The sequence below is a fragment of the Nuphar pumila genome, chromosome 16 (genome assembly GCF_984573655.1).
Source record: "Nuphar pumila chromosome 16, dmNupPumi1.hap1.1, whole genome shotgun sequence".
In the NCBI taxonomy this organism is placed as follows: domain Eukaryota; kingdom Viridiplantae; phylum Streptophyta; class Magnoliopsida; order Nymphaeales; family Nymphaeaceae; genus Nuphar; species Nuphar pumila.
In genome coordinates this window covers 751970-824058 of record NC_143264.1, presented here as the reverse complement: position 1 = coordinate 824058, position 72089 = coordinate 751970, and the positions used below count along the sequence as shown (strand labels likewise).

Genomic DNA, 72089 nt, shown 5'->3' with positions numbered 1-72089 from the left:
TGAATGTTTATCTCATTACTAAGTTTATAAAATATAGAGAATGACCAGAGTGCTTGTAAATTTTCCTACAAATGAAATATGTGTTACATCTGAGATTCACTATTATGCATACACTCAGAGTAGGCCAAAACTCATGGGTGAGCACATACATTGGTTATGGCAAAACTCCATGTAGTGCACATATTGAGATAGCACAATAATTTTGATGATCTGCTTATGAATAGAATGTTTTGTGTTGATGAACATGGCAAATATATCAATGACGTATTCATCTTGCACATGTTTTTTGTGTATGGTTGACATATGAATGTTGTGGTCAATGTTCAATGCGTGAACCACATGTTGTTAAATGCATATTAGGTTATAATTGCACAATTAAGAAAAACTATAGGGGCGTGATAGTACAAGATTGAAACTGAGCATGCCAAATCCTTGTGGTGCCATATGGCACTTATGATGCTAATTGATTTGCATATAATTGCATCATGATTGCATATAAATATTATGATATGTCTTGTGCCGGTTGATTTATGGTTGTTCTAAAAAATTTTGCATAATAAAGGATGTTTTTCATGCCATGATCATGTGAAAGCTCAAAACCGAGCTTACGATCTTGCGGGACCATTGTAGTGTCATGCGAGCACTTATGAAAAGTTGTACTTGAGACATGCCTTATGAGTGCATGATCAGTGGGGTACGAAACGTATACCCGAGCTCATAAATGAAACTTTAAAATGTCGTAAGTATAAGTACTTGGCTCAAAGTTGAGCCAAAATTTTGAAAAATTATGGTTGGTGCCTATGGGGCATTCGATGGGTAATGTTCATACACTAAGATTACCCCGAGTGTGGGTTGAGATTTTGGAAAACCCCTGCGATGCAATGACTTGCACACAAAACAAACAAGAATGAAAAATATGCACACATAACCTAAATGTGGGATTCTGGGTATACCTGAAAGACAATATATGTTACCGATTTTCGGGATACTGGATATACCTGACAATGGTATATGTTACTGGTTTTCCAGGGTTCTGGGTACACCTGAAAGATGATGTGTGTTACCGGACCCATGGTCTACCTTGGAGAGGGTAGGTGGTACAAGTTTCATGGGACAATTATGTTTTTGTGAGAGCTAGGCATCTCACCCGGTCTTCAGTCCTCAGAGTTAGGGGGCCAAGACTACCAATGCGTCCTAGGTGGTAGATCCAAGTCTTCTGCAGAAGTGTATAGGGTGCATCCTAATTCTAGTTCTAGCCACTGAGAAGTACCCTCTCGGTCACAGACCGTCTCCTTTAAATATCCGTACGGCTAGTCATATGGGTTATTAAATAATAGACCCTCGTATGGTCTCGGTCTGATACAATGTCGAATGCATGTGCGTACCCACATGGGAAGTGAAAGATAAACATAAAAGTTTTACTTTGTTCTCGTAATAGTTTAAATAAATATTGTAATCCTTGTATTGGATCTTAGAAATGGTAGAAACAAGTAATGACTATAAGAATGAGCATGTATCTGGTACTTTTTTCTTGTTTCATAGTAAAGTAGAAAGCATGCCTATCTCAATAGAAATTTTCTTTTTAGCAAGTTATGTTACATGAAATTTTCTGAGTTTAATAACTGCAAATATTGCACATATTTGTACACAGGACACTGAGCACAACATATGGATATAATGTTTCTTACGCAGACAGGGGAGTCTGACCCTTTTTGCATTAATATTTTTCAGGTAGCGAGTAAGTGGAGCAATCACGGGTATCACTACGGGAGTAGCCATGGGATTTCATTCTTCAGTGATCGTGTTTAAAACTCTAATTAGTCTAATTATTGTTGCATTTATAAGTTGTAATAAATGAACAAATTACTTTCTTTAATGAATGAAAAGTTTTTTAGTACTCTCTGTTTTACCCTGTAATTCGCCCGACTATTAGACTGGTCACTTCCGCTATTTAAAAGAAAAAATCCAAAAAAAATTCGTCCAAATTGTTGGGGCGTTACAGGACAAGACAAATGTTCCTGTTCCCAGCAACCCCAAGAAGATCAGGTGCAACGTGATTGCACACATTTGATGTACTGCTGCACTTGATCACCCTCCATCCCTGGGATACAGTCTGTCAGCTTTGGTGCCTCAACAGCAGACGGTGGGTTATCAGGTATAGCAGTGCACCAAAAGTGTGCAATCACATTGCACATAGGGGTATTAATGGGTCGCATTTGATTTGGACCCAGGTTAAACTAGACCTGGCCCTAATTTTTGGGTATGGTATCGGGTCCAAACTCAAGTCTAATCAGATCTACCATAAGAGAAACCATATTCGGTCCCCATAAAAAGTAGATGAACCAGACTCAGGCAATACCCGGTAAAACAATAAATTTTATCATTTTTACATTGAAAAATTGTGGGTCTTAATCGGAACTCGGGTTGGGCTCGATTCTGGTATAAAATTTCACAAACTATATCCGGGTTCATGTATTAATCAGACCTTTGGGTCCGGACCCAGGTCTTAATCGGGTCTTCTTATTTATCACCATTCCCGAACGCTATAGGGTTTGGTATGGGTTGTGTCTGGGTAAACCCAACCCGTTGACACCCCTAATTGCACACAATCCTTCCTCGCAGTTCAAGCGCCCTTCCAAGTGCACTTGATTGCAACCAGAACTCAAATCCTAGGATCTTGACCTGATATCCTAGAATCTCATATCAGTAGATTTCTGGTCCGACCCCTTCCCCCTTCTCCATTTGAACTAGAAATCAAGGGTCCGTTTGCATGTGAGGAGAAATGAGAGTTTTTCACAAAAACGTTTAGGCAGCCGTGCTATTTCCACAGGCCCCACAGTGCAACACAAATGTGGGAGTTGCTTTGGAAAGCAGCCACCCACTGATTCAGTTCCTGCGGGGTGGTCCGATTCATTTTCAGCGAAAGAAGGTGCGCCCTCTTCCGTGACAAACAAACACCCCCTAAATGACAATGGAACAAAATAACACGCCCCTTATTTTTGCCAAATGTCAAAATAACACCAATCTCTTCTTGCCCATGTAAGTTGTTGAACAGCTAGGGAGTTGGATTCAAAATGCTGTGAGTGAGGCAAAATCTTAAAATAAATTATATTGTTATTAAGAGATTATAAAGGAAAATTTTGAGTAGAAAGCAAAAGGGTAAGATTCCATTTAAATTGTTAATGGGAGGGGAAGAGAGGGGTGTAGGACAATTTTGTCCCGTGCTCGATGCAAGAGGCCCACGTTGAAATCATCTAGCATTTGATGCAAAACGTGCCCACACTGGACAAGACACAATGTTCCCGTCCCCCCAGCAAATCAGGTTTAACGTGATTGCACACATTTGATGTGCTGCTGCACCTGATCACCCTCCATCTGCTGTTGGGGCACCACATGTCAGATGGAGGGTGATCAGGTGCAGTAGCACACCAAAAGTGTGCAATCACATTGCACATGATCCTTCCTCCAAGTTCAAGCATCCCTACGGGTGCATTTGATTGCAATCGGAACTGAAATATTAGTATCTTGACCATTTTTTTTCTTTGATATTTACAAGGAAAAAACCACCCTTGGGATCAGACTGGTTTACTATCCTGACAGTGTAAAATTCGGTGGGCTTGCTTCTTGCCATGTTGACCTGATCTCTTAGTATCTCGTATAACTAGATTTCTGGTGTGACCCCATCCCCCTTCTCCAGTCAAACATAGAAATCCGGGGATTTCTTTGGATATAGGGAGGGATATTAAATCCACGTGGGGATCAGGTGCAAAACATATTGCACATATGCAATGTGCCGCTGCACCTGATCATTATCCATCTGCTTTGAGCCCCACTCCTACAGGCTGTACAATAGAAAACGGAGGGTGATCGGGTGCAGCAGCACATTGTATTTGTGCAATGTGATTGCACCTGATCCTGCATCATTAAATGCTTTAACGGAAAAAGATACCCTATTTTTTTGCGAAAAGTCAAAAACACTCCTAACGAATCTCTTCTTGCCCATGGAGGTTGTTGAAACAGCATTGGACATAAAAAGCTGTGAGTACGAGACAAAATCTGAGAGAGAGAGAGAGAGAGAGAGAGAGAGAGAGAGAGAGAGAGAGAGAGAGAGAGAGAGAGAGAGATGGGGTGCGTCTCATTGAGGGTCGTCTCGCGGTCGGCGAGCTTCCATGAAGACCTCAGCGGTAGTCCCCAGCCGCGGTTCTGGAGACCTCCCCGTCGACCTCTTCTTGGCAAAGAACTCCGACCAATTCCTCGCCCTCATCTGCACCGCCAACGCCATCACTGAGAAAAACTCCCCTCCTGCCAACCGCCGCCGCTTTTGCCGGAATCCCGTGATCACGGCGTCGCCATAGCCAAAAGCCAGCTGGAGGTCATCAATGCATGGGAGCTCATGGCTGACCTCGACGACGCAGAATGGGACCCCTCCTCGGCTGTCTTCGTCGGAGGCATGAGCTCGGCCTCGGAGTATTCTAGAAGCTTGCAGACAGTTGAAGAGCACGGTGTCACTGTGTCAGACTGCTCGCCAGAGGACGACCAGGCAGCAAGTCAAGGAGGGGAGCTGTCAAATCCTGAAGATTTCCATCCGCAGTCAAAGAAACTAGAACCTTCCAATCAGCATGCCCGATTGATGGGGCTGCAGAGGAGCTGCAGATTGTTGTTGCTCCCTCTGTCTAGGGGTGGCAATTTCTGACAAGACCTGCCAACCCGCCTCTTAGGCGGGTTCGGGTTGGGCTTAAGCCAACCCGTTTAATAAACGGGTCGACCCGCGTAACCCGTTTATTAAACAGGCTGGGTTCGGGTTAGGGGTATGCCAACCCGCCAACCCGGCTGACCCGTTTAATAAACGGGTTAGGCGGGCGGGTCAACCCGTTTACCCGAACCCGACCACCCGCAACCCGTATATGTTTCATTATCTAACCCTAATTTCCTAAAGTGTAATCCATTCTTCCTACCCAGCCGCAGCCGAGAGCCGAAGAGTCGGAGACCTCTCCTGAGTCTCATCTGAGTTCTCTCCACCTCTCGTTGCCATCACGATTCACCGCACAGACGCACACCACCACCCTCTTCTCTCCTCCCTCTTGGTTTGGCAATGGCACCCAAGCAAAGCAAGTTCAATCCAACGTTTCATCTCTCCCGCTGAAGGCACCTCATTTTTTTTTATCTTGAAGGAGGAGTTGGAATAAGTATGGGGTTTGTTCTTCGCTTTTTTTAAAGGTCTTCCCATTCCCATCGTTTGGCAGCACTGTCACACTGGTATATTACTGCTCTCTCTCTAGTGTTGGTTGAAACCTTATGACGGTAATGCTTGGGTCTTTTTATTTTTCTTCATAATAGGCCACCATAAATCCGGGATCACCAAGGGTCTTCATAAGACTTATCAATTTTTGTTGCATATAGGAGCCATTTTTTTAGTGATTTTAATCGTGTGCTTTGCATACTATGATTCATGTGCACGCTGTGTTGCCAATAAATATACATTATGGGCTAAATAGATTCCAAAACATTATAAAAAGTTGCTAATGGTTTCATTTTTCTCATCTTCTTTTATGCAATGTTTTGTCATCTTGTATATGTCCATCTTTATTTCCTAAAAATTCTTGCCTGGCCACTTGAATTGATTCAACTGTGTTTTCATCGATAATTCAAAAAAACATATCCTAGTATGGCATATGGTCATGTTGATAAATGAGAATATACACATTTGCTGATATTTTGGTATCACTTCATGCTTTTTAGGTGTAGTTACCATCAAAAATTGGTGTTCAAGCTATAAGTTGGCACAAACATAAGCACATATTAGCATTTACATCTGGTCCTAATCAAATATTTGTGCACGATTTTGAAGAATCAGGTCAGTGGCATATGAAAAGTATCTTCTATGTGCTTTTCTTTTTTTCTACAATATGTTTTTCTCATTTCAGGGGTGAAATATGCATTTGGTCTACTTCTTATCCAGGGAATACAGCTTCTCTAAGATCTGGGTTAGCCTCTTAAGATATATGTATCATACCTCTGACTCAACTATTAATTTTTTCCTATGTTCTTTTACTCTATTCAAGCAACATTAAATATTACTTTCAATTAGTAATGGACAACGTTGTGGATACATCTGCTGAAGGTCCAAAAGAAATTAATTTTGAGGATGTTCGTGTTACGCCATCTACAGTATTAGGTGGAGAGAGTTCTAGTACTAGACGGAAAAGAAAACTAACCTCTAATGTTTGGGAAGCATTTAAGCAACCTTCAATTGGAGAAGATGGAATAAAGAGAGCTGTATGTAAATTATGTAACAAACCTTACCAAGCAGATAGCAAGAATGGGACCGGAAATTTAAAGCGTCATATGCTTGCATGTCCAAAATTGAAAACTAAAGACATAGGTCAAATATTCCTTGCAAAATCAGAGGGAACTATGCCTTTACAAGTTTCTAAGTTTGATCAACAAAAGTATCGAGAATTGGTAACAACGATGATTCTTAAGCATGAATTGCCTTTCCAATTTGTTGATTATGATGGATTTCGTTCATTGATTACCTATGTATGTGATGAGGCCAAACATATTAGCAGAAACACAGCTAAGGCAGATGTTTTAAAGATGTATAAAAAAGAGAAAGACAAACTCAAAGATTTGTTGCAGTCTATTCCAGGAAGGATATGTTTAACATCTGATTTGTTGACATCTATAACTACTGATGGGTATATATGTCTCACTGCACACTTTGTTGATGAAAATTCAATATTGCAAAAGAAAATTCTAAATTTTTCTGCAATGCCAATTCCACACACTGGAATAGCTATATCTGAGAAAATTTATACATTGTTGACTGAATGGGGTATAGAGAAAAAATTATTTTCGATTACACTAGACAATGCTTCTGCAAATGATGTATCTGTTGAGTTGTTGAAGAGTCAGCTTACATTGAAGGATGTATTATTATGTGATGGTGAATTCTTCCATATTCGTTGTTGTGCTCATATCTTGAATTTGATAGTTCAAGAAGGACTGAAAAAGATAGCTGATTCTGTTAAAAAAGTCCGAGAGAGCATAAAATATGTGAAAGGGTCACAAGGTAGAAAACAAAAGTTTTTGGAGTGTGTTAAGCAAGTTTCTTTGAATAATAGTAAAAGATTGAGACAAGATGTCCCTACAAGATGGAATTCAACTTATTTAATGCTTGAAGGTGCTATTATATATCGTCGTGCATTTCTTCATTTACAATTGAGTGATTCAAATTACAAGCATTGTCCATCAATAGGAGAATGAGACAAAGTTGAAAAGATTTGTGACTTCTTGAAGTTGTTTTATCGTGTGACATGCTTATTTTCTGGATCTACATATTCTACATCAAATTTATATTTTCAAGAAGTGTTTCTAATTCACTTAAGCATAGTCAACGATATGCGAAGCTCAGATAGTTTTATTAAATGCATGGCAACACAGATGAATATCAAATTTGAGAAGTATTGGAAACATCACAGTATGATCTTAGCTATGGCTACTGTTTTGGATCCACAATACAAGCTACAGTTTGTGGAGTTCTTATATAATAAAGCAGGAGACTCTTGTGAGGCGATACAAGTTCGTGAGAAGATATTTGCTCTTTTTGATATTTATATGCAGAACAATCCTAAAGCTTCAAATGTTGAATCTTCAATTCCTCTGGATAATGGTTTAGAACGTGGTTCAAATGATAACTCACTTTTTATGGTAATTACTTCTAATACATATATTTTCATTTTTTCATTACTATATTTGTCAATGTTTTTTTAAATAAATTTTTTTGTGTGTAGGAGTTTACTTTATTTGAGAACTCTAGGAGTGCGAATAAAGCACAAAAGTCACAATTAGAATTATATCTAGAAGAGCCTCGAATTGATTGGAATTCACAATTGAATGTTCTTGATTATTGGAGAACAAATAAATTTCGATATCAAGATATTTCTCTCATGGCGTGTGATGTATTGAGTATTCCTATCTCCACAGTTGCTTCAGAATCTGCTTTTAGCATTGGTGGTAGAGTACTTGATCAATATAGAAGCTCTTTGAAACCTGATATAATAGAAGCGTTAATTTGCACTCGAGATTGGTTGTTTCATGCTAATGGTAATCCATAATCTTATATTTTTTTCCTTATACAAAGTATCAAATAATTTGTGGAGTTTGATTAGTGAGTTCTATGTTACTAACTATTTTATGATTTGTTACTAACTATTTTATGGTATAACAGAAAATTTAGTATTATTGGAGGAGCTGATGGAGGATATTATTGATTTGAACCCAACTGTGACCGCGAGTGCAATTGTCGAATCTGTTGAATGCTCAAATTAAAAACCAATATTTTGTAAGGTACTTGTAAAAATCTTGATACTTATGTTTTTTTTTTGTTTCATATGTTGTATCTTAATAATTTAACTTACTCTTTTAATTTTTTTGTGTAGGGTCATGATCTTTGGAGGATTGAAACAATTGATAAATTGATCTTAATGTTGATTGTTGACACAATGTATCGGATGATTAATGTTTAATTGTTATTGTGATGTGGAAGTTTAATTATTTATGTTTATCTTGATGACTGCAAGACAACTTGGTGGATATGTTTGTAGTATGGTTGTAACTTGTAAGTCATTGTGTTTATGTTGAGTAAGGATGTGCCTTGCTTGGTCCAGTGGCATCAATTAATTCACATGGATGATTGATTTTTAGTCATGTATTTTTTCCCTCTGATGGTAGCTTGGTATTTTTAGTGGAATACCAACTTGACTGTTCCAGGTGTTTCTTAGCCTTACACCAACTCAGTGAGCCATAGTAATGGAATATGCTTCTGACGGCGAGCTAATGTTGAGAGAATATGCAATGCTAGGAGATTCAGTGAGCTTTTTGAGAGAATATTCCCTTAGTCTTTTCTGGTTTCTTATTTTTATTTGTTTCGTTAATTGGTTTGGAGACTGCATTTTGGTTAGGCTTGAGGAAGCTGAAGAAAGTGAAGAGTAATGGGCAAACACTTGCAATTAATGAGGTGTGTGTTCTTCCTTTTTTCTAATTCTCAATTATCAAACTTTTTGCTATTCAAAATGCATTTTTGTGCATGTATCGAGTTATTGTATATGATGAACATGCAATTAAAAGATATAGTTCTGGCTAATAGTGAGTGTTTTTTTTCTGATCAATAGTGTAAGTACAAATCATTTTGATCAATTGCATTTTTTGCCTCCATACATCTGGAATAAGTTTGTTGTTTATTGGTGCCTTAGGTTTCCTAACCTCTCTTGTTGATCAGTTGCGTTTTCAGCTAATGTTGTTTTGCAATTTTTACTGATTTTTAAGCTGTTATATTTATGCAGAATTACTTATTAGTTGCCAAATTCCTTTACGTTTTCAAGTGCCTTAACAACTTGTGCTGGATTGGAAGAATTGGACTTGGGTCAGGGAATTCATGGTTGGGTAATCAAATGCAATATGGAAGATGTCTTCATTGCAACTGCACTGGAAGATGATGTCTTCATTGTTAGGCGTGAGGATGTTGGTTTTTTGTGTGATTTTTTGTCATATTGTGATGTTATGCTCATCTTAGATTTTGCTTTCACATAAACCAGCTAATCTCGATGGAAAATTTTAGAAAAATTAATTGATGTGTGACCTGCTAGATGTAAAGATAATTTATCAATTTTATTTTCACCCAATTAGAAAAATGTGTATTACCGATGGGGCATCACCAGCGGAAATATTATTCTAATAATGAGTTTGGGTTCAAGTATTAAATGCAAAACTTTTTGGCTCAAGTTGAAATATATTCAATTTTGTGGGAAAATATATAAAAACTCTGTTCTGTTCTTGAACTTGTAATGGCATGAATCCCTCTACTCGTATAAAGAAAATTTTGGGCAGAATACAATTTGTAGTTTAAGGTTATGGATATTGCACGTACATGATGACATCTTGGGAGATTGATGTGCCAAAATTTTCTTGTATAACTGCTAGGATTAGTTTAAAACCATGTGCTTTTTTTATGTGCAAAGAGGTACGGTCATTGTTTCATATATATTTTTGTACTTTCTAGTGCTTTACTTTCATGCTGGTGTTTGGGTGATTCAAAGTCAGAGTAGATCCAAGATGTTGTGAAAACATGTGTTGAACACATTGTATAATCCATGATAGCCTGTTGTGAATCTGTTTAGCTATCTGGTCCACCTCAGAAATGATGAGTGCTCATACAAATGAAAAATAGACTGTCATTTTCTTTTAACTTGGCCAACATGGAACAGGGTATCTCTCGACTATCATATGAGTTGCAATCTGCTTCAGGTGCATGATCCAATTGAGTTGGGACAACATATCACCTCCAGCTTGTCAAGTCAAACATAGACATCCTCACGCCTAACAATGTCTTTTGAGTTCTTCCGAAGCATGAGAACTTCTGGAGTTGATGCAAACATATACACTGTCACAAGCATACTTAGTACCTGTGCTAAAATGGCCAAGTCTTGCAGTTCCACTGTTGGATTTTGAAGGGAGGGTTTCTTTCAAGTGATGTGGTTCTGAAGCCCTCATCAATGCATATATGAAATGCCAAAATATTGAGTTGTCTAAGAGAGTGTTTTATGAAGAACGGGATAGTGGTCACAAGATTGCTGTCTCCACATGGTCAACCATGGTTGCTGGTTATGATCAAAATCGGAATACAAGAAGATGTATTGAGTTGTTTCAGCAAATATCTCGAGAAGGAGTGAAACCAAAAAAATATGCAACTTCAAGTGCTCTGAGTGTCATAGACTGTGAAGAACTGGGGAAACAAATACATTCTGTTTCTGTTAAGGCTGGATTAACTCTTGATGTTTCTGTCTCTAGTTCATTTTTCACAATGTACTCCAAATGTGGAAGCCTCAATGAAGCTTTCCAATTGTTTGAACAAATGGTTGAAAGAAATGTTTCTTGGATTTCCATGATTACTGGATTTGCAGGAAAGCATTTGAATTGTTTAGAAAGATGCAGCTTGAAGAGCTGAAACTGTCAGCTCTTTTCATTTTGCTTCGTCAATTGGTAGTTTTAGACTTTAGTTTAACTCATCAGTCTGAAGGCCAATATGATTACAGGTTATTCAGGTTACTCGGGTCGGTTATCGTGTCTATATTATCGGGTTGACCCGTTTAATAAACGGGTCCGCGTGTCGTGTAAACGGGTCGTGTTGACCCGACCCATTTATTAAACGGGTCGGGTTCGTGTTGAGGTATGCTGACTCGCCAACCCGCCGACCTGACCCGCCAACCCGACCTGATTGCCACCCCTACCTCTGTCCAAGGTGAAGAAAAGCCCGGACCTTCTAGAAGTTTCCATAGCATAATACAATCTCCTAGAAACTTCTTTGTCGTAGATGGCCGGGATGACGAGGCCAACGAGCATAAGGAACCGGGCATAGGGAGAGTGTCTAGAAGGCGGGCAATGGCGAAGGAGCTGACAACACTGACGATCCCTGCGTTGGTGGACTTTCCGGCGATAGGAAGCCTGAGAGATTGGCTTCAGAGCGGCGGACAGTTGTTCTCGCCGGGCTCGACTCTGACGCCGAGGTTCATCGATCATGGTAAGCCGGTTTCTAGAAGTAGAAGCAAGCATGATTCGGGGGGTCTTGATCCGGAATTATTGGAGGCATTCGAGGAAGCACTTGCAGAATTGAAGGCAGAGGAACAAGGTATGGTTAGGAATGTCTATATGTGTTGTGATGCTGTGGAGGGAGGTAGAGGATGAAAAGGAAAGCCAAATTGGGGATTCATCACTTGAATGATAGAGTCTGGTGTTGATTTTCCTTTATGCCATTTTGGTTGTACGTAATATGGGCTATAATAGTAAAAAAAACTTGCATGTTCATGAGGTGAGCACCAACATCCGGAGATGTACATATGAAACACACCAAAGATTAAGTTGACACATTTACCTTCTGCCACCACTAGGTTCATCCGGAGAATGAGCGAAGGATATGGCCCTTAAAAACTGACAAAGGGCTGGTATTGTGCGCATGGGATGGTGTACCAACTTCATGCCTACACTACGTATAGGGAACCAGACAGACTGGTTTCGTTAATATATATATATATATATATATATATATATATATATATATATATATATATATATATATATATATATATATATATAGAGAGAGAGAGAGAGAGAGAGAGAGAGAGAGAGAGAGAGAGAGAGAGAGAGCAATAGATCATTTTATTAATGGCGAGTTTCATGCATCTTTACGTATAGGGAACCAGACTTCTGTTTCATGCATCGCTTCGCGTATTCATTTCATTTTATGTTAATTACTATGTTTTATATTCCTGATTATGGATGTTCAAGAATTATATTTTTTAATCAAGATTACTTTGATTAATTAATTGGTTTCATCTTAATCAAATGTGGAAAAGACATAGGACTTTCACTATCAATTTTTACAAGGTATGATACCAGGCTTATACTAGCAGGATGGAGTAAGGATTTACTTGTCTATTTTAAAAGAAAAACAGAACATTTTGTTTACTTTTTTCTTTTTTGCCGTTTAAATTGGGGTTGGTGAGACACCTACTCTGTTTGTCTTGCCTTTGACCATCTTCACATTCGGTGACTACTTAGGAAACTTCGTCTTTCCCGGCATGAAATGTGACGAATCTTTTCCAGCTATATCAACCTCAAAACAAGATGGGAATCTTCTTGAGTGGAACCTAGCCTTGCCTGATTGGTTTCATTCTCCCATGAGCTGTTTTGGCGTTTAAATTGGGGGTAGGTGACACAAGTGCACTGTTTGTCTCGCCTTTCACTTTGGCCATATTATTTTTCCCTTGGACCTATGTTGACGTTTCTCTCTCTCTCTCTCTCTCAATATATATATATATATATATATATATATATATATATATATATATATATATGTGTGTGTGTGTGTGTGTGTGTGTGTGTGTGTGTGTTGAAGTTTGCTAACCTCATGGTTAAGGAACTTTCTAGTAAAAAACTAATATTTTTAAATCTTTAAGGGTTTTACAGGTCAGACCGCCGAGATAAGATCAACAAGTTTGATTTGTAAAAATCTGTTCTTGAATCGTATTATTTCAACATGTTTGTAAGACTTTGCCGGGGTTGAAAAATCAACAGCTTAAGATCTACCAAATTTTCAACTCTCATAAAATTATATTTTTACATTAATGAAAAAATAAGATCCAAAAGTTGATTCCTACTATTTTGTCCATAAGACACCCATAAAGTTAGATTTGGTGAAGACAACCACCACCTATAAGTTTCCAATAGGAGTTCCTTACCCAGAAAGGTACCAAATACCTTATATATATATATATATATATATATATATATATATATATATATATATATATATATATATATATATATATATATATATATATATATATAGTCAATGAAATATGAGAAATGAAAATATGAAAACTAATGTGTGAACCACGAATTTCATAGATTTTTGTTCTTTTCTCTTAAATCTAAACATACATATGTGATCTACATGCTTGAATCATCTGATTTTGATGCATAAACAAGATTCTTTTAAGGCTTTAAAATCAATGGCTTATAATCTTCATAAATATTCAAGCATTCAAAAATTTCATTTTTCAGCAAAAATATGTCATCCAATAGTTGATTCCTAGCAAATTCACCATGCCAAGCACATCCACGTGGTTGAATTTGCAACAAGTGTTGAAAATGCTCATATTTCTAGTTCTCATAGTACTAGAATATGAAAACTAATGAGTGAACCACGATTTTCATGGATATTTTTTTCTTTTCTCTTGAATCTAACTATATGGATGTGACCTACATACTTGGATATACAAGAACCCACTCTTGAATCATTCGATTTTGATGCATAAATGAGATTTTTAAAGGCATTAAAATCAATAGCTCATAATCTTCACAAATATTCAAGCATTCAAAAAATATATTTTTTGATAAAAAATACATCAACCAATGGTTGATTACTAGCAATGTAACATCCTGGATTTCCAAAACAAAGCTAAGTTGAAAATTTCATGAATTTTGCTCTTTTTTTTTCTTCTTTACAACGAAACTTAGAAAAAGTTTTAGCAACAGAAATAGATGACAATGAGTTATCGGTTTTAGAAAACTCCAAGTAAATCATAGGTATGTGACCAAGCTCTCATTGACCACCAAAGTATTTCATTTATCAAAAGAACTTTATTATTGCAAACATCATTGCTTAGAAAAGTAATACTTAGTTTTAAAAAAGAAAGCAATACAACACTGTCTAGAGAAACCCTGAAACTCGATACCACCTTGCTCTACATATCGCAACGCAGGTTCAACATCTGAAATCTCCATTAAACAGGGTCAAAACCACTGCTGGTCTAATAAGTAAGCATTCATCCATACATTCAAACATGTATCAACTCATGCAAAGATCACTTAGGGTCAAAGTTCACAACGACGATGCTCAGGTCTCTACAACTTAGCGTTTATCACAAGAGCCTCCTTAGGGCTACGAGTTGAACACTTTGCTCAAGTCTCTACGACTTGGCGTGAGCCTTTTTAGGGTAGTGATTGAACATTGCGCTCAAATCTCCATGACTTAGCATAGACCTCTTCAGGGTCTAATTTGGGATGTCAAACCCAAGTCACCATGACTTGGCACATCCGCATCCCACGAATCCAAGCGCTAGCGCCTCGAGATTAGCTTAGTCATGCAGATACACCACGTGTTTTTTCCATATCGATCCAGTAGTATATCGATCATGACACTTTTCTCAAGGTTATGTAGGACTTGACAGAACAATGTCCATTCACTCATACATTCATACATTGCTGAACCTAAAACTAATGTATTGTTTCGATATTATCTGTTCACCCTTGGTACACAGGAGAAGTTTTATCCAGGCATGAACGCGACGTTCTGGGGGTTGATTATTCCATATATTTTAGATACCCCAGAGGCCTATCACTATAACAAAGCAGTAGATTAGCGACGACCACATTCCATCGCTAATCCGTCGCTAACAGGCGTAGCGACGACGAGGCGACGGTATGCTTACGTCGCAAAATTTTCGATGCTAACTGGCGACGGATTTATTCCGTCGCTAGGTCCGTCGCTAATTGCGACAGACTAACGAGCGTTGTATTCCGTCGCCAATCCGTCGGTACTAAACAATGACCGTGGCTTGGCGACGGATTTACATCTGTCGCTATGCCGTCACTAGATTTATATGAATAGCGACGGATGGTTCCGTCGCTAATCCGTCGCAAACACGAAAAAAAAAATTGAAAATTAAATACCGAGAATGGTACAATTTATATTTTCTGTATAATTTATATTTCCTGTAAATAAAAAACAAACCACACAAAAAAATCTATATAAAAAGAATCTACAACAATTAATCGTTCCACCTTAAAATTAACAAGTTTAATTATTTACAATTCACCAATTACAATTAGGAAACATAAAAAAATAGAACTTCTTCAACACAGTTCTTTAATCATCGCCAAGATTTTGTGCGTCTTCTTGTTCATTGCCTTTATCTGTCCCTTCAGCTCCGCTACGCTGATTATCGCTAGCAGCCTACACAAAAAAAGAACAGTCAATATTGATAAACAAAATATAATGAAATAAATTACACACTATATGTGATTCTATCATGTGCTCATGTGTGTTCTAAGGCAATAAAAAAACTCTATATGTGATTTTATCATGCTCATATGTGCTCTAAGGCAGACAAAAAGTTATATATGTGATTCTATCATGCTCATATATGTGCTAAGGCAGTCAAAAAATTGAATATGTGATTAAAGCATGTTCATATGTGTTCTAAGGCAGCTAGAAAAACTCTATATGTGATTCTACCATGCTCAGATGTGCTTTAAGGCAAGCAAAAAACTATATATGTGATTCAATCATGCTCGTATGTGTGCTAAGGCAGTCAAAAATTTGAATATGTGATTATAGCATGCTCATATGTGCTCTAAGGCAGGCAAAGCAAAAAAAATTTATATGTGATTCTATCATAAATGATATATGTTCTAAGGCAGTAAAAAAACTCTATATGTGATTTGTGCATGCTCATATGTGTTTTAAGGTAGTCAAAAAACTGAATATATGATTATAACATGCTCAAATGTGTTCTTAGGCAGTCAAAAACTGAATATGTGATTATAGCATGCTCATATGTGCTCTAAGGCAGGCAAAAAAACTTTATATGTGATTATAGCATGCTCATATGTGCTCTAAGGCAATAAAAAAACTCTATATGTGATTCTATTATGCTCATATGTGTGCTAAGGCAGTCAAAAAACTGAATATGTGATTATAACATTCTCATATGTGTTCTTAGGCAGTCAAAAAACTGAACATGTGATTATAGCATGCTCATATGTGTTCTAAGGTAGTCAAAAAACTGAACATGTGATTATAGCATGCTCATATGTGTTCTAAGGTAGTCAAAAAACTGAATATGTGATTATAACATGCTCATATGTGTTCTTAGGCAGTCAAAAAACTGAATATGTGATTATAGCATGCTCATATGTGCTCTAAGGCAGGCAAAAAAACTTTATATGTGATTATAGCATGCTCATATGTGCTCTAAGGCAATCAAAAAACTCTATATGTGATTCTATCATGCTCATATGTGTGCTAAGACAGTCAAAAAACTGAATATGTGATTATAACATGCTCATATGTGTTCTTAGGCAGTCAAAAAACTGAATATGTGATTATAGCATGCTCATATGTGTTCTAAGGCAGTCAAAAAAACTTTATATGTGATTCTATCATGCTCATATGTGTTCTTAGCCAGTCAAAAAACTGAATATGTGATTATAGCATGCTCATATGTGCTCTAAGGCAGGCAAAAAATTTTATATGTGATTATAACATGCTCATATGTGCTCTAAGGCAATAAAAAAACTTTATATGTGATTATAGCATGCTCATATGTGCTCTAAGGCAATAAAAAAACTCTATATGTGATTCTATCATGCTCATATGTGCTCTAAGGCAGGCAAAAAGTTATATATGTGATTTGATTATGCTCATATGTGTTCTAAGGCAGACAAAAAACTGAATATGTGATTATACCTGAGAGGGACCTGGAATCGAAGATCCTCTGTTCAGAACAAGATTGTTGATCTCATTTCGGAGAAAGGGGGCGACGGTGTCATTGAAGTAGTTATTCAGTGATTCCGTAACGATCTGGCATACATCATCACCGGAAAGAATAGTCTGCTGCTTGGAGCTTATGTCGGCGCAAGAAGTCGGTGAGCCGTAACTGGAAGAAGCAATAACTCGTGAAGTGTTTATATTACTCTCAAACCCGAACACACGACCTTTTTTGGGTTCACCTGCTGCAGTCACTCATGCTGTAGGATCAAATGATGGATGTTGAGTAGATTCATCGCCATATCGCTCTACCATCTATTGCTCATATGCCTCCTACAAAATAATGTTTAAAGTATTCTTTAATAATTAATGATAACATTATGATAACTTGCATATATATTGCAATGATTATTAATAGAATAAATACATATCATTGTCATTCTCGCCTTCTCTGATACGAAGACTCCTGTGGTCTTCTGTTTATGTGTTTCAACAAACACATCCTTATATGGTACACTGCCTCCTTTTTCTGCTTCCTGCAAAGTTAAATGAAAAAAGATTTAGTACACAAGTTTGCAATAATACTTATAAAATTAATATTATATATTGATGAGTTACCATTTTCTTCAGGTGACTCCCAAATGTCTTAGATCCACCTGTGTGTAGATGGGCTTCGGGCATCTTCGATCGATTTTGTGCAGCCTTCGCAGAGCAATTTTTAAATGCATCTCCCGCCCACTTATCGCACATTTCATCCCAGTAATCTCTCCTGATAGTAATAGGGCCATGACCCTTCCATAATAATGAATCATCTACTACGCCAGATGCTTTTTTTGCTTCAGTCTTCATAGTGTGCAGCATGTCTGCAAATCGATTGGCAGCCACCTTCTGCCACACCTTCCTTGCATCATTTTCTTCCACCGTAGTTGCGAAGCGATTCGAAGCCTACAAATATTTTCAGAAATTTAGTAAACATTACTTAAATAAATTAAATATGAAACACATTAACTATGAGGAACAACTGTATACCATAAATAAGGACCACAATCTGTCTAACACCTCCTTTGAGTACTCTTTCCATTGAACAACTGGTCCTGGTAGATGTTGAAGAAGTGAATTCCTAATCTCCCGTACTACTTCTTGTGGCTCAAACCTCGTGCTGCACATGAATTGTTACACAGTAAATATCAATATAAAATATTTATAAGATATGCAATAATTGAAAACAAAATACTTACGGTCGATTATCGATATACACTATTCGATTGAGTCTTCTTGTGCCAGACTGAGAAGACTCTGCTTCCTGTGTTGGCTCCTGACTTGTGTGATCAACTGGTGTAGGTGGGTCGTTTATAGACGAAACATCATCTGTAAAAAAATACGTTAGAAGTTCTCAGAATGCGCATTTGAACTAATCAAGCATCCAATTAGTTAATCAATATATCTATCACAGGAGCCCGTGAAGATGAAGGTTGGGCCTGGCTACTACTGGATGAGCGACCACTGTAACTTCCACGAACCATATTCTAACAAATAACATATGTCATACAATACATTCAAATAATTCACATCAAGTATTACAATACATTCAAGTCATTCGCATCAAGTATTACAATAATTCAAATCATTCATATCAGGTACTGCAATGCATTCAAGTCATTCACATCAAGCATTGCAGTGCATTCAAATCATTCGCATCAAGTATTATAATGCACTCAAATAATTCAAATCATTCACATCAAGTATTGCAATAATTCAAATCATTCGTTGCATAAATTATAATACATTCAAATAATTGAAATCATTCACATCAAGTATTATAATGCATTCGAATCATTCGTATCAAGTATTACAATACATTCAAATAATTCAAATCATTCACATCAAGTATTACAATGCATTCAAATAATTCGTATCAAGTATCACAATACATTCAAATAAAATTTTTAATCATTCACATCAAGTGTTGCAATACAACTCATGCATTCGCATCAAGTATTACAATATATTCAAATAATTCAAATCATTCACATCAAGTATTGCAATGCATTCGAATCATTCGTATCAAGTATTACAATACATTCAAATAAAATTTTTAATCATTCACACCAAGTATTGCAATACAACTCACATCAAGTAATGCAATGCATTTAAATAGAGGTTTGTAGTATAAGATTTTGCTCACTAGCTTGAGAATTTTTCCTCGTCACTAGTTTGCCTTTCTTCTTCTTCTTCTTCATTGTTTGCCCATCCACTTGGTACATCATTTGGATCATATTCCTCTATGAATGTTTCATTGGCCAATAGAGATATGACATGCATATCATGCGCAACATCGTAACCATAAGCGAAGTCATAGACATCATCTGATTGATAGTAATCGCTGTCTTCAACTAACTCATCTTCCTGTAACTGATCATACTCGGGGTATAGTTTGGACTTCACCTTACAAACTGCCCACCATTCATTTCTATCTGACTTTTTTATACTCGGATATGAAGTATAATAAACTTGTTGAGCTTGCGAGGCTAATATGAATGGTTCATATGTTCCAAACCTGGATTTATGATTCACCTCCACAATGCCTTAAGTTTTGTCGAGTTTTGTTGCACTTGGATCAAACCAATAACACTTGAATAAAGTTACCCTGTTATTCATGCCTAAGTAAGTCAACTCCATTATTTCCTCTATAACACCGTAGTAAATATGTTCATTTTCACTGTAGCTGCTACCTTTGACACACACGCCACTATTTATCGTTGATTTGTTTATACCGTAATCTTTTGTATGGAATCGATAACCATTTACGATATACCCGTTGCAGCATTGCACAACTTTGGTCGGACCATTTTCTAAATCACATATTCCTTGATCTTTAACATCACCATGGCGAACCTATGCACAAACATAAACAATGATTGTGATCACGATCAATTAAGTAACTTAGTGTTGTTTATAAGTACAAAATTTATGTTAGCTTCTTTACCAACTGTTTCAACCACTCCACAAACTTAGTTTCACATTCTTTTTGTACTTCTGCATCAATGAGATGTGAAACTTCGCTTTGCAACTCCAGATCAAATCGTCTGCAAACCACAAATACTTATATTACTGAGCCATGTATCCACACATAGAACATAAAAGGATTTATAATTGAGTTGCATATACATATACTTACTCGATGTATGGGTCGATCGCTAAGCAATTAAAAAGAATATAGATGTGTGTTGCATCTTGCTCTCGATCTGTCAATAGCCTTGATCGGCAACTACCAAATGCATGTCCAAGTGGTTGAAATATCGACAGCTTGTCAGCTACAGTTACTTGTTCTTCAACATCGTTACGGGGCGGGCATGTGTAACGTGTTGGAATATGAGGTTCGAAGTACATAGATGAGAAATTTGAAATCTCTTCTAAAGTGTATGCCTCACAAATAGAGCCTTCTACTCTTGCTTTATTACGAACCTTTTTTTTAGGTCGAACATGCATCTGACAAGAATATATATTTCAAATTTCAAATATCTGTCATTAAAGAGACAAATATAAAAAAACATATACCTTTCAAATGGGTACATCTATCGATATTGCACAGGGCCACCAACCCTTAGTTCATATGGCAGATGCATGATCAAATGTTCCATAACATTGAAAAATACTGGCGGAAATATCTTTTTTAGCAGACAAACAGTGGTGATGACAGAGTTCTCGAGATTCTTTACATCTGTTACTACGACATCTGATGCGCACAATGTTCTGAAAAATCCGCTCAACTTAGACAATACCCCCCATATAGGTTTGTCTAACATATCATGGAATACTAGGGGTATCAATCGTTGCATAAAGATATGACAATCATGGCTCTTCAACCCATATAACTGTCCATTGTCAATCTTCACAGCCCGAGCAATGTTAGAGACATATCTATCTGGAAATCTCAGTTGTCTCAACCATTGACATACATGTTTTATTTGATCAGGTTCGAGCACGTACTTTGCCTTTGGTTTCAGTACTTTGTCATTATACTCTTTGAGTTCCAATTCTGGTCTTTTACATATTAATTTTAAATCCATACGGGCCTTCGGATTATCCTTCATTTTTCCTTTAATATTCATTACTGTATTGAACACATTATCAAACACATTTTTCTCTACATGCATCACATCCAAATTATGTCGTATCAATAGGGTCGGCCAATACGGTAGTTCCCAAAAAATAGATTTCTTCGTCCAATTGTAATCCTTCCCAAATTCACAGAAGGGTGTAGGACTGCGGGCATCTGTTAATACATTTGGAAAGTATCGCAATCTTCTTAGAATCTCTATGCCAGACAATCTTGAGGATGGACTTTCTGTTTCAGTTGTGCCTGCTTTAAACTCATTCTTTTGTCGTCGGAACGGATGATCGCTGGGTAGAAATCGACGATGGCACTCAAACCAGCAAGGCTTCCTTCCATGCCTCAATCCAAAAGCTTTGGAATCCTCCATGCAGTACGGACAAGCCAACCTCCCATATGTGCTCCAACCAGATAGCATACCATATGCAGGGAAGTCACTGATTGTCCATAGAACATAGGCTTCATGTTGAAATTTTGTTTTTTGTGGGCATCATACGTGGTAACACCGTCATCCCACAATACTTTTAGTTAATCAATTAATGACCTTAAATATACATCAAGATTTTGGCCAGGTGAGGTCGGACCAGGGATCAACAGAGACAAGAAAAGATTTGGACGTTTCATACACAAACTTGGTGGAAGGTTGTATGGAGTTACAAATACTGGACAACATGAGTATGGAGTTGATCTACCCCCAAATGGATTAAATCCATCTGTACATAGACCGAGTCTAACATTTTGCACTTCCATTGAGAAAGTTCTGATGAGTACGATCAAAGTGCTTCCAAGCTTCAGCGTCAACAGGATGCGTGATCTTGTCTTCATCGTGTCGAACTTTATTTGCATGTCATCTCATGTGTTTAATTGTCCTTGAAGACATATACAATCGTTGCAATCTAGGAGTGATAGGAAAATAGCGAAGCGACTTGTATAAAACTTTCTTTGATCTCGTGCTACCATTGCCTCTTGTCTTTGTCTTGAACCGAGGATGCCCACATGACGGGCATGATATGTTGTTTTCCTGATCCTTGAAATACAACATGCAGTGATTTGGACAAGCATCTATCTTTTTATACCCCATACCTAGAGCGTTGATCATAACTTTCGCACGATAGAAATTTTGTGGCAATTTCTTATCTTTGGGCAACATACTCTTCACAATCATGCACAAACAGTCAAAACATGATTGACTCAAATTATACTCGGACTTCAAATTCATTAGTTGAAGAACTACAGACAAGATAGTGTGACTCTCACAACCGTTCCAAAGTGGCTCATTAGCATCTCTAAGTAAATCATAAAATCTACTAGCTGCATCGTTTGGTGATTCTTCATCTACTGCAGTTCTTACATCACTAGGACTCATAGCAGAACCCAGTTCTGTTCCTGCGACATCAAATATCAAATTCATATATGGATTATCGTGCTCCACATTCACCCGTGCATCAAAATTGTTTCTAAATTCTTCTCCATGAAACATCCAATTTTGATAATCACTCACAAAACCCTTACTATATAGGTGATGTCTAATGCCATGAGGTTCTACAAATCGATTATTCTTACAAATCTTGCAGGGACACCTAATCCGACCTGTGAGATCCACTGTACTGACACTTGCCGTTGCAAATTCAATAAAACTGTCAACACCATCCATATATTCATGCGATAACTCATTGTCCACTATCCTACGGTACATCAATTAACGGTTTGCAGTCATTTTGTCGTATGATGTTACGAATAGTATCCTAACCAGTTAAAAGAGAACCATCAGAATGCTATGATGAAGAAAATATCAAATTTATCATGCAATATATGATGTCATACAATCACAAGAATTATTATGCATGCATTGATAACTTAATATTTTCATGTGCTTCATGACACGATACATTCATTTGAAGCATGCTTTCATTATACAATTTCACATGGAAGATATAATCAAATTGAAAGTAACTACATGCAAGCATGGATACAATCACATCAAACATTGCAATACAACGAAATCATTCATATCAAACAAATGTCAAACATGTACCTGCAACAAACACACTTCAATATCCCGCTAACTACTACCATGCCTAGCATGGAATTCGTACTCCAAAAATAAGAACACTTCTATTCTCATACATTAAAATCATGCTCAGCATGATCTCCGAACTCCAACAAAGCAGTCCTAGATATCAATAATTAAGTGAGTGTGTGAACAATAAAGTGTTACATCCAATAAATTAAATAACATGTGATGCGCTTGCATCACTTACTCACCACAGGTATTTACCCAATTTGCATTGTTTTTGTCACTTACTTACCACGGGTGGCGGGGCACAAGCGAGTTCCTCTGAGAAATCTGCAAAAAACATTGTGTTAAAATGAAGTCACCACCTGTCAAAAAAAAAACAAGAGGCAGATGCAGTTTCACAGAACGCAAGGGGCGACCCCTTTGCCGAAAACGCAGAGGGTGACCCCCTGCCTGCCGAAAATGCAGGGGGAGACCCCCTGCCGGAAATGCAGGGGGGCTGACCCGCTGCGCCGTGCTGCCGGAAATGCAGGGGGGCGACCCCCTGTCGAAAACGCAGGGGGGCGACCCCCTGTTGAAAACGCAGGGGGGCGATGCAACCCCCTGCTGTCGAAAACGCAGGGGGAGCGACCCCCTGCGCCCTGCTGCCGGAAATGCAAGGGGTCGACCCCTTGCCGGAAATGCAGGGGGGGCAACCCCGTGCTGCCGGAAATGCAGGGGGGTCGACCCGTTGCCGGAAATACAAGGGGTCGACCCCCTGCCGAAAACGCAGAGGGGGCGACCCCCTGCTGCCGAAAATACGAGGGGGGCGACCCCTTGCTACCGGAAACGCAGGGGGGTCGACCCCCTGCCGAAAACGCAGGGGGGGGCCTGCCTGCCAGAAATGTAAGGGGGTCGACCCCCTTTCGGAAACGCGGGGGGGGGGGGGGGGGGGTCGACCCCCTGCCGACAGAAGCGATTACCTGCGCGTCGCCGGGCGGTGGCGGGAGGCTGACGGGGAGCGGCGGCTGGCGAGCGGTGGACGGTGGGGGCCGGATAGAGGCCGACGGGCGGCGGGAGGGAGAGGGCGGCGGGCTGGAGCAAGACAGCGAAACAGGAAAAGAGAAAAAAGGATGGGATTAGGGATTTATGCGGCATTTAGCGACGGCTTAGCGACGGAATTATTCCGTCGCTAAGCCGTCGTAAATCAAAATGCCAAAGTAGCGATAGACTATATTCTGTCGTCGAAGCCGTCGCTAATTAGCGACGGAATAATTTCCTCTCTAAATCCTTTGCTAAAATGGTTTTCTTGTATTGAGAATTAGCGACAAAAAATTGTTGTCGTTAATCTGTCGCTTATTAGCGATGAAAGTTGTTTCATCGCTAATCCATCACTAATTAGCGACAGATTCATGAGAAAAGTTTTCTCTAGCTAATCTATCGCTAATTAGCGATGGAAAAAATCCGTCGCTAATTTCTGTCGCTAATTAACAATTTTCTTGTAGTGTGTTGACCCTATCTATGTTAGGGCAATAGAACTCATACTAAGATAACCCTAACATGTCGGTTCAGATGCATCCTCTACTTCAGTAGTTGGGTTCAATCCTTAGATATTTAAGAATAATTACAACCTCCATACCATCTGAGTGACGGGAGGTCCATTGAACTCTATCAGGTTCATAATCGAATACATGTCACTCGTGGTTATACCATCACCATCTTCCATGGTGAACAATAGTTTTGAAAGGGTCTGCTGGTCTAACCTTTACTTGTCAGATATTTGCATGCCATTCGGGCAAGTCAGTGCAACCTGCATTGAGGAATTATGTACCTGACCCAATTTAGTATTCTCCTAACACGGTCATCAATCACGGGGTTCATGCATCCTTAAGTCTTATTCATATGCATGCTTGACTCTGCTCTCGGCATCAATGACTATCACGAGCACCTTACTCTTTCGGGTGGACAATGTACTCCAGCTCTTCGGCCCTTACGAGTATAGTTGTGTAACAGTATCTCAGTGAGCATGCATATGACACGATCTCAATGGATTGACTGCTCAGCGTATATCATCGCAACAAGCACTTGACCTAGTCAAGACGCAATAACTACTCTGGCACTTCGGCCCTTACGAGTAAAGTGCCCTTACAAGCGAACATGGGAACAATCCATTCTAATAGCGTTCCGACAATAGGGCATCCTCATGCCATTCAATCGGTTCAGACAATTCTTTTGCCAATCATTTTGACACTACTTTCTCTGCTTTGACGACAGAAGTGTGATGACCCTTTCTACGTTATAGAAAATATGTGACAGAACTTGGGCAACACCTCTTCTTTATGATGGAGTAACACGCTATATTTTTTTTGAGCTTGTTGAGCTTCTTCAGAAATTTTAGCAGTACTCTCTCTCTTTGACAGAGGAAGCGTGCATTTTTTTTAAGCTCGGTGAGCATCTTTTCAAAAAATTTAGCAACATTTCTCCTCTTTGACGAAGAAATCATTACACTTTAACTCAGGGATGGATGTGCACCATTGTGCATACTTTGCATCCATCAAGGTTCGTTGGAACCTTAGGCCATAGACAGGCTATGCGCAAGTGACAGACTTTTACAAAAAAACAATTTTGCGCAAAAGCAAAACCTTTCTAATAGGGGCTTCATTCGTCAAGAAGAATCTTAATTGAGGAGCAACAATGGAATCACATTGACGATTTAGAGTTTGATCTCCATTTAAACGCTCATTTATGGGCACTATATGTCATATAAGCAGAAGCCAGTGCTTTATAATGCAACAACGTAAATGAGTGCATATTTAATGTTCAACAGAAGAAACTGAAATAAATAACTTGCAGAAAGCAAATACATATATATTTGTAAAAAGTAGGAGCCTTGACATCGTTTGACATAACGACAATCTTAAATGTGTAATTTAAATTACAGAAAGCAGGAGCCTTGGCATTGTTCGACGAGACGATAATCTTAAAAGCATAATTTAAATTACAGAAAGCAGGTGCCTTGGCATCATTCAACGTGACAACAATCTCAAATACATATATACACGAGAACCAATATCCAACAATAGTCGCAAGGCATGCGCATGAACACCGAAGTGCCCTAGAGGGCGTAAACCAAGGACTAGGGTGAGATACCATTTTTAAGAGCACATATATTGTGTATTCAACATATATATCCGACAATATTCGCAAAACATGAGTGTGAACACCGAAGTATTCTAGAGAGCATAAACCAAGGACTAAGGTTAGATACTATTTCAAAACGTACGCGATATATATCACAGTATAAACAAGCAAATACTTGAGAGAGAGAGAGAGATCAGTGAAGCAAACTTATCCTTTGATCGATGAAGAACAACTCTGAAACACTATGTCTGCTTCGAACTGGGTTTGAGCCTTCCTTTGAAAGGTCAAACAAGGTCAGATGAGTTTAACTTAGTTGAGAAAGAGAAAGAGCAGGTCAAGCTGCTAAACCCAAGTGGTTTGAATCAAACTGAGTTTGGTCCAAGTCAACTAGGTCAGGCAGGTTCAGACTTAACCCAAGTAGGCTGAGTCTGGGTTTAGTAAATCAAAGTTGGGTTTGAGACCAAAAGGGACTTTGACTTTAACTAGACCCAACTAGGTTCAAGCCAAGTCAAGTAGGTTTGGACCAGGTCAGGTAGGTTCAGACAAGGTCAGGTAGGCTCAAACCAGGTCAGGCAGACCCAGACTAGGTCAGGCAGACTCAGACCAGGTCAGGCAGGCTACGCTAGGCAGCGAAGGTTTTAGAGAGAGAAGGAAAACAAGAGAGAGGAGGGGGGCGAAAATATGAGAAGAGAGAGAGAGGGGAGGGCTATTTATAGCCCAAGCTCATCTCCTCTTTGGATTTTTCTAAACAAATCCAAAATTTTCTTTCTCCTTCTTGCCCTTGGCTTTAAAACAATTTCAAGAGGTTCCTTTGTGTGGGGCCCACATAGAATATTTCAGGAAATATTTTATGGGTGCCACAAGATATTTTTTGAAGAATATTTTTGTGGGTCCCACAAAATTTTTGAGTTTTCTATGATTTTTTTTAAATTTTGAGTACGTCATTCTCTTCGTATTGACGTAACTAAGAAAGTTGGCTTGTACAAATCTCTTAAGTTTACTCAGAGAGAAAGTTATGGCTTTCTAACTATTTGAGCATATATTCATGAAGATACAAATATCTTAAGTATAACTAGTTTGTAGAAATTGATTTGATTCGTATTTTGGGTTCATAAGCTATTTTTCACATGAAAATGCCTCATGAATTTATTCAAAAGGTTGCTGAAAAATTATGGGTCTTACATCATTTCTCCCTTAAAAGAATTTGTTCACAAAATTCGGTTAAAAGTACTAAGTAAATAGCTCACAATACTTATCTAGAATGTTCGATTCGAGCTACTAAGTGCAATCATCGATCCCATGATGTTGCTATCTCACTTTAACAAATGAAATGACCTTAGTTCTGAGTACTTGTTCCCGATGGTCCATGATTTCTGCAGGTATTTCTTTCACTGTTATATCTTCTCGAATGTCGATATCTTATGTTGGATCACATGGGAAGGTTCGTGAATGTATTTTCTAAGTATTGACACATGGAATATGTTGTGTATTAGTGCATACTACAGTGACAATGCTACTCTATAAGTGGTCTCTCCGATTCAGTTCAAAACTTTGCAGGGACCAACGAATCTGGGATTGAGCTTCCCCTTCTTTTCAAAGTAGAACACACTCTTGGTTGGGGAGACCTTGACGAAAACCTTATCTCCAACCGAAAAAGTAAGTTCCCTATGTCGTTGATCTGCGTAGCTATTCTATCGACTCTTAACAGTCAATAGCTTCTTTTTTATTATATAGACCTGCTCAGTATAATGCTATAGAGCAATGGTCTAGTCCAAGGTTTGCTCGCCCACTTTGACCCAATGGATGCTTCGTATGGTGTCATCCCAATGCTAGCGGGATGACTATTGATGTAAGCAAATTCAGTAACCCTAAGTAGGAATCCTAACCCTCTTTCCATTCTAACATACAAGCTCTTAGCATATCTTCAAAAGTTTGTATGGTTCGCTCAGATTGCTCATCAGTTTGAGGATGGAATACGGTATTGAACTTGAGTTTCGTCCCTAGGGCTCTCTGCAACTGCTCCCAGAAGTGAGAGGTGAACTTTGGGTCACGATCAGATATGGTCAATATCGGCACTCCATAGAGTTTAATGATTTCTTGAACATAGATTTTTGTCAATCTTTCGGTTGAATATTTGGTGTTGATTGACAGGAAGTGAGCAAACTTGGTGAGTCTGTCCACAATCACCCACATCGAATCATGTTATCTCTTGGATCAAGGTAATCCTATGATGAAATTCATCATAATACCATCTCATTTCCATTGTGGAATTTTGATCTATTGCATTCTACCACCAGGTTGCTGATGTTCGATCTTGACTTGCTGACAGGTTAAACACTTCGAGACAAACGTAGCTACATCAATTTTTATACCCCTCCATCAGTACTTTCTTTGCAAATCATGAAACATTTTTGTACCTCCAGGGTGGATCATGTATTTGCTATTATGCGCTTCCTGGAGTACTTTTTCTCCTAGCTCAGGGTTATTTGGAACCTAGATCCTTTCTTTCATCCATATGCTTCCATCTTCTTTTAAGTGAAAGAAAGTATCATTGCTATTGGCCCTACCTTTCAGTTCCAAGTACTGGGGGTTCTTGAATTATTCAGCTACAATACGATTGAGGATCTTAGGCTGCATTGTCAAACTTGACAATCGTATTCTGCCTGAATCAGCCAGAAATGACTTCTAGTTGATGAAATCTTCCATCAACTTTTATTGTCCTGCGAGACTGGCTAGAGTGCCAATAGTCTTGTGACTAAGGGCATCCGCTACGATATTCGCCTTTCCAGGGTGATAGGAAAGCATGAATTCATAATCTTTAAGGAATTACAGCCATTGTCATTGTCGCATATTCAGTTTCTTTTGGGGGAAAAGATATTTTAAGCTCTTATGGTCTGACACGACCTTAAACTTTTTCTCATACAGACAGTGTCACCAAATTTTAAGTGTGAACACTACCGCGGCAAGCTCCAGGTCGTGGGTTAAATAATTTTTTCATGGACTCTTAACTGTCATGATGCATATGTGATCACTTTGCGATGCTGTATCAACACGCAACCCAGACCTATTTCTGAGGCATCAATGTAAGCTATGAAGCCTCCTTGATTAGAAGGTAAGGTAAGGACAAAGCTCGTAGTAAGCTTCTGTTTAAAAATCTTGAAGCACTCCTTACACTAATCGTTCCATTCAAACTTAATTCCCTTTTTCAACAATTTCGTCATGGGTAAAACGATTCAGGAGAAGTCATGTATGAACTTCTGGTAGTATCCAGTAAGTCCTAAGAAGCTGCGGACATCAGTGATATTCTTTGGTTGCTTCTAGTCTATCACAACTTTCACCTTCATAGAATCCACTGTGATTCCCTCCTTAAAGATTACATGGCCAAGGAACATCATTTTATCTAGTTAGAATTCACATTTGAAAAACTTGACATAGAGTTGATTATCTTGAAGGGTCTTCAAAACAATTCTCAAGTGCACCTTGTGTTGTTTCTTATTCTCTGAATAAACGAGAATGTCATCGATGAAGACGATGATAAAAGTGTCTAAATATGGTCTCAATACCCGATTCATCAGGTCCATAAAGGCAGCTGACGCATTCATGAGTCTGAATGGCATTACTACGAACTCATAATGGCCATATCTCATTTTGAAGGTTGTCTTGGGTATATCATCCTCCTTAACTCTGAGTTGATCTTAGAGAATACTCTCGTTGTTTTGAGTTGATTGAATAAGTCCTCAATCCGAGGCAACACATATTTGTTTTTAATGGTTGCCTTGTTTAGCATCCGATAATCGATGCATAAATGTAATGATCCATTATTTTCCTTTACAAATAGGATCAGTGCTCCCCACGGTGACACACTCGAACGGATGAACCCTTGCTCCATCAGTTTTTCCAACTGACATTTTAGCTCACTGAGCTTTGTTGGCGTCATACGATAATGGGCTTTTGATATTGGCATCATTTCAGGTAAGGATTGAATTCCAAATTTAATCTCACGAAGTGGAGGGAGTACTGGCAATTCGTTAGGAAACACATCAAGAAACTTCTGCACCACTTCCAAACTCTCAAGGGGTTTGACAACTGAGATTTCTGTCGAGAGACTTAGTAAGAAGGCCACACAACCCTTCCTAAGGTATTTTTGTGTCTTAAGAGCTGATATGAGTCATTTCTGTGGGACAGGTTTGGATAATCAGTATTCCACCTTAGGCAATCCCGATCGAGATAAGATAACCCTGCCCTCGTGGCATAAAATTCTTGTATGGTTCTTGGTCAACCAGTTCATTCCCAGAATGACGTTGTACTGCACCATATCGATTAGGATGAGATCAATAGGCAAATGTTTCCCAACTATCTCTATATCCAAATTCTTTATACACCTGATACATTTGGTGTGTGAACCTAAAGGATTGTATACTTCAATCATTTTATCAATCGATTGCACCAAAGCATGAAGTTGTTCGGTGAAATCATCGAAGATAAAAGTATGAGTAACATCACAATTAAACAGAACATAAGTAGCATGTTTATTCACAGGTACGATGCCTTCAATCAGGTCACCATTTTTGACTTGTTTAATCGTTACAACATATACATGACCTGTTGCAGGTCTTTATTCTACTCTAGGTGGTGGTCGTTGGAACTGAGGGCATTGTTGTGCTTGTCGAGAGGGTCCGACTGATTCGATGTTTCTCTTCTGATCATCTGCAACGTTCTTGGTGCACTCCCTCATAAAGTGGCTCAATTTGCCATAATAAAAGCAACCATCTATGTCACGAGGACATGACTTTCCTGGGTGGTTCATACAACACTTTTGGTAGTTAAAGTTAGACTGATGGCCATTTTGAGTCATATTTTGCCTTGGTGGCGGCCTCACGCCCTATTGAGCAGAGTTCTTTCTCTGAAACTCTCTCTTGCGAAAGGGTGGTCGTGATCCTTGCTCACCTGAGAACATCCTCTTGCAGTTCCCACTCTCCGCTACTGGCCTTTTGGCTACGATTACTTTTGATCACTCCAAGTCGATTTGGATCTTTGAAGTTGTCGTCACAGCAACTTGGAAAGTCTGGGGCATGCTAGTTATAACTCGAGACCGCAGTCATTCCCGCAGTCCATTGATATACTTATCGACCCTCTTCTAGTCTGTCTCAAACAACCGAAAACAATACCACTCAAGATTTTAAAATTTGATGGTATAGTTGATGAGACTCATACCATCATGTTTCAGTTTTAGAAACTTCATCTTTTTCTTGTTTTTAAAGTGTAACAAAAAATAGTTATCCATGAAAGGTCTCTGAAAATCATTTCAAGGAATGACTTCGTACTGTAAGAACTGGATGATCTTAGAGGTATCCCACCACTTTTGTGCATTGTCCTTTAGCCTATACATGCCGAAGTTGGTATTTTTATCCTCTGGTACTCCCAATACTAGGAATGTACATTTTGTTTCATTGATGCAGCTTTTTGCAAGCTCTAAATCGGCTCTTTTGGCGAAAACCGGTGGATCAAGTTTGAGAAACTTCTCATAAGTTATTCCTCCAATGTTTTCGTTGCGAGGCGGGGTCGATTCTTGTCTCGTTTCACGGATGATAGTTACTAGGTTGTTTAATGTTTCTAGCAGGAACCTTTGTGTATGAGACTCCTCGCTCGACATAGTTCTTCTTGTCGTAGGAGTCATTTATCTATTCACACACAAGCAACATGGTTCAGTTTCTCGATGTATATAAGGAAGTAAAATTTTATTTACTTATATACATTTCATCACAACATACATCGCCATTATATACAAGCATCATGTCACACCAGCGGACATTGGTGGCAAAAAACCATACATATGAGTCTGTCGACTCCAAACATAACCAGTTCCTAAGAACCGAGTTTCTTATTTGACGTAAATGACCTCAAATAGTCCCGTCGATCACCACATCGCCTTGGCTTAGGCACAATTAGAGTTGGCTTAGACGACACTTCCACACTCTCAAGTGAATTCTGTGGATAGAGTAATGATGTCAGTTCACTCTCCCCTATGGTAATATCATGATTTGGGAAGTCCGAAATCATGATGGGCGAATAAAAAGAGTTGTATCCTTCATTCGAGCTGTTTAAGCTAGGCGTACATGATGTCGGGTGGTAGCTTGACGAGCGATTAAATTCTGTAAAGAAATTCAAGCAAAAGTCTACCAGACGTGGTAATTCATCTAAAGTTGATAGGGTACTACTACTCTCAATACTCTAGTGATGTGGTCCATTGATGTGTGAGGTCTCATCCATAAGACCAAGCGATGCCCATCGACCCAAATTGATGTTGTATTTTCTTTGGCATTCGTTGGCAGAATGTTTATCTTTGCTACAATACTAACAGTCTTGGACCTCAAACGGGCATATCCATTCATCATGCATAAATTTGCATCGATAACAATAGCTATGTGAATCGCGAGTTGCCATCTATACAAAGATGCACATAATCAGTAAGTTAAAAACATACTTACAGTGTGATACTGCGAACATGACAAATTTTGAACTAGATTGCTCAGACATAGGCTTTGATATCAATTTTGTAACACCCCGTATTTAAAAAAAAAGCTAAGTTAAAAATTTCATGAATTTCTCTCTTTTTTTCTTTGCAGTGGAACTTAAAAAAGGTTTTAGCAGCAAAAATAGACAACAATGAGTCATCGATTTTAGAAAACTCCAGGCAAGTCACAGATATGTGGCCAAGCTCTCATTGACTACCAAAGTGTTTCATTTATCAAAACAACTTGTATTACAAACATCACTACTTGGAAAAACAATACTTAGTTTTAATAAAGAAAGCAGTACAACACTGTCTAGAGAAATCCTAGAACTTGATGCCGCCTTGCTCTACATATTGCAACACAGGTTCAACATTTGAAACCTCCACTAAATAGGGTCAAAACCATTGTTGGTCTAGTAAGTAAGCATTCATCCATACATTCAAAGAGGTAACAACTCATGCAAAGACCACTTAGGGTCACAGTTCACAACGACGATGCTCAGGACTCTATGACTTAGCGTCTATCACAAGAGCCTCCTTAGGGCTACGAGTTGAACACTTTGCTCAAGTCTCTACGACTTAGCGTGAGCCTCTTTAGGGTTGTAATTGAATATTGCACTCAAGTCTCCATGACTTAGCGTAGACCTCTTCAGGGTTTTAATTGGGATGTCAAACCCAAGTCACCATGACTTGGCACATCCGTATCCCACAAATCCAAGTGCTAGCTCCTCGATCTTAGCTTAGTCGTGCAGATACAATATGAGAATTTGTCCTATCAGTCCAATAATATACCGATCATAACACATTTCTCAAGGTTATGTAGGACTTGGCAGAATAACGTTCATTTACTCATACATTCATATATCGCTGAACCTAGAACTAATGCATTGTTTTGATATTATCCAGTTCACCCCTTGGTACACGAGAGAAGTTTTGTTCATGCATCAATGTGACATTCTAGGGGTTGATTATTCTATGTATTTTAAATACCTCAGAGGCCTGTTGACATTATCCATGTTAGGGTGGTAGAACTCATACCGGGATAACCCTAACAGGTCGGTTAAAATGCATCCTCTATTGCAGTAGTCGAGTTTAATCTTTAGATATTTAAGGATAACCACAACCTCCATACTCCATGAGTGACAGGAGTCCCTTGAACTCTATCAGATTTATAATCGAATACATGTCACTCGCAGTTGTACCATCATCATCTTTCACATTGAGCAATAGTCCTTAAGGAGTTTGCCGGTCTAACCTTTACTTGTCGGATATTTGCATGTCATTCGAGCAAGCCAGTGCAACCTACATTGAGTAATTATGTATCCGACCCCATTCAGTATTCTCCTTACACGGTCATCAACCGCGGGGTCATGCTACCTTAAGTCTTATTCATATGTATGCTTGACTCTGCTCTCGGCATCAACGACCATCATGAGCACCTCACTTCTTTCGGGTGGACAACGTACTCCAGCTCTTCGACCCTTATGAGTCAAGTTGTGTAACAATATCTCAATGAGTATGCACATGACACGATCTTAACAGATCGATTGCTCGACGTATATCATCGCAATGAGCACTTGGCCTAGTCAAGGCACAACAACTACTCTGGTTCTTCAGCTCTTACGAGTAAAGTGCCCTTACAGGCGAATATAAGAATGAGTCATTCTAACAACGTTCCGACAATAGAGCATCCATGTGCCATTCAACCAGTTCAGGCACTTCTTTTACCAACCATTTCGACAGTACTTCCTCTACTTTGACAGCAAAAGTGTGACAATCCTTTCTACATTGTAGAAAGTACTTGACAAAACTTGAACAACACCTTCTCTGTATGACAGAATAACATGCTACATTCTTTCTGATCTTGTTGAGTTTCTTCAAAAATTTCAGCTGCACTCCCTCTCTTTAATGGAGGAAGCATGCAATTTTTTTAAGCTCGGTGAGCATCTTTTCAGAAATTCCAGTAGCATTTCTTTTTTTAATGGAGAAATCACTACACTTTAACTTAGAGATGGATGTACACCGTTGTGTGTACTTCGTATCTATCAAGGTTCATTAAAACCTTGGACCATAGTCAGACCATGGGCAAGGGACTTAGGTTTTTATGAAAAAACAGTTTTGCGCAAAAGCAAAGTCTTTTCAATAGGAGCTTCATTCGTCAAGCAGAATCTTGATCGAGGAGCGGCAATAAAATCACATTGAAGATTTGGAGTTTGATCTTCATTTGAATGCTCATTTATACGCACTATATGTAATATAATTAGAAGCTTGTGCTTTATAATGTGGTGGCGTAAATGAGTACATATTTAATGTTTGATGGGAGAAACTGAACTAAATAACTTGTAGAAAGCAAATACACATATATTTGCAGAAAGTAGGAGCTTTGGCATCATTCAACGTGATGACAATCTTGAATGTGTAATTTAAATGGCAGAAAGTAGAAGCCTTGTCATCGTTCGATGCGACGGTAATCTTAAAAGCATAATATAAATTACAGAAAGCAGGAGTCTTGGCATCGTTCGATGCAATGACAAAACTGAAAAGCATAATTTAAATTGCGAAAAGCAGAAGTCTTAGCATCGTTCGACGCGACAATAATCTCAAATACATATATACACGAGAACCAATATCCAACGATAGTTGCAAGGCACGCGCATGAATACTAAAGTATCCTAGAGGGTGTAAACTAAGAACTAGGGTGAGATACCATTTTTAAAAATGCATAGACTGCGTATTCAACATACATATCCAATGATAGCTGCAAGGCATACACGTGAACACCAAAGTGTCCTAGAGAGCATAAACCAAGAACTAGGGTCATATATTACTTTAAAACATATACGATATATATCACAACATAAACAAGTAAATACTTGAGAGAGAGAGAGATCAGTGAAGCAAACTTACCCTCCGATTGGTGAAGAACAACTTTAGAACACTCTGTATACTTTGAACTGAATTTGAATATTCCTTTGAGAGGTCAAACTAGGTCAGATGAGTTCGACTTAGTTGAGAAAGAGGAAGAGCATGTCTAGCTGCTAAACTCAAGTGGTTTGAACCAAACTAGGTTCGATCCAAGTCAATTGGGTTAGACAGGTTCAGACTTAGCCCAAGTAGGCTAGGTCTGGGTCAAGTAAATCAAACCCGAGTTTCGGATCAAAAGGAACTTTGACTTTGACTCGACCCAACTGGGTTCAAGCAAAGTCAAGTAGGTTTGGACCATGTCAAGTAGGTTCAGACTAGGTCAGGTAGGCTCAGACCAGGTCAAGTATGCTAGACTAGGTAGGGGAGGTTTTAAAGAGAGAAGAAAAGCAAGAGAGAGAGGCGGGGTTAAAAATATGAGAAGAGAGAGAGAGGGGTAGGCTATTTATAGCCCAAGCCCACCTCCGCTTTGGATTTTTCTAGAAAAATCTAAAACTTTCTTTCCCCTTCTTGCCCCTGACTTTAAATTAATTCCAAGAGGTTTCTTTGTGTGGAGCCCACATGAAATGTTTCATAAAATATTTCATGGGTCCCACAAGATATTTTCTGAGAAATATTTTCATGGGTCCCACCAACATTTCTGTGGATCTCACAAAATTTTTGTGTTTTTGGCGATTTTTTTTGAAATTTTTTTAGTACTTCATTTTCTTCGTATCGACGTAACTAAGAAAGTTGGCTCGTACAAATCTCTTAATTTTACTTAGAGAGAAAGTTATGGCCTCCTAACTGTTTGAGCATATATTCGTGAAGATACGAATATCGTAAGTATAACTGGTTCATAGAAATTGATTCAATTCGTATTTCGGGTTCATAAGCTATTTTCACATGAAAATGCCTCAAGAATTTAATCAAAAAGTTGCTAAAAAATTATGGATCTTACAAGAAAATTCATCATGTTAAGCACATCCAAATGATTGGATTTGCAAAAAAGTGCTAAAAATGCCCATATTTCTAGTTCTCATATTCTAACAACTATACATATATATAGATAGATAGATATAGAGAGAGATGTTTTAATGTTGATACCATATATAGGGGCTAATAAAGAAAAGTTAGTTGTTCAAGCCGTCTCTATCTCTCTCTAGATATAACAAAGAAAAGAAAGAAGCGACATTTATGAGGTTGATAACGGATTCATTGAGCAAGTACACAAATTCATCCATCTATTTCTTATTAGGCTTCAACTTTCTCCGCTCGTTTTTTTATTTATGCCTTAGGTTTTTGATGCAAGAGTGGAGCAGAAGACCCAAGTTCATAAGGATCCTTGAAAACTCTTAGAAAATGATCTATTATATCTAGGTTTTGTAAAAAAATAAAACTAAGTAGTTAAAACAGAACAATAGAGAGTAGGAAGTAGTATAAAAAATAAATAGATAAAACATTTGTTTTTACTAAAAACTATCACTATGGTTAGTTGGGTCGATTTTAAAATGAACAGGAGCATTTTGGTCATTTTGGTATAGCAAGGTTAATTTTAGAATTAACAGGGATTCTGATCATTTTGTTATAGCAAGCCCAATTTTAAGATGGGCAAGGGCATTCTGATCAGTTTGCTATAACCTCGGTAATTTGAAAGTATATAGTGGTAGTCAACTATTTCATTTCGCTATAATGGGGATAATTTGGAAGTGTACAAGGGCACTTAAGTCATTTTGCTATTGCAACAACTAATCTGGGACCATTGTTATAACTATTTCTTTTAAAAAATAAGGAGTTTTAGCTATGCCGTTAGAAGTGACTAAAACTATATATAGTGACAACAAAAGTCGTGGCTAAAACACAATATAGTGAAGGTTCTGTCACGTTGCTATAGCTCTTAGTGACAAGGCAACTAGTAATATTTGTAACTATTTGTTATTTTGTTGTGTAAATGTGCACATAGAGTGTTTTTGTCTAATGTGAAAGTGAAGTCAGCAACAAAATCATAGTTCTTTTTTTCATCTCCATGCTGGTTTCCATGCTAGCGATAACAACACTTCTTCTCTTAGGTGCCGAAGGTCAATCGACACATCAGTTGCCGGCGAACTCATATCTCTAGCTGAAGAACCCAAGCAAGCCACCATTCTGCCATGGTAGATCAAGCTGATCATGCTAAAGAAAAGAAAAGATATGTGTTAATCTTATTTTTCAGCGTATAGGAAATTCAGTCATTGCTCATCAAAGAGAGCATGGAACATGCCATGTAGTAAAGAAAAGAAAAACTATGGCCACAAGGTATAACCCCAACTAAGGATTTTTCAAATAACTTTTCCTATATTTGTATGTTTTCAAATCGATTGGTTCATGCCCATGAATTGCATATTTTAACCCAGCCATTGGAACTTATAATGGCTTGTTCACAGTTGTGTATGATTTTTAAATAAGCTCACTCTCACACAGAAAGGCATATGCTTTGCGTAAAAACAAATGTTTTATCTATTTATTTTTAATACTACTTCCTACTCTTCTCTACTCTTTTGCTTTAACTACTTAATTTTGTTTTTCAACAAAACCTATATATGATAGAGCATTTTCAAGCAAATGGCTTAAAGAAGCATTTAAGAAAAAAAACAAATTTTTATTTTACTTACACTTTTCTCTTTAAAAATGTGTTTTATAAAACCTACATATGATAAAGCATTTTTAGACAAAAAACTTAAAGATGCATTTCAATAAAAACAAATGTTTTTGGGATGATCATTTCTTTGTTATTTTGTGATGCTTGTGAGGTTTCTATTTCTGTTTTTTATTGCTCTAGCTGACTACTCGCTTTTCATCACCTCACAAGCATCACAAAATAACAACAAAAGGATCATCTCAAACTCATTTGTTTTTAATTGAAATGCATCTTTAAGATTTTTGTCTAAAAATGCTCTATCATATGTAGGTTTTATAAAGCACATTTTTTTAAGAGAAAAGTGAAAGTAAAATAAAAAAGTAACATAAGAAATAAAATATTTGTTTTTTTTAAATGCTTCTTTAAGCCGTTTGGTTGAAAATGCTCTATCATATATAGGTTTTGTAAAAAAATAAAATTAAGTAGGTAAAACAAAACAGTAGGGAAGAGTAGGAAGTAGTATTAAAGATATATAGATACAACATTTGTTTTTACTCAAAGCAGGTGCATTTATGGATGAGAGTGAGCTTATTTAAAAATCATACACAACTGTGAACAATCCATTCTAAGTACCAATGGCTGGGTTAAAATATGCAATCCGATGATCATGGCCTTGCCGCGGGAAAGCTAGCCGAAGGTCATCAATGTTTGGGAGCTCATGGCTGACCTCGACGATGCAGAATCGGAACCCTGCTCGGTTGTCGCCACCGGATGCATGAGCTCGGCCTCGAAGCATTCTAGAAGCTTCCAGACAGTTTAAGAGCATGGTGTCATTGTGTCCTCATCAAGTTGGTTTCGCACTTATGGAGAGAGAGATTAATAAGGTCAAATTATGAAAAATGCATATTATGTGAGGGTAAAATTGGGATAGTTCTAATTTTATTAACTATGGTTAAAGGGCGATTACAAGAGGGTATGAATTTGAATAATTTAACATAAAAACCATGTATTATTTTGAATTATAAGTACTTTTGGATATGAATTTGAATGATCAATCAGAGCCAGATATGTTTTTGTTTGTAACCCTCTTTTTTTTTTTCCTTTGGTTTTAGTACTATCCTATCAGGGCACTCTTTGAGGGCAAAGAAGATATGAAAAAGGGGGAACTGGAAATTTAACTGCTTGTGTCTTTGCCCTTAGCCTTTTATTGTGCCCTTCCTGATACTGCCATGGTCCCAGACATAGGGATGTAAACAGTTGAGATTCAGATAATTTGGATGGTGAAAAGCTAATAACCAATCCACTTTTTTTGTGCACGTAAACATATTTAAATATCTGTCAAATTGGGATGTTTCTTAGATTTGGTAAAAAAAAATCAAAACCATATCAGCATCCAATTATAATAGGATATGATTTTGGCTTAGCAAATGCAACTAAAATAGAATTAAATTCAATTAGATATTGGATAAAATCTAGGAATAACCTCCCATTTCACAACTGGACTACGGGAAGGAGGCTTTACAAGGTAACAAAATTATGATCACATCTGTGTGTAAAAAAAAAAACTTTTTTCAAGAGATTAAAGCAGTCATCTATGAAACATGTAATATATTCTCTACTTGTATCTGGATTGATGGTGAAAAGCAAAATTCCAGCCTTGCATGGACTAGATTGCTAAGTTGATATATTTTGGAGCCCACCACAGCTCCACACGCTTGGCTTGGTGGATCTGCTCAAGGTTTTCAAGTTGAAGGAGGTTGAAAATTCGATACCCAAAGTGTATGTAAATATTTTTGCTTTCATTCACAATCGCTTCCAAAAATGAATCTCCGCTTACTTTTTAACACTAGCTTCGTCACTTTTGCTTCTCATATTCATTTTGTTTCATGGTAATTAACTATGGTACTCTTATTTTGGTCAGGATTTGCCTACCCCCGCTTACCAACAGAAAGAAAAATAACAATGAAACAACTATATTTTTTAAATATATTTTGTTTAAAATTTTCAAATTTATCACTATTTTATATGTTAATTTTTAACTTCTGTACACCAATAGTTTGAAGAAAAAAAACATTTTCTTTTAAATTGTGGTGAGATTTTTTCTTACCAAGAAAATTCCAATACTGACATTCGTGATTCCCATTTTTTTTTTTATCTTTTGAATAAAAAAACCTCAGTTCAGTGTTCTACAAGCAGAGCGCACCCTAAGTCAATGCTTTGAATATGAAGGCTACTTCTTTACCAAAATGTTAAAAGAGATTAAAGTTTGATGTAGTAGAAAAGTACCAAGCACATGCTCTTAGCAGCACCACCGATGTGGTAAGCTGGGTCCTGACAAGCTGAAGGCCCAGAATCGAATCCTTCTGCCACATGGGACGGATGTTGTTCTGGTAGGGGTCTGCCTAACCCCAGCTTGCCTATAAAAAAAAAAAAACATGAACTTTGCAGCCTAAGATACCATTCACTTGCCCCTATGGCTCTTTTGTTAAAGGGCAGACACCCTACTGAGATTCTCAAGTAGAAGGTACTTTGAATGTGTGCATGATTTTGTAGGGCTATGAAATGGGTCCAAACTCACCAAGTATAGAGATACCACTCATTATGATGGACCCGGATCACGCCCCCAACCAGTGCAGTGACCATCAGGTTCGGGCCGCCCCCTCATGGTATTGGTAGGCAATTATAATATGTCAAAACACGTTTCCTTTGTGTTTTTTGAAACAAATAGTGGTGGGGGCCCCATGATGTCATCAACAGCTGTTTGGGTCGATCTCGCGCGATCCAGGTTTCAACGGATCGGATCTGGTTTGGATCCAAGTAATTGTATGAACCCAGATCTGACTTTGAGGTGTGGGTACTGGGTTCCTGGCCTGGTTTACTATCAGAAAAATCATACTCGAATCCTATAAGGATTATATATATATGAACCAGACTCAGTCCATCTCCGATAAAATAATATATTTTTTCTTTTCTATATTGAAAAATCACAGTTCTTAATCAGAACTCAGGTCGGACCCCGGTCTGGTATGAAATTTCACAAACTATACTCAGTTCTATATACTAATGAGACATCTTTCTTTGTCTGCAAAACCTTGACCCTGTAGGATTTGGTACGGATTGGGTCCAGGTCAAATACGACCCGTTGACACACCCTAATCCAGGATGAAGGCTGGAGACATGCAAACTCGGATTGAACAGGTTTTGGCGTATCACTTGATCCGTTGTTCAGGATCATCAAGAGTAGCCTAATGACAGATTTTTGTGAGCAGTAACGTGAGGCCTGACATAAGTGCCGTTTATCTTAAGATGAACGGCATCCAAAACAAGCATGAGGGTGGGGATGATTCAGTCTTTGAAAGGGACCCAACCTTTTGTGGATCCTAAAGCATTTATAACCGTCTGTAGACTCTATATTTTTTTAGGCAATCTGGAGATAGACAGACCCCCACCAGTTAAGCAACATACAACATACCATTAGGTTTTGAACTTGCAACGTCCCAACACATGGTTACTTGCACTAACGGCTCCTACCAAACAAGCGGACCGTTAGGGTAATCTGAACCGGCTTAAATAACAAATCATGTGGTTTGGGTTTTGTTGGATCACAAAAATGAAAACCCAGACCCGGACCTGCATAATTTCAGATTTTTTTTTTTTAATTAACAATACATATAAAATTCTCCAATAGGGTCGGATATCTAGCAAAATTCATGACCCACATATTGATGATGTCAAAAAGATATTATTCGGATCAGCATTTTTTCAAGAATTCAACCAAGCTGAGCTCGTACCATTGCATCAAGATCATCCTACCCAATTTTATATGGGCACCAAAACTATGATCTATACCCGTATCCATTTTCAGCCCTAATATTGGCATAGTTGCATTGGGTTTGATGGTTTTACCCTTTCGGGCCCCTTCGGATGACACGAAGCAAAATTATGTTTTTGAAGAACCTGATAAATAATATATTAATTACTAGTTAACGAGTCTATGCAAGCCGAGCCAAGCTGAATAATTGCTTGAGACTTTTGTGAGTCGCGTCTCATTTCAGCTGTGCCTAGTGTCACATTGGTTTAAGCAAGCCACTTTTGTCCCGTTGCACTTTTTCCTCTAATAGATTGACTTATTAGAGGAAAATCTTGTGGCTAAGATCCCTTCTCTCAAGGCTTATGCTGGGTGTCAGCTTATGGAAGAAAATATAACACGCCCAAAATTCGAATCTCATGGCTTGGCTCACGTTCGGCTCGTAGAGAGCTCGTTAGAACTCATGAAACAGGGCATGAACACCTAATGTTCGTCTAGGCTCGGCTCATATAAACTCGTTTACTTATAATAAATATATTATAGAATAAAGATGATTGAAGTGTTTGGCCAGCAAGCAATAAGTTTAGCGTTTCAATCCTATATTGGTTACAAGTTTGAAACAATTATTTATTTTCATAAATGAGATAGTTTGAGCTTCAAGGTTCAAATTCTATTGTTTTCAATTTTTACAAAAATATATATATATATATTTTTTGTAAATGAGTTTGCTCGTACTGGCTCGTTCAGCTCGGGCTTTTCATGAACTCAAGCTCAACTCTGATGGACATGGGAAACAAGATAAGCTTGAACATGAATCGGTTGGTTCGGCTCGTTTACCTGCCCTACCATAGCTCTGGTCCAGTTGTAACGACCCGGTTTTCTTTGAGGTCATTGTTTGAAAGGATTAGGGGGAATCCTGTTATGCGCCATGACAGGTCGGCACGTGCGTGGGCCACCCCTCCCCTTACTCGCACGTGCCAGAGGGGGTTCCCCCGCTCTCTCTCTCTTCCCCCTCCTCCCCCCCCCCCCCCCCCCCCCCACACACACACACACACACCGATTGCCTTGAAAGAGAGGAAAGATCGGAGAGGCATCGCGATCTCTATCTTGAGGGAGGGAGGAAGTCGGCGGGCTTCGATCCGTGCTCGTGTGGTGGTCTATCTATTCACGAGTTACGAATTTCGAGAGCCCCCCTCGTCGGGGAATTTTTGCTCGAAAAGAACCCGAAAGGACGATCTCTGGGATTCGTGACGGCTTCGGCATGACCCTTCCCGCTCATTTCTCTATGCAAATCCTGGTACTCTTCGATTCTTGCAGAAAAACGATCGATTTCGAGTTGCCCATATAAAAATTCTTAATTTTCGATTGAATTTCTGAGTTGGGCATTCGGTTCTTCGTTGAATTTCGCTAGATTTAGCTATGAATTTAGAAGAAGAGTCTTCTGGAACAACCAACATCGTAAAACAAGAGATGCCCACGAATTCTGATGGGGTTCCGTTGGAAAAGAACGGTTCCTTGGTGAAAATTTCTGGAGATTTGGGTTGTGGGGATGATGGGGAGGACGGATTCTCGGGATCCCGGGTGGTTGGGGATGGAGCCGGTGAACCTGTGGCTGGAAACGAGGAAAAACCCACGAATTTTGATCGAATTGCTGTAGAAACTGATGGCGTTTTGATGGAGAAGGAAGATTTGAGCTGCGAGAAGGATGGGGTGAACGCGTCCTCTGTGGAAGGAATAGTGGACGACGGTGGTGGTGAGAGAGAGGGAAACGAAGGTTCGATTATGTCGCCTATCGTATCGCCGGTGGATCAGCAGGCAACGGCTGGAACTCCGTCGCCGGATCGGCCGGAGATTATGACGAAAGGAAAGGGACTGAAGAAGTGGAGGAGGAGAAGAAGAGAGATTGTGAAGGACGGGGGCGCGGGGCAAGACTTGCATCGGGCGCTCAAGCGGGGATTATCAAATATTGATCCCCAAAACAACCCTGCCCAACCGGGTTCCGGTGAAATCAAACATAGGAGTGAAGGGTCTGTCGCTTCTGTGGATTCCACAACCGGTTTGGGGCTCCTTCCTTTACTCAATTTTGGGAAACCCCATCGAATTTCCGATTCGGAATCGTTGTCGAACGTTCCGAACATCGTCGTTGCTGGTGCGGATTCAGAAAACAGTGAGGATCGGAGTAGCAAATCATCAACTGCCGCAAGCGTTCCGAAAATGAACCATGATGTGGATGTCGAGAAGCGTCATCAAGGCGAGCAAGTTAAAGGGGAAACTTCGGTGCAGGGTTCTGGCATTCATTCAAAACAGAAGAATTGGGATGATGGTAAGAAGAAGATTCGAGCTGAAACTGTCGGCGCAGATAATGGAGAAGTCGACGATGAAACAGTACTTGGAATCCATGCGGAAGGTGAAGGTTCTTCAAAGATCGACGAGCAAGTGAATGATCAAGCGGATTCCTATTCCAGTGTAGAGTCTGATTCCAGGAGCTCTGCTAGAGTAGAAGGCTTTGCCACGGCCACTTCCAAGATGGGCAATTCCACCGATAGTTGTAATGGAAGTTGGATTCAAGAGGGAAAACATGATTGGTCTTCGGATTGCGATGGAGAGGTTAATCAATTTGAGTGCCAGATCAGCGAAGAAGCTCGTGGAGAAGAGAAGCATAAATTTGATGAGGCACATGCAAATTACTCCCAAGAAAATGGGGTTGAATTGGAGCGCGACTTAAGAGGAGAAGATTCTGGTGATACTTCAGGTTCCAAGTGCCAGACTGCTTCGGAGAATCATGAAAATTTCAGGCAGGTGGAAGCCAAGAGAGAAGAGACTGAGGTATCTGTTAAACCCGTGAATCAAAACCATAGATCTCCCGCAGAAAGAGATCCCTGGATGGAGTCCCTTGCTCAACTTCAGGCAGCCCAGAATGCTCTTGAGAAAGGTTTGTGAAATTCATCATTCTGCTATTTCCTTTGTATTGAATTTATGCCAGGTGCCAGCCTTTGTTTTTCCTCTTTTTGTGTAGGCATTGTGTTTATTCTGATTTTTCCTGAATTTGATATTCTTGTAACTGTTAAAAACTATGCTTTTAGTGTAACTTGTGGTTAGTGGTAGGAATAAGCATAAAACACCAAACTTTTTCCCCCCTTTTTTCATACCTTACAATAAGAATCAAGTGGCCCAATATTGACAAACTTAATCAAGTTAGCAAGAGTTCATGTAATTTGTTGAATATGTTGGAATGTGTTTCTGGCAAATCCAGAGCTGTTTGAGGTGAGCCCTTGCACTGTCTAAATTCATTATTGCAATAATGATAAACATCTGAACGCTTTACCATCATATGCCTGAACTGAACTTGATGTTGAGAAGTGAGATTTAGGAGTGAGAAAAATTGCAGAGTTAATCAGGTGGAGAGGTGCATTATGAGGTTCTGATGTTGGATAATGAGCTCTGGGAATTTGTTTTACAAAAGTCTCAATTGTGCACAAGTTTCACTTTTTCTAATATATCTGGACCAATAAGGATACAAATAGCAACTTAACCTATATGCTATTCTTCTTATCACCAGCAAGCATTATCCCAATTGCATGGGGTCTGAGTCTCCCTTCCTATCTGGAGCTACAAATGTCATCTTACAGTCTTTTGTATCACCTCTCACTGCCTCCTTTCAAGTCTTCAAACGTCTTCTTTTCTTAATTTCTTTCACTTCCATGGTTTCAACCTTTCTGATTGGTGCCATAATAATCTGCATTGAATATGCTCAATCTATAGACTATTCTCTTATCTTTTATTGATAGAACCCCTACACACTTTCACATATATACCTTTTTAATCTTATCTTTTTTCCTAGCTCTGGACATCCATCTTAACATACACATCTCTACTACATGCAACTTCTCTTCTTGTCGCTTATTAATTGTCCATGTTGGTCTAATAGAAGTTTTGTAGAAACCTATCTGTGATACTTCTGAAGGTTTTAGAATCAATCAAACATGGCAAAATCCAAGATTCTGCCTTCCATGATAAAAGCGAAAAATGGGTATCTGTTTCTCCATTAGGAAGGGATGTGGATAATTGTAAGCCATGGAAAAGCAGGGTCATGGATCTGCTTTCAGATGTTGCAATCATACCTTTATTATTCAGCAATTTAAACAAGAATAGTATAGCAGAGGGATACTCATTGTTGATAATGTGGAAATATGAAACTGTACATCCTTCACACATACAAATATTTTTCTTTCTTGAAGAATTTCATTATTCAGCTCAAGTTTGTATGAATTTTATAAAGAACATCTATGAACGTGCAACACAGAGATATACATTGTAATAGCTTAATTTTCTGGTATAGGGGATGTCTTTTTATATGTCAAGTTGCAATATGTGATTCTGTATACTTTCGAATAGTTATCTGACTTTCAACATGGCATTTATTGGAAATACAGAATGGCATTCACATTCCTAGTGTAGGTCCAAGAGTCTCCTGTGAATTCAAAGTTGGAAAGTATGTTGTCGTTCATTTTTTTTTCTCGATGGGCCATATTTTCAACATGCTTAAGCCTACTGGAAATTTTCCAGACCAGAAATGATACTGCTGGCACAGTGCCACCTACTGGAAATTGACATCCAATTGTCAGAAATATCATGACCTCTTCTCTAAAGCACACTCAAGCCTACTCCTCTTCCTAAAATAAGATTCTTTAGTTTGATTACATGCCATACTCTTATGATTCATTTTATTCTTTGAAAATTTGATGTTTCATGTTCGAATACTTTGCAATCTCATTTGAAGGAAGCTTAGGTGCTTCCAGAAATTGTATGGAAGTGTCCTTCAAAAGAGATCATTTTGATGCCTTCCAAATGGGGTTTTCAATATTTTTCTCTATTTTAATTTGGGCCATAGAATCATCAATTGAGATGTAATAGTAAGAATTAAAAATAGAGTTGTGTTGGCCATGATCTTGTTAAGAGTAAAGATATGCAATCTTTTTTTTTTAAGTTTTAGTTAATGCACAATAAATTTTCATTCCCACCAAATTGATTTATTTCAGAGATTCAGAAGGTTGGGGTGATTAGAAGGGAAGCATTTTTACTCCCTGGTATTTCCAGCGACACTTTTAGTTCCATTGATAAGCTTGGGGATACTATTCCAGCATCGTCTGATGTGGATGGCAAGTTCCAAATTGAGGGGAATGGCTTTCCTTCGATCAACTTTCTGCCAAGTGTATTACACCACAGAGTAATGATTCTTGAGAATAGATTGGGAGAGGCAGATACCACGGTTCAACACAAAGAAGGTAGGGTAAAAGAACTTGAAGCTGTTATTGCAGAAGCCAACTTAATGAAAGATGAAAGTAGATGTGATTTGCAATCACTAAGAAAGAGGGTCAGTGAGATGGAACCTGAGATTGAGAGCCTATTTAAGGACAAGGTTGAAGCTGAGATCAAGTATCTCGTGGTAAATGGGACAACCGAGACATTGAAATCTTTGGTTGAAGATCAGATTCCTATTGTAGAAAGTCACAACTTGCTCCTTGCAGACCAGGCACAGATGTTGGTCAAGCTGAAAGATGCAGAACAACGTGCTCTTCTGCTGAAGAGCCAAGCAGAGGAATTAGAGACTGCATGTGGCAATCTGTCGGCAACAGAAAAGAATTTGGGGAATAATTCCTCTAAGTTGAGTTTCTTCTGTTTTGTCCAGTTGATACTTCTTTGTATAGCCATCAGATTTTTCTTCTTTCAGTTTTCGCCCCGTACTCCTGGGGTTGTACCGACGTAAGTGGAAGTAGGTCTCTTTGTGTAATTCATTTGCTGCTGCTTTTTTCTTTAAATGCTAGTGTTAGCTAGAGAGTACCTTCATGGGCATAGTATGTCCTCCTGAATTTCTTTGAAACATCATGTTGTATTACCATCGAGTTTTTGGACTGTAGTCTATGCTTCAATTCTGGCTAGTACGTATGATGACTTTGGCATTTTTTTTTTCTGTTGATTTTGGTTTGTTTTCTTTCTCCTTATCTGCATATGCATTCATTTTTTCCATATAAATATATCTTGTGTGGGGTTATGGAAGCCTAGAGCCACTTGCCACTATTCCACTTGCTTTTCCAAGTGGTGGTGGGTGTCAACATGAAGCCGCAGGTCCAGAAATATGCCTATTTGGTGTTTCCTTAAGACTGCTGTGATGGCATGGTAAACATCCACCAACAAAGTGCCAGACAAGGGCACTTGCTAGCAAATCCATCACCTGCGATCTATTTGTGATGATCTCAACACTTGGTCCTACTTTTCCAAGGACATACTTTTGCAATCGTAAGCTTTGTAGGGTGGGTGGTGTTAGACCATGGTCACAGATATCGGTGATATTTTAAAAATATTGTGATATTATTGCTGTAAATTCAGCAATATACTATAGGTAAAATATCGTCAATTTGATAATAACACGAGAATTATCGCGATATTATCAATTAGTTTTACTGTTTTAATTTATTTTTTTATATTTTAAATATGTTTTACTTCTTTCTTTTACATTTTTACTTAATTTTTATTATTTATGTATTTTTTGTCTAAACATTATTTTTTTTTACTTATTTTATTATTATTATTATTATTATTATTATTATTTTAAGCCTCAAGATTTTTTAGTTTGATCACCAAACCTATAGCCGATACTGATATTTGTGACTGTGTTAGACTTGCACTCATGCTCATCTTGCTGCCTCTATGGATGCAAACATAAATTAATGTTTTGCTTGTCATTGATCGGATATTCTATTACAGCCCTTGCTTTTACGGTCCACAAGTTTACTATAAGACTTTGTACTCTGTTTCAACCAAACCATGTGTATCTTTATATATATCATGGATTATGGATATACATGGGTATCATACTCGTTGGTTGAGATCATGAACTTATTATTATTCCAAGCAGTAGACCCATTTCACTACGATTTATGGGTAAAAAATGGGGTATTTGATGCTAGATATGTGGTTTAAAAATGTGAAATGGTGCTCCCTCCCAATATCAACCCCATCAAATGACAGATTGTTGGTTGCAAAAGTTTCTCTTTCAAGTGATACTATAATAATTGCAACTCTCATTGTTGGATCTTTTATAATAATTGCAACTCGGTGAGAATCACCAGCTGAGCCAGCTCAGTTATCTTTAGAAGCCGTTGGTCCCTTGCTTTTATGTGCAAGAGGCTGGATCAATCACATTGCACATTTTTTTACGTGCTGCTGCACCTGAATACCCCCCCCCCCCCCCCCCCCCATCTTTTCCAAACAGCCTGTCAGCTGTGGGGCTCAACTCAATAGCAGATGCCGAGTGCTCAAGTGCTGCAGCACATTCTAAATGTGCAATGTGATTGCACATGATCCCTCCATCTTTTCCAAACAGCCTGTCAGCTGTGGGGCTCAATAGCTGCTCAAGTGCAGCGGCACATTTTAAATGTGCAATGTGATTGCACCTGATATTTTTTTCGGCTGTAGATTCCATTGAAAGACTAACTGGTTTTGCAATTATTAAGCAAAGGGCACCAATGGAATCTGCTTCGAGTGTTCTGTAAGCTTCAGATCTCCATTTTATCTGATCCTGTCATTCAAATTAATGAAAGCTGTTTTGTACAGACCTTGCATGAATGGTTTTTTTTTTTTTTCCGGCCAAGCAAAGGAAAAACACAGTTCTCATCGGCTGTGAACGAGATGGATTTGAACATGGCCAACCCTAGCTAGTGTAGGCCTCCAGCACTGATGTTCACCATGCCTTATGGCAGTACGTACTCCCGGATTCAGCCTTACATGAAGTTATTGTGCATCTATCACATAAACTAATCAAAATCTGGCAAGTAGCAGTCACTTATGTGTCTACCAAGCAGTAGGATCGGATTTGCGTGTGATATCTTGGTGGAGAATATGGGAAGAAAGAAACAACCGTTTGTTCCGAGATAAAGAAAGTAACAAATCAGCGCTCACTGTGCATTGAAATACAATCGGATGTTTTTCTTTTGGCAAAATCAGAATGGGAGAATGATGACCTCTCTTGGATTGGTGCTCAATGTATGGGCCCTTTCTTTCACCCACGACCAGTTACAGCACACACCCCTTTTGATCTGTATTACCATGATTGTTCATCATGGATCATGTACCATTAGATATTCATTTTAATATAATTATCTTTATTCCTCAAAAAAAGATAATGTACCACTAATTAGTCGCATATATATGCCCATTTACAAATGTGGCACAATGCCTTTCCATTTTGGCACTTGAAAAATCTGTCATGCGTTTAAATCTTAAGCGATAGCCATGTCTTTTGCAAATCCCATCTATAGGCAGAAAGTTGTTGATTGGTATTCTTCCTTATAATATGTATTGGTTGAGATATGCATCTTCATTAGAAGTGTAAAGTTGCATGTGTCTTGATTTGTTTGTTTGCTTCTGTTATAAAGAAAATGATAAACACATATGCATATTTAGATTAAGCAAAAAAAATACCTGTAACTTTGGTTGAATGGGAGATCGTCCAACCAAAGAAAGGTAAAAAATCTACAACCAATGATGATTATGTTGGATTAACCACCACGATTAGGTATAACTGTTTAGGTATAACTCCGCCTGTTTAGTTATACACTGCCGGTCCCAAGCCCGGATAAAGGAGGAGGGTTGCGGTAGGCCTATGACAGCCAACATAAAAACTTTGTCATACCCTATGAATATGAACCAATATGAGAATTTCGTTGGGGCATTCCCTACTGAGCGACGCGTTGTACTCTATAGGCTTGGAGGCAGTGATAAATGGGCAAGGGTTGCTAGGTCGTCACCCGGAAGTGACGCATCACACCGGCGCCCGGATGTGGTGTCAAATAGGCAAGGGTTCCCTCACTTTGTTGGACGGGTGGGGGTAAAGAAGTTAGTCCAAGACCATAAAATTAGGTTAGCCACTTGGAACATAGGGTCTTTAACTGGTAAGTTGGTAGAGTTAGTAGATGTTATGTGTAGGAGAAAGATTGATATTTTATGTCTACAAGAGACCAAATGGGTAGGTGAGAAAGCAAAAGTGATAGAACCTTGGGGATATAAGATTTGGTATACAGGAATAAATAGGAATAGGAATGGAGTAGGGATTGTTATGAGTCGTGAGTTTATAGATAATGTAGTTGAGGTCCGTAGGAAGGGTGATAGGATTTTACTTATTAAATTAGTATTAGGTACGGATATTATTAATATTATTAGTGTTTATGCACCTCAAGTAGGTTTAGATGATTCCACTAAGCGTCAATTTTGGGAAGATTTAGATGGAGTAGTACAAGGGATATCTTATGGAGAAAGACTTTTCATCGGCGGTGACCTTAATGGGCATGTAGGCATTAGTAGGGATGAATTTGAGAGTATCCATGGAGGCTATGGTATAGGCGAAAGAAACGATAGTGGAGAAAGGATTTTAGATTTTGGTTTGTCCTATGATATGATCTTAGCAAACACTTGGTTTAGGAAGAGAGAGTCTCACCTAGTAACATTTAAAAGTGGGGTTAATACGAGTCAGATAGATTTTTTCCTACTTAGAAAGAGAGATAGGGGTTGTTGCATCGATTGTAAGGTTATACCGAAAGAAAGTGTAGCTACCACTACAAGAAAATTGTTAATTAGCGACGGAAATTAGCGACGGATTTTTCCCGTCGCTACTTAGCGACAGATTAGCTAGAGATAGAATCTGTCGCTAATTTGCGACGGATTAGCGAGGAAACGATTTTTATCGCTAATCTGTCGCTACTTAGCGACGGATTAGCGACTGCATGTTTTTGTCGCTACTTTTGATTACAAGAACACCATTTTAGCGACGGATTTAGAGAGGGAACTCTGTCGTCGCTACTCCGTCGCTAATTAGCGACGGAGTAGCGACAGAATATTTTCCGTCGCTTTTTTGGTATTTGGGTTTCGCGACGGCTTCGCGACGGAATTTTGCCGTCGCTAAATGTCGCGTAAATCCCTAATCCCATCCCTCTTTCTCTTTTTCCTGTTTCGCTGTATTGCTCCCTCCCGCCGCCCGTCGGCTCTCGCCACCGTCCGGCCACCGCCGCTCGCCAGCCGCCGCTCCCCGTCCACCGCTCGCCAGCCGGCGCTCGCCAGCTGCCGCTCCCCGTCAACCTCCCGCCACCGTCCGGCGAAGCGCAGGTAATATTCTTCTTCTTCTTCTTCTTCTTCTTCTTCTTCTTCTTCTTCTTCTTCTTCTTCTTCTTCTAAACGCAGGGGGTACGCCCCTTCCCTGCCGGAAACGGAGGGGGTTTAACCCCCTGCCGTGCTTTCCGGCAGGAGGGGTCGACCCCCTGCGTTTCCGGCAAGGGGGGTCGACCCCCTGCCGGAAACGCATGGGGGGTCGACCCCCCTGCCGTAAAGGCACGGCAGGGGGTCAACCCCCCATGCCGGAACTGCCTTTCCGGCAGGGGGTTTAACCCCCTTCCCTGTTTTGAAAAGAATTTTTGTCGGCTGGGCCGGCTGGGCCGGCTATGGCCCTGTCATAGGCTCGCCTAGCACCCAGCCGACTGGGTGCTGGGCCTGGCGCACCTGCCAGCATGCTGGCAGTCAGCCGAGTGCTACTCGGCTGGCTGCCAGCCAGCCAACAGCCACCAACGTGAATAAAAAGATTTTTTTTTTTGAAATAAAGGGATCATACCCAGCCGATCACTCGGCTGGGCCAACAACGAGGGTTCACGGCTTGACTTCGGCTGGTCTGTCAGCCGACACCCATACCACATCGATCGTGCCATGGATTTCTTTTTGAAAAAAAAAATGAAAAACAAGGAAAAATATCAATATAACATAGTGGATTCGTAGATCCACTGATTCGCCATGGATTTCCATCAAAACATGCATGGAAATCCTACCTCTACCCGATTTCTCAAACGTTTCACATAAGAAAATACCCGTACCTTATGAGAAAAACGCGAAAAGGGGCTGTGGAAGGGAGCTTGGCTGAGCACAAGGCCTCCAACCTTCTTAGTCTATCTCTTTCTCTTCCACTCGGCTGGGTTTAACAAAAATTTGTTATGAGATACCTACGTTGCCTATGTGATCTGTTTTGAAAAGAATTTTTGTTATGGATACCTATGCTGCCCATGTGATCTCTTTTTAAAAAAAAAAAGTTATTATGTGATCCCTATGTTGTCCATGTGATTAGCTTGAAAAAAAAATTGTAATATGTGTATATAAGATGTCCATATGGTTTTAAGTGTAGTTTGCATATATGTTGTCCATATGGATTTTAAGTTGAAATTTTTTTTGTAATGTATATATACAAGTTGTCCATGTTGTTCAATTTGTTAGTTTGTTAATGTCTACTGGTAGTTAGTTTTACTTCAATTTGTTTTCTTGATTAGTTAGTTTGTTACTTAATTTGTTTTGTTTTTGTGCAGATTTTTCAACGGAACCAACTCGTGCTCGGCCACCTGTGGTAAGTAAATGACAAAAACAATGCAAATCGGGTAAATACCCGTGGTGAGTAAGTGATGCAAACGTATCACATGTTATTTAATTTATTGAATGCAGCACTTTATTGTTCACACACTCACTTAGTTGTTGATATCTAGGACTGCTTTGTTGGAGTTCGGAGATCATGCTGAGCATGATTTTAATGTAGAAATATGGAAGTGTTCTTATTTTTGGAGTACGGAGTCCATGCTAAGCATGGTAGTAGTTAGTGAGATATTGAAGTGTGTTTGCTGCAGGTACATGTTTGCCATTTATTTGATACGAATGATTATGATGTATTGCAATGTTTGATGTAATTGTATCCATGCTTGCATGTAGTTACTTTCAATTTGATTTTGACTTCCATGTGAAATTTTATAATAAAAGCATGCTTCAAATGATTGTATCATGTCATTAATAGTTTGCACATGAAAATATTAAGTTATCAATGCATGCATCAAAATTCTTGTTATTGTTTGACATAGTATATTGCATGATAAATTTGATATTTTCTTCATCGTCGCATTCTGATTGTTTTTTTCTTAATTCGTTAGGATACTATTCGTAACATCATACGACAGAATGACTGCAAACCGTGAATGGATGTACCGTAGGATAGTGGACAATGAGTTATCGCATGAATATATGGATGGTGTCGATAGTTTTATTGAATTTGCAACGGCGAGTGTCAGTACGGTAGATCCCACAGGTCGGATTAGGTGTCCCTGCAAGATTTGTAAGAATAATCGATTTGTAGAACCTCATGGCGTTAGACATCACCTATACAGGAAGGGTTTTGTGAGTGATTATCAGAACTGGGTGTTTCATGGAGAAGAATTTAGAAACGATTTTGATGCACGGGTGAATGTGGTGCACGATAATCCATATACGAATTTGATATTTGATGCTGCAAGAACAGAACTGGGTTCTGCTATGAGTTCTAGTGATGTAAGAACTGTCGTAGATGAAGAATCACCAAACGATGCAGCTAGTAGATTTTATGATTTACTTAAAGATGCTGATGAGCCACTTTGGAACGGTTGTGAGAGTCACACTATCTTGTCTGCAGTTCTTCAACTAATGAATTTGAAGTCCGAGTATAATTTGAGTCAATCATGTTTTGACCGTTTGTGCATGATTGTGAAGAGTATGTTGCCTAAAGATGAGAAATTGCCACAAAATTTCTATCGTGTGAAAGTTATGGTCAACGCTCTAGGTATGGGTTACAAAAAGATTGATGCTTGTCCAAATCACTGCATGTTGTATTTCAAGGAGCAGGAAAACGACATATCATGCCCGTCATGTGGGCATCCTCGGTTCAAGCCAAAGACAAGAGGCAATGGTAGCACGAGATCAAAGGAAGTTTCATACAAGTCGCTCCGCTACTTTCCTATCACTCCTAGATTGCAGCGATTGTATATGTCTTCAAAGACAGCTAAACACATGAGATGGCATGCAAATAAAGTTCGACACGATGAAAACAAGATCACGCATCCTGTTGACGCTGAAGCTTGGAAGCACTTTGATCGTACTCATCAGAACTTCGCAATGGAAGTGCGAAATGTTAGACTCGGTCTATGTACAGATGGATTTAATCCATTTGGGGGTAGATCAACTCCATACTCATGCTGGCCAGTATTTGTAACTCCATACAACCTTCCACCAAGCTTGTGTATGAAACGTCCAAATCTTTTCTTGTCTCTGTTGATCCCTGGTCCGACCTCACCTGGCCAAAATCTTGATGTATATCTAAGGCCATTGATTGATGAATTAAAAGTACTGTAACTGCAACAAGACTCGACAAAGCTTCAGGCATTGTGGAGGTGAATCATAAATCCAGGTTTGGAACATATGAACCATTCATATTAGCCTCGCAAGCTCAACAAGTTTATTATACTTCATATCCGAGTATAAAAAAGTCAGATAGAAATGAATGGTGGGCAGTTTGCAAGGTGAAATCCAAACTATACCCCGAGTATGATCAGTTACAAGAAGATGAGTTAGCTGAAGACAGTGATTACTATCAATCAGATGATGTCTGTGACTTCGCTTATGGTCACGATGTTGCGCATGATATGCATGTCATATCTCCATTGGCTGATGAAACATTCATAGAGGAATGTGATCCAAATGATGTACCAAGTGGATGGGCAAACAATGAAGAAGAAGAAGAAGAAGAAGAAGAAGAAGAAAGTCAAACTAGTGACGAGGAAGAATTCTCAAGCTAGTGAAAAAAATCTTATACTACAAACCTCTATTTAAATGCATTGTAATACTTGATGTGAGTTGTATTGCAATACTTGGTGTGAATGATTAAAAATTTTATTTCAATGTATTGTAATACTTGATACGAATGATTCGAATGCATTGTAATTTATCTGAATGTATTATAATTTATGCAATTAACGAATGATTTGAATTAGTGCAATACTTGATGTCAATGATTTGAATTATTTGAATGCATTGCAATGCTTGATGTGAATGACTTGAATGCATTGTAATACTTGATGTGAATTATTTGACATATGTTATTTGTTAGAATATGGTTCGTGGAGGTTATAGTGGTCGCTCATCCAGTAGTAGCCAGGCTCAACCTTCATCTTCACGGGCTCCTGTGATAGGTATATCATATAACTAATTAGATGCTTGATTAGTTCAAATGCACATTCTGAGAACTTGGTGTGTATTTTTTTACAGATGATGTTGCGCCTGTACACGACCCACCTACACCAGTTGATCGCACAAGTCAACAGCCAACACAGGAAACAGGGTCTTCACAGGCTGGCACAAGAAGACTCATTCGAATAGTGTATATCGATAATCGACCGTAAGTATTTTGTTTTCAATTATTGCATATCTTTTAAATATTTTATATTGATATTTACTGTGTAACAATTCATGTGCAGCACGAGGTTTGAGCCACAAGAAGTAGTACGGGAGATTAGGAATTCACTTCTTCAACATCTACCAGGACCAGTTGCTCAATGGAAAGAGTACCCAAAGGAGGTATTAGACAGATTGTGGTCCTCATTCATGGTATACAGTTGTTCCTCATAGTTAATGTGTTTCATATTTAATTTATTTAAGCAATGTCTACTAACTTTCTGAAAATATTTGTAGGCTTCGAATCGCTTTGCAACTACGGTGGAAGAAAATGATGCAAGGAAGGTGTGGCAGAAGGTGGCTGCCAATCGATTTGCAGACATGCTGCACACTATGAAGACTGCAGCAAAAAAAGCATCTGGCGTAGTAGATGATCCATTACTGTGGAAGGGCCATGGTCCTATTACTATCAGGAGAGATTACTGGGATGAAATGTGCGATATGTGGGCGGGAGATGCATTTAAAAATCGCTCTGCGAAGGCTTCACAAAATCGATCGAAGATGCCCGAAGCCCATCTACACACAGGTGGATCTAAGACATTTGGGAGCCACCTAAAGAAAATGGTAACTCATCAATATATAATATTAATTTTATAAGTATAGTTGCAAATTTGTGTACTAAATCTTTTGTCATTTAACTTCGCAGGAAGCAGAAAAAGGAGGCAGTGTACCATATAAGGATGTGTTTGTAGAAACACATAAACGGAAGACCACGGGAGTCTTCGTATCAAAGAATTCGAGAACGACAACGGTATGTATTAATTCTATTAATAATCATTGCAATATATATGCAAGTCATCATAATGTTATCATTAATTATTAATGAATACTTTAAACATTATTTTGTAGGAGGCATATGAGCAACAAATGGTAGAGCGATATGGTGAAGACGCTACTCAGCATCCATCATTTGATCCTACAGCATGGGTGACTGCAGCAGGTGAACCCAAAAAAGGTCGCGTGTTCGGGTTTGGGAGTAATATGAACACTTCACCAGTTATTGGTTCTTCCAGTTACGGCTCACCAACTTCTTGCGCCGACATAAGCTCCAAGCAGCCGACTATTCTTTCCGGTGATGATGTACGCGAGATCATTAATGAATCACTGAATAACTACTTCCAATACACCGTCGCCCCCTTTCTCCGAAATGAGATCAAGGCCGCTGTTCAGGATAGGGGATATTCGATTCCAGGTCCCTCTCAGGTATAATCACATATATAGTTTTTTTGACTATCTTAAAGCACATCTGAGCATGGTAGAATCACATATAGAGTTTTTCTAGATGCCTTAGAACACATATGAACATGCTATAATCACATATTCAATTTTTTTACTGCCTTAGCACACATATGAGCATGATAGAATCACATATATATATATTTAACTTTTTGTCTGTCTTAGAGCACATATGAGCATGATAGAATCACATATAAAGTTTTTTTGATTGCATTAGAACACATAAGCATGCTATAATCACATATTCAGTTTTTTTACTGCCTAAGAACACATATGAGCATATTATAATCACATATTCTGTTTTTTGACTGCCTTAGCACACATATGAACATGCTATAATAACATATAGAGTTTTTTAACTGCCTTAGAACACATATGAACATGTTATATATCATTTATGATAGAATCACATATAAAATTTTTTGCTTTGCCTGCCTTAGAGCACATATGAGCATGCTATATTCACATATTCAATTTTTTTACTGTCTTAGCACACATACGAGCATGATCGAATCACATATATAGTTTTTTGCCTGCCTTAAAGCACATCTGAGCATGGTAGAATCACATATAGAGTTTTTTTATATGCCTTAGAACACATATGAACATGCTATAATCACATATTCAATTTTTTGACTGCCTTAGCACACATATGAGCATGATAGAATCACATATAGAGTTTTTTTATTGCCTTAGATCACACATGAGCACATGATAGAATCACATATAGTGTGTAATTTATTTCATTATATTTTGTTTATCAATACTGACTGTTCTTTTCTTGTGTAGGCTGCTAGCGATAATCAGGGTAGTGGAGCTGAAGGGACAGATAAAGACAATGAACAAGAAGACGCACAAAATCTTGGCGATGATTAGAGGACTGTGTTGAAGAAGTTCTATTTTTTTTATTTTTCCTAATTGTAATTGTTGAATTGTAAATAATTAAACTTCTTAGTTTTAAGGTGGAACGATTAATTATTATAGATACTTGTTATATGAATTTTTTTGTGTGGTTTGTTTTTTATTTACAGGAAATATAAATTGTACAGGAAATATAAATTGTACAGTTCTCCGTAATTAATTTTTAAATAAATTTTTTTTTATTTTTTTTCGTTTTTGCGACGGATGATTCCGTCGCTATTCATATTAATCTAGCGACGGCTTAGCGACGGAATTAAATCCGTCGCCACGCCGTGGTCGCCGTTTAGTACCGGCGGATTGGCGACGGAATATAGCGCTCGTTATTCCGTCGCCAGTTAGCGTCGAAATATTTGCGACGTAAGCATACTGTCGCCGCGTTGTCGCTAATCCGTCGCTAACATGGTTAGCGACGGATTAGCGACGGAAGGTGGTCGTCGCTAATCTACTGCTCTGTTGTAGTGTACACAACATAGAGTCTTAATTTTAGATCTTAGAATTAGACAATGCCGCAAAAGGGATAGACATTGGATAGATCCTAGAATTAAGTGGTGGGCACTAAAAGGAGCTAAACAAGGAATGTTTGTAGAGCGGGTAGTTAAGGAAGTTGATTGGTGTCTCGAGGAGGATTTAGAATCTATGTGGAATAAGATAGCGGGTGGCATGAGAAAGGTGGCTAAGGAGGTATTGGGTGAGTCTAAAGGCGGTGCACCGCTAGGTAAGGATACATCGTGGTGGAACGAGGATGTCAAATTAGCTATTAAGGTTAAAAGAGAGTGTTATAGAAATCTAAGTAAAAGTCCTGATAATGAGAATTTAGAGAAGTATATGATAGCAAAGAAGGAAGCTAAAAAAGTAGTTCGGAACGCGAGGGATAAGGTATATAAAGAGGTTTATGACAAGTTGGATACCAAAGAGGGTGAGAAGGATATTTATAGGATTGCAAAAATGAGAGATAGGAAATCGAGGGATCTGGGTATGGTTAGATGTATCAAAGATGAAACGCAAAGGGTTTTAGTCAAAGATGGGGAGATTAAGGAGAGATGAAAAGATTATTTTGATAAGCTATTTAATGAAAGTCATGCTCAGGATCTTGGAGACTTTTCCATTACTTTTCATGAGATGAATCGTGACTTCATGCGCAAGATTCAAAAGAAAGAAATTGCAGAGGCTTTGAAGAAAATGAAATCAAGAAGGGCAGTTGGCCCAGATGGTATACCTATCGAGGCTTGGAAATGCTTGGGAGAGAAAGGTTTAGAATGGTTGACAAATCTTTTTAATAAGATTTGGCGGACAAATAAGATGCCTAATGAGTGGAGGAAGAGTACTTTGGTGCCTCTATATAAGAATAAGGTGATATACAAGATTGCACAAACTATCGTGGTATAAAACTCAAGAGTCATACTATGAAACTTTGAGAGAGGGTGATTGAGTCTAGGTTGAGGAAGGTTGTCATGATATCGGAGAATCAATTTGGTTTTATGCCTAGAAGATCTACTATGGAGGCTATACATCTTCTTAGACAACTTATTGAGAGAAATAGAGAGAGGAACAAAGATTTGCATATGGTTTTTATTGATTTGGAGAAGGCTTAAGATAGAGTACCTAGGGACGTTCTCTGGTGCACAATGATGAAGAAAGGTGTTTCTCTCAAGTACATTAGTATAATTAAAGATATGTATGAAGGAGTAGTAACCAATGTCCGCACTTGTGGAGGGGTGACAACCAATTTTCCTATAACGGTTGGGTTACATCAAGGATCTGCTTTAAGCCCTTTCCTATTTGCTATAGTGATGGATGAACTTACGAGATCAATTCAAGAAAATGTGTCGTGGTGTATGTTGTTTGCTGATGATATTGTTTTGATTGATGAGTCTAGAGCTGGGATTAATGCTAAGTTAGAATTATGGAGACAGACATTGGAAGCAAGAGGTTTTAAGTTGAGTAAGAGTAAGACAGAATACATGGAATGTCGATTTAGTAAGCAATGAAATAGAGATGGGAGTGTAGTAAAGCTTGGTGAGCAAGAAATACCGGTGGATGATTCTTTCAAATATTTGGGATCTATCATTCAAAAGTATGGAGAAATTGATGGAGATGTAAATCATAGGATAAAGGTTGGGTGGATAAAATGGAAGAGTGCAACTGGAGTGTTGTGCGATCGTAGAATGCCATTGCGGTTGAAGGGAAAGTTTTATAGGATGACTATTAGGCCCGCTTTACTATATGGTACGGAATGTTGGGCTGCCAAGAGACATCATATTCAAAAAATGAGTGTAGCTGAGATGCGTATGCTGAGATGGATGTGTGGAAATACAATAAAAGATAAGATTCAGAACGAGGAGATACCTAAGAAGGTAGGCGTTGCACCCATTGAAAATAAGATGAGAGAGAATCGTTTACGGTGGTTTGGACATATTCGACGAAGGCCTAATGATGCTCCAGTTAGAAGGATGGAGAAATGAGAAAATATATTAGTTAAAAGAGGTCGGGGTAGGCCTAGGAAGACATGGATGGAGGTGATAGGAAAGGATATGAATGCTTTGAACCTCACCGAGGACATGGCATTGGATAGAAATGAATGGAGGAGAAGGATTCATGTGGAAGACCCAGAATGATTTTCTTTGTTGGTTCATATCGCCGACCCCAATTGTTTTGGGATGAAGGCGTAGTTGTTGTTGTTGTTGTTGTAACCACCACGATTTAGGTGGTGGTTATCCACAATGTGGATTCATCCCCACATCAAGGATGATCTCTTCCGATAAACCTGCATAGGATCAAGAGGGAACGATTACGCAAACCGTTGCCCAGCCTATGCCCTATATAAGAGGGTATCATGAGAGACCCTAAAAAAAAGAAAAATACAAGGAAATCGAGAGAGAGGGTTTTCTTTCAAGTTCTTACCTCTCCATACAGTCGATGTCCATCAAGAGGGAAGAGGTCTAATCACTGCCCCCCTAAGAGAGTCTATGCTCGTGGTGGCTGCAGCCCGGATGAGCAGTGATAACCCCTTTGGCCTGAACGACCATCATCCTTCGACAACGATCCTTCTCTGCTCCAGTCGACCCCCACCTCCGTCAATAGCAGCTGGCAATGGCTGCCTCAGATACGCAACACCTCCCCTCAGTTGTTTTGTTTAACACAATTTTTTTGTGTTTTCTCTATCTCAGCGCAGGCCACCGCCATCAAGGGGAGGTGATTCTGGGACAACCCAACAATGGGTTATGGGCTCACACCCCGCATCCGCTGTGCGGGGTGTGTTTCTGGTTGTTTGGTTGTGCAGGTCATCGTGGGGCGATGCTGCAGCTGGTCGCTGGCACCAGCGACTGTCGACGTTGGGCGACAGACAAAAAAACAAGAGGGACTTACCTTAATTTTTTGAGGGTTTTCAATCAGGCAGGGTGTGCTGGCTGCCCGTGGCCTCCTTCTTCTTTATCCGGTGTTGCAGAGTCGACGCTGCTGTCGCCGGTGACTATCGAGTCGTCAGAGCATGGCAGCATGCTTGACAATGGTTGGTTTTGCCCCACCGTCGAAAGAAAGTGATTGTTGGGTCACTGACGGTGGTGGAACTCCACCTTTTGCCTTTGGATCGCCAGCAATCATCGAATTGTCAGACCACCGAGGTCGACGACGGCGTTCTTCCTCTGCAACCAAAGAAGAAAAACGAAATAGGGCTTGAAAACCCTATTTCGTGTTTCAATCCTCTTTTAAAGTCTTCGGTTTGGGTTCAGTCTCTGAACCAGACCCACCCACCCGAATTTGATCCATAAAGTTATATGGATCGAATCTAGGATTCGGGTGAGGGACCCGCTCTGTTTTGACCCGGATCTAATCCGCTACCGAGTCTGACCTAGATCAAGTTAAAACTGGGTTAGACCTGGATCTGATTGTATGCCGGGTCAGACTCGAATCCAGTTCAAACTGGGTCTGACCCAGATCCAGTTCAAACCTAGTCCGGCCCAGATCCAGTTCAGACCGGGTCCGACCTGAATCGAGTTCAGACTGGGTCCGACCCGAATCCAGTTCAAGCCGAGTCCAACTCAGAACCAGTTCAAGCCGGGTCCGACCCGGATCTAGTTCAAGCCGGCTCTGACCCGGATCCAGTTCAAACCAGGTCTGACCCAGATCCAGTTAAAGTCTGGTCTGACCCGGATCCAGTTTAAACTGATTCTGACTCGGATCTAGTAGGGTCCAGGCACTATTTGGCCTGAACCGAATCAGGGACTTATTCGGCCCCTTTCGAGACCGATTTAGAGCCATTTTGACCGATTCCTTTCAGTTTCTCACCGATTTTGAGATGCTAAGACCCTATTTTTGTAAATATAAGAAAATACAGGGATTTTGGCATACGGTTATAGGGTTTTTATAAACTTTTGTTCATACTTGATACTGATTCATAAGGTTCAGAACCGGTTTGATCCCTTGGATAAACAGTTCGAGGTTGTTTCAGACCGGTTCAGAGTGCTTTCAGGCCAGTTCCCGCTTGAGGACCCAGGGTTTTACCCGTTTAAGCTTGGCTTTTATTATTGTTCATGCATTTATTTAAAATTATGCATGCATAAATGATTGTTTAATATTGGCATTAAGGATAGTTAGATGACTTAGTATATTTACGTCACTAAAGTGATTGAATACAAGTATGTCGTCAAAGAATTTCAACACTATCATACAGTTTAAGCCGATATTAACATTATACTTAGATTCATGAAATGATAAATGACCCAAAGGTAGTTTTATCGTGTTTGAAATTTTAAGTAGGGTAAAATAAGGTAAATGTGTTGAGATACATCACACATGTGTATTCAAAGGTACCTTGTGTCGATGGTCTAACTTCACAAGAACCTTAGTTTTACCGAATATGGTCGATAGGCAAAGCAGCTTCGCATGTTGGAGCCCTTACCAAAGTAGGACTCCGATGACCCCCTTCACTCGCCTGAAAATAAGCATATTAAGGGCCTTTATTTTTTTGCTTTTTTCATTAAATTTTTAGTCTCGTATGAATGCTTCTTGATACATGTCTTTTGTTGTGCAGTTTCTAGTTTTTAAGATTTTAGATGACTATAGTTGTATACATTTTTTAGATGGATCGAATTTTAGTGATTGGAAAGAAACTGTATTTTTTACATTAGGGTATATGGATCTGAATCTGACCCTAAGGCTAGAAGAACCTGCTGCTCTAACTGATCAAAGCACTATTGATCAAAAGACTGCTTTTGAGAAGTGGGAGTGCTTGAATAGACTTAGTCTGTTGCTTTTGCAATCTAAGGTGACTAAGAATATTCGTAGTGCCATACCATAATGCAAGACAGTTAGAGAATTTTTAAGTGTTATTGAAGCATAATTTGTGAGTTCAAATAAGGCCAAAACCAATACCCTGATGTCTAAACTCATAACTATGAAATATACTGGAGGAGAAAACATTCGCCAGTACATTTTGAAGATGAGGAACATAGCGTCTCAGCTGAATGACTAGAAGTTGACCATCTCTAATTCTTTCCTAATGCATTTAGTTCTAGTATCCTTACCCTTGGAGTACGAACCTTTAAAAAACTCTTATAACACACATAATGATGAATGGGCGTTCAATGAACTTATGTTCAAATGTGTTGAAGAAGAAGAGAAGTTGAAAAGGGAGAAGATGCAGAGTGCACATATGGCTTCTCATGCACCCAAGATAGGACCGAAGAAGAATGCATTTAAGAAAAATGCTAGGAAGAAGCCAGCAGGGGATAAAACATCCCAAGGCAAGCAATCTGACTCTGCTCCTATAAAGTATTTCTTTTATAAGAAGAAGGGACACAGAAAAACAGATTGCATAAAGTATAAAAGGTGGTTGGAAAAGAGAGGTAATTCATCATTTGTTTCTCATGAATGTAATTTATTATAAATTTTTGAAAATAGCTGGTGGATTTATTCTGGTGCTACAGTTCATATTTTCAATTATCTATAGTTGTTCTTGAGCAAAAGGGAATCAATAATGCATGAGAAGAGCATGTATTCGGGAAACAAGATGCATTGACATGTGAAGGATGTTGGAATCTACAGGATTACTCTAGATACAAGCATAGTTTTAGATCTTCATGATGTCTTTTATATTCCATCATATAGTAGAAACTTAATTTCAATTTTGAAATTGGATAAATTTGGATATTGTTTTAAGTTTGAAAATTTCAAATTGTTTATTTATAGAAATTTAATTAAAATTGGTTTTGCATCAGTTTATAATGGTTTGTATAGATTGAACGTGAAGATCTAAACTTAAGAGTCCCTGACTTCTGAATACGCATTGATTGAAAATAAACGTAACTTGATAAATGATAAATCTTGCATGCTTTGGCATCGAAGGTTGGGTCATATCTTTGAAAAAATAATAAAGAGACTCATAAATGAAGGGATTTTGAAATATCTAGATTTTATTGACAATAATTCATGTGTTGATTGCATAAAGGCTAAGCATACAAACACATATAAAGAGGGTGTCAAACGCAGTAGTGATATATTAGAGATAGTTCACACAGATGTATGTAGACTTTTTTTCTCTTGTTACACAAGCGAAAAATATTTTGTCACCTTTATTGATGACTATTCTCGGTATATATATCTCTACTTGATCTTTGAAAAATCTGATATTTTTCAGATGTTTAAAGAATTTAAGAAACAAGTAGAGAAATAAATCAATAAAGTTATTAAAATAGTCAGGTCTGATAGAGGCGGCGAATATTATGGTAGGTTTATTGAGATGGGGCAAATGAAATGATCATTAGTGTGATTTCTCAAAGAGGAAGGCATTGTGTCTCAATATATCATGCCTGGTAGTGCCTATCAGAATGGTGTAGCTGAAAGGATAAATCGTACGCTTAAAGAAATGGTCAGGGTCATGTTGAATTATTCAACACTTCTCATGAAGTTGTGGGGTGAAGCCTTAAGAACAATTATGCATATTTTAAATAAGGTACCTACAAAATCTGTGCCTAAAACTCTCTATGAGTTGTGGACAGGTAGGAAACCATCTTTGTCTTATATGCACATATGGGGATGTCCTGCAGAGACTAAGTTGTATAACCCCCACATTAAAGTGTTTGATCCAAGAACAACCAGTGAATACTTTATTGGTTATCCAGAAAGATCAAAAGGATACAGGTTTTATTGCCCATCTCACTCACCACAGATTATTGAAACAGATAAGGCAAAATTTCTTAAAGATGGTTCAGTAGAATTAAGTGCACTTCAAAACCTTGGTTTTGAGGAAGTACATGATCCACTTTCGTCATCTGTTAAGGAAAACACCAAAAGATACCACATTATTATTCCTAATGATGATGTGGTTAATCATTCAATTGTTGATGCACAAATCCAAAGTGAACCTATTGTGGATAATGAGAAAGAGCACGAACAAGATGATCAGGTTCAATCTGAACCTGAAGAATGACCTATTTGGAGATCCACAAGGGTTAGGAGATGTGTCATACATCTTGATTATGTGGTGTGCCTTCAGAAGCCTGGTGATTTCATAGATATGGATGATGACCCATTGAGTTTTATGGAAGCTGTGGAAAGTAAACAATCTAAACACTGTATAAAAGCCATGAAAGAAGAGTTAGACTCTATGTCTAAAAATCAAGTGTACGGCGTAGCGACGGCGTAGCGACAGAATACATTCTGTCGCTTTTTTGGTATTTTGATATACGACGGCTTAGCGACGAAATTATTCAGTCGATAAGCAGTCGCTAAATGTCGCGTAAATCCCTAATCCCATCCCTCTTTCTCTTTTTCCTGTTTCGTTGTCTTGCTCCCGCCCGCCGCCCTCTCCCGCCTGCCGCCCTCTCCCTCCTGCCGCCCGTCGGCTCTCGCCACCGCCCAGCCGCCGCCGCTCGCCAGCCGGCGCTCGCCAGCCGTCCACCGCTCGCCAGCCGTCCACCGCTCGCTAGCCGCCGCTCCCCGTCAGCCTCCCGCCACCGCTCGGCGACGCACAAGTAATCATTTCTGGTATGGTAAGTCATCTTCATTCTTCTTCTTATTCTTCTTATTCTTCTTATTCTTCTTATTCTTCTTCTTCTTCTTCTTCTTCTTCTTCTTCTTCTTCCTATGATTCCTCATCTGCATTTTCTTCTTCTTCCATTAATTCTATATAAAACAGAATAAATAAAAAACAAAAACAAGAGAAATAAAAAAAAGAAGAAAAAAACAATAGATCGAATTAGCATTTGTTTCTCTGTTTCCCGTCTTAAGCATCTGCAAATTTTTTTAATCGGTTCATAGATCTGAGTTTTTATTTTCATTGTTTGTCGATTGTTGTTGTTCATTGTTAATTTTTCTTGTTTTACAGTCGTCAATTTCATGTTTTTTTTTATTTCTTGTGTTTTTTTTCTGCATTACACTTTCAGTTTACATTCAATTGTCTCTATTTGTTTTTAATTCAGTGTTTCTGCATTATGATTCAGTCATCGTAATAGATTTGTGTTTCCTAATTCTCTAACTATTCCAATTCCTGTTTTCATCTTTAGCATAAATCTGATTTTCATTTTATGTCTTGTTTGATGTCAATTTTTTATTTTTTTGTTTTCATTGTTGAATTTCCTGCTTTTCAATTGAGTCGGTTCCTGTTTGCTTTCTTTTTTAGCATTGCATTACCTGTTTTTCTTTTCTGAATTTTCAGTAATTTTCTGTTTGCTTTACTGTTTACATTAGGTATAGTTTTTAGTTTTTTTTTCTGTTGCTAATTGTTCCTGTTTTTAATTTCTGGTTCTAATTTTCTGTTTTTAATTTTTACCTGTTTTCTTTTCTTTCATTCAAAATTTTGTTTGTCCAGTTTTATGTTTCATGCTTTTATCTGATTTTTTTATGTCTATTTCATTCAAATTTTATTTTCCTGAATTTTTTTACAAGTTCATTTTTATGTTTTCCTGTATTTCAATTTCCAATTGTGTTTTTCTCGTTATTTTCTTGTTTCATTTTTCTGTGTTTGCTTTTCATCATTGCATTTCATGTTTAGATAATTCTTTGTCTGCATTTCTTGTTCTGCTAACTTTTGTTAATCTTTTAGTTTTTCATTCTTGTAAAAGTTCTATTTAGTCTTTTTGCTTCCTTTGCATAAGTGTTTTTGTTTCCCTAATTAGCTTCAATATTCATTGCAGTACATTACTTGCACACTTTATTTCATCACATTTCATCATTAGATATATCATCATCAGTTTAGTTGTTTTTTGCATTGCATAAGTGTTTGTGTTTCCCTAATTAGCTTCAATATTCATTTTAACATAGTGTTTTTTGCAGATTTCTCAACGGAACTCGCTTGTGCCCCGCCACCCGTGGTAAGTAAGTGACAAAAACAATGCAAATCAGGTAAATACCCGTGGTGAGTAAGTGATGCAAGCGCATCACATGTTATTTAATTTATTGAATGTAACACTTTATTGTTCACACACTCACTTAGTTGTTGATATCTAGGACTGCTTTGTTGGAGTTCAGAGATCATGCTGAGCATGATTTTAATGTATGAATATGGAAGTGTTCTTATTTTTGGAGTACGGAGTCTATGCTAGGCATGGTAGTAGTTAGTGGGATATTGAAGTGTAATGTTTGATATGAATTATTTCGATGTATTGCAATGTTTGATGTGATTGTATCCATGCTTGCATCCATGCTTGCAGGTAGTTACTTTCAATTTGATTATGTCTTCCATGTGAAATTGTATACTGAAAGCATGTTTCAAATGAATGTATCGTGTCATGAATAGTTTGCACATGAAAATATTAAGTTATCAATGCATGCATCATAATTCTTGTGATTGTATGACATCATATATTGCATGATAAATTTGATATTTTCTTCATTATAGCATTCTGATGGTTCTCTTTTAACTGGTTAGGATACTATTCGTAATATCATACGACAAAATGACTGCAAACCGTGAAAGGATGTACCGTAGGATAATGGACAATGAGTTATCGCATGAATATATGGATGGTGTTGACAGTTTTATTGAATTTGCAACGGCAAGTGTCAGTACAGTAGATCCCACAGGTCGGATTAGGTGTCTCTGCAAGATTTGTAAGAATAATCGATTTGTAGAACCTCATGGCGTTAGACATCACCTATACAGGAAGGGTTTTGTGAGTGATTATCAGAACTGGACGTTTCATGGAGAAGAATTTAGAAACGATTTTGATGCATAGGTGAATATGGTGCACGATAATCCATATACAAATTTGATATTTGATGCCGCAGAAACAAAACTGGGTTCTGCTATGAGTTCTAGTGATGTAAGAACTGCCGTAGATGAAGAATCACCAAACGATGCAGCTAGTAGATTTTATGATTTACTTAGAGATGCTGATGAGCCACTTTGGAACGGTTGTGAGAGTCACACTATCTTGTCTGCAATTCTTCAACTAATGAATTTGAAGTCCGAGTATAATTTGAGTCAATCATGTTTTCATCGTTTGTGCATGATTGTGAAGAGTATGTTGCCCAAAGATGAGAAATTGCCACAAAATTTCTATCGTGCGAAAGTTATGGTCAATGCTCTAGGTATGGGTTATAAAAAGATTGATGCTTGTCCAAATCACTGCATGTTGTATTTCAAGGAGCAGGAAAACAAATATCATGCCCGTCATGTGGGCATCCTCGGTTCAAGCCAAAGACAAGAGGCAATGGTAGCACGAGATCAAAGGAAGTTTCATACAAGTCGCTCGGCTACTTTCCTATCACTCCTATATTGCAGCGAGCACATATGAGCATGTTATAATCACATATTCAGTTTTTTGACTGCCTAAGAACACATATGAGCATGTTATAATCACATATTCAGTAATTTATTTCATTAAATTTTGTTTATCAATACTGATTATTCTTTTCTTGTGTAGGCTGCTAGCGATAATCAGCGTAGTGGAGCTGAAGGGACAGATAAAGACAATGAACAAAAAGACGCACAAAATCTTGGCGATGATTAGAGAACTGTGTTGAAGAAGTTCTATTTTTTTATGTTTCCTAATTGTAATTGTTGAATTGTAAATAATTAAACTTGTTAATTTTAAGGTGGAACGATTAATTGTTGTAGATTCTTGTTATATGGAATTTTTTGTGTGGTTTGCTTTTTATTTACAGGAAATATAAATTGTACCGTTCTCGGTATTTAATTTTCAAATAAATTTTTTTTAATTTTTTTTTGTGTTTGCGACGGATTAGCAACGGAACCATCCATCGCTATTCATATAAATCTAGCGACGGCATAGCGACGGAAGTAAATCTGTCGCCAAGCCGTGGTCGTGGTTTAGTACCGGCGGATTGGCGACGGAATATAGCCCTCGTTAGTCCGTCGCAATTAGCGACGGACCTGGCGACAGAATAAATCTGTCACCAGTTAGCGTCGAAATATTCGCGACGTAAGCATACCGTCGCCTCGTTGTCGCTAATCTGTCGCTAACAGGCGTAGCGACGGAATGTGGTCGTCGCTAATCTACTGCTTTGTTGTAGTGTGTAGGATCTTGTCGAGTTACCTAAGAGAGTAAAGCCCGTAGAGTGTAAATGGGTCTTTAAGACCAAGAAGGTCTCCAAAGGTAACATAGAGAGACATAAAGCAAGATTGGCTGCTAAAGGATTCACCCAGATGGGGGGCATTGACTATAATGAGACATTTTCTCCTGTCTCAACTAAAGAGTCAATGAGGATAATTTTGTTTCTTGTAGCTCATTATGACTTGGAGCTACACCAGATGGATGTAAAAACATTGTTTCTCAACGAAAATCTAAATGAAGAGGTATATATGGATCAACCTCTTGGTTTCTCTGAAAATGATCATCTGGTTTGCAAGCTCAAAAAATCAATATATGGACTTAAACAATCCTCCCAACAATGGTATATTAAATTTTCCCAAGTCATTATGACTTTCGGGTTTACATAAAACATTATTGGTCAATGTATATACCTTAAGAAATGTGAAACTAAGTTCATTATATTGATATTGTATGTGGATGACATTTTACTTGCAACCAATGATATAAAGTTGCTTTCAGAGATAAAAAAGTTTCTTGCATTACATTTTGATATGAAAGATATGACTGAGGCTGCTTATGTTCTTGGCATTAAGATCCGTCGAGACAGAACAAAAGGTTTTTTAAGCCTCTCTCAGAGATCTTATATAAATAAAGTGTTAAAGCGATATGGGATGAAAAATTGCTCTCATAATTCAACACCCATATCAAAATGTGATAAACTGAGCCTAAAGAATTGTCCACAGAACGATATTGACAAAGCACAGATGAGTGTTTATCCATATGCATCAGTTGTTGGCAGCTTGCAGTACGCGTAGACATGCCAGATATTTCTTTTACAGTAGGGGTGTTTGGCAGATTTCAGTCTAACCCAAGTTTACCTCATTGGAAGGCTGCCAAGAAAGTTTTGCGGTACTTGCAAGGTACAAAAGACTATATGTTGGTGTATCATAAAGTTGATCACATCGAGGTCATTGGCTACTCAGATGCGGATTTAAGAGGATGCCTTGATAGTAGAAAATCTACTGGTGGGTACGTCTTCTTATTTGCTGAGTGGGGGCGCGATCTCTTGGAGGAGTGGGAAACAAACGTCCATTGCTACCCACACCATGGAGGCATAATTCATAGCATTGTACGAGACTACGTCGTAGTCTATATGGTTAAAGAACTTCATATCACAGTTAAAGGTGGTCAATTCTATTGAGAAACCACTGAAGGTCTACTGTGATAATGAAACTGTGGTGTCCTTTTTGAACAACAACAAAAGTATTGCGTCATGTAAGCATATAGAATTGAAGAATTTTGTTGTTAAATAAAGGATAGAGAATCATTTAGTGTATATTGTTAATATTGGTACTAAAGAGATGATCGTTGATCTTCTTACTAAAGGGCTAGCACCAGGATTATATTCCGAACATGTAATGAGGATGGGCTTGTTAAACTCTTTTTGACATATGCATATAAATAAAGTGATCACTTTCAATTCACGATTCTCATTATTTTTGTTGTTAATCTCATAAGGATTAGAGATTCAACTAAAGACCTATAGAATAGAATAAAAAGACCATTTTATTCATCAAGTTATTTCCATAAGGTTTTCTGGTTAAAAGGTTTATCGTCGGATCAAGTGGGAGAATGTTGGATTAACCACTACGATTTACGTGATGGTTATCCACGATGTGGATTCATCCCCACATCAAGAATGATCTCTTTCGATAAACCTGCATAAGATCAAGGGAGAATGGTTACGCAAACCGTTCCCCACCATATGCCCTATATAAGAGGGTATCATGAGCGACCCTAAAAAAAAGGAAAATACAAGGAAATCAAGAGAGAGGGTTTTCTTTCAAGTTCTTACCTTTCCATACAGTCGATTTCCATCAAGAGGGAAGAGGTCTACTCACCGGC

General features: G+C 38.5%; 1 protein-coding gene across 1 annotated transcript; it reads left to right on the top strand.

Moving 5' to 3' along the window:
* Positions 1–43256: 43256 nt before the first annotated feature.
* On the top strand, positions 43257–48128 carry LOC149812594 (WPP domain-interacting protein 2-like). The gene is made up of 3 exons (XM_089991280.1): positions 43257–43498; positions 43613–45133; positions 47241–48128. Exons 2-3 carry the CDS (start codon positions 43621–43623, stop codon positions 47966–47968), a joined length of 2241 nt encoding a protein of 746 aa, XP_089847406.1. The 5' UTR covers positions 43257–43498; positions 43613–43620; the 3' UTR covers positions 47969–48128.
* Positions 48129–72089: the final 23961 nt, after the last annotated feature.

What these genes read in the sequence shown, in the direction of transcription:
- LOC149812594 (XM_089991280.1), top strand. Translation starts at nt 43,621, where the DNA reads ATGAATTTAGAAGAAGAGTCTTCTGGAACAACCAACATCGTAAAACAA. An exon ending in CCAGAATGCTCTTGAGAAAG is followed by an intron (nt 45,134 to 47,240) that starts GTTTGTGAAATT and finishes GATTTATTTCAG; the next exon opens with AGATTCAGAAGGTTGGGGTG.